The sequence below is a fragment of the Hipposideros armiger genome, unplaced genomic scaffold (genome assembly GCF_001890085.2).
Source record: "Hipposideros armiger isolate ML-2016 unplaced genomic scaffold, ASM189008v1 scaffold_180, whole genome shotgun sequence".
In the NCBI taxonomy this organism is placed as follows: domain Eukaryota; kingdom Metazoa; phylum Chordata; class Mammalia; order Chiroptera; family Hipposideridae; genus Hipposideros; species Hipposideros armiger.
The window spans coordinates 1690494-1761268 of NW_017731530.1; the positions used below are offsets into that span (position 1 = coordinate 1690494).

General features: G+C 40.4%; 1 protein-coding gene and 1 long non-coding RNA gene across 3 annotated transcripts in view; one reads left to right on the top strand and one right to left on the bottom strand.

Annotated features, from left to right (window-relative positions):
- Nucleotides 1-27585: 27585 nt before the first annotated feature.
- TBX18 (T-box transcription factor 18) lies at nt 27586-53928 on the bottom strand. 2 transcript variants are annotated; one of them, XM_019652462.1, is made up of 8 exons: nt 53493-53928; nt 52159-52363; nt 49911-50012; nt 46651-46822; nt 39727-39894; nt 37529-37593; nt 30766-30860; nt 27586-29198 (listed from the first exon to the last, which is right to left on the bottom strand). In XM_019652462.1, exons 1-8 carry the CDS (start codon nt 53788-53790, stop codon nt 28474-28476), a joined length of 1830 nt encoding a protein of 609 aa, XP_019508007.1. In that variant the 5' UTR covers nt 53791-53928; the 3' UTR covers nt 27586-28473. The 2 variants fall into 2 exon arrangements, with proteins under 2 accessions (XP_019508007.1, XP_019508009.1); XM_019652464.1 differs by lacking the exon at nt 27586-29198 and adding an exon at nt 29207-29296.
- Nucleotides 53929-63570: 9642 nt separating this feature from the next.
- The window catches only part of LOC109388075 (uncharacterized), an 11977-nt gene continuing 4772 nt past the window's right edge, over nt 63571-70775 (top strand). Inside the window, exons 1-2 of the long non-coding RNA XR_002125143.1 lie at nt 63571-64493; nt 66187-66357. This is a non-coding gene — a long non-coding RNA (uncharacterized LOC109388075). The remainder of the gene's footprint in view (nt 64494-66186; nt 66358-70775) is intronic.

Sequence of the window (70775 nt, forward strand, 5' to 3'; positions counted from 1 at the left end):
AAAAATGACAGCAACTTGTCTGTTCCCCTTCCCCAATTCCCCAGCACTGTTCCCATCCCCCCAATTCCCCAATAAAAATCTTTAAAAAAAATAAATAACTATGGTGGTCCAAAAAATTTTGAAATCAAAACTGAAGCAATCTTAGGTTGTGTGCTAATGTTAGCAAAGATGACAGGACATTCATATACAAATCAATTTGGGAAGCAGCAGCCAAACATTTTTTGAATTCATTTATTTCCTACTTTGAAAGCCCAGGTTCCATTCTGATGTTATATAGCAGGAAGCAGAGCGATAAGTAGTGAGAAAGATTTGGTGAGATCTAATGGGTATGTCACCTTTCCTAGGGATTCTCAACTGGAGTCAGGTGTAAGGGGCAGGAGATGAGAGGGAGTACCTTCAGATTGATTTGTGGAGTTTGTTTTTTCCATGATATACCTGCTGGACCCAAGAAAATATTACTATAGAACATGTAAGAAAAATGACCAATGGTGTGTGTATCTCCACCTCCACGTTTGAGAATTACCTATGTTTAGAATCTAAGTTATCCTAGGTAATATTTTAAGTACAGTCCATATTTTAAAGACTCAAAGGAAAATTGATATGCAAATGAATACCCCTTTATATGAAGAGACAATGTTCTCAGATATAATAGTATACATGGTATAATGGAAGCTTTTTCCCCTAAGTCTACCAAATAGTCTATAAAACTTGATAGTCATTTTTTTGTGTCTAATGACACCCAAACTTCTTTTATAGAAATCCCATTGGCCAGTGTATATACTTAAGTTAGTGATGCTCTGCTCACCTGGTGCTAATTATGTACCAGGCACTGTTCTAACTGCTTTACATTCATGAGATGATTTAATCTCACAACATCTCTATGAAGTAAGTACTATTATTACCCTTTTTCACATAAAGAAAGTGAGGCTCAGAGGAGTTATGGAACTTGCCCAAGGTCTCAAAGATAGAAAGTATAAGGACCTGGACATACACTTAACAAATTTAGCACAAAGTTCCTTTCATAAGAATATGATACAAAAACCAAGTTATTTTTTTTCTGTATCTATAGAACCAAAAGAACTATCTGAGAATGTCAGATGAAAACGGTAATATTTTAAGTCATTTTAAAGACAGGTAAGGAAGTCAAAGCTCAGGAGAATTTATGTGCTATGGTGGACAGTTTGAGTTTGCCCAGAAGCTGTCTATATGCTAGGCATGTGATTTTCTTGCTAACCTCTTGTTAGCATATTTTATTGTTATCCATAGTCCAAGAGCCATTAACATAATTGCAGATATACATTAGGATTTTTAGAGATGAACCATTCTATTTCCATTCAATTGGATAATAGCTTCCACACACCAGATAAACCTCTGTCCCACAACAGTTTTATGAGGAGGAAGGAGGCAGGGTGGAACTGATTCAGAAAAACTGCACATATTCAAACACTATCAAGATATGACATATATATATATATATATATATATATATATATACATAGCTATAGATATACATATTTAGACATATAGATCATGGTAACTAAATATAATCATTATTATTGCTATTGTTATATGGTCTTGCCCCCTTCTTTCCTCATCCAGTGTAAACATGAAATGCTTGACACACCCATCAGGTTGACTAGAAAGGGAAGAATAGGTTTGATGACACAAAATCATACAATCACCTTCATAAGTGTGGACCTAGTCTATTGAAGAATCAATTTTGGAAGATAATAGTACAAAAATTAACCTAATAGGCAGCAAGTGTAAACAGTGCCTAGTAAACAGCCTGTAATGCTGAATTTCTGTGTCAGTCAAAACTTATAGTCAAGATGAACACGCTATAAAGAAAAATTATTTGTGGATCTCAGCCATGGATGGATCATGAGGGAGGGAGGAAAGGCAAGTACTCTTTAGATGAGACAAAACGTAATGGAAAAGTCTTTCTAACTCAACAATGTTTTGGGAGAGTTGAGCTTAGGAAACAGATTTCTGATGGACTAGCATTTGGGTTAGCCAAACAATCAACAAGAGGTAATCTGGGGAGGCCATTTCGTCCTTCATTCTGCTGGAGGCAAAACCGTGTTGATGTATAAATGTGCCTCCTGGTTTCCAATTGTTGTTCTCACACAGCAATGAGGCGTGAAGCCTGGGAAACCACAGATATTTGGATCTAAGAAAGTATTTTATTTCCCCTCTCCAGAGCTGGATATTGGAAAATACACAAGGGCACTTTATCTTCGTCTTTTGAGTTCGCATAGACCTATAACCCTCTTCTTCTGAGCTTCAAGCTCATTAACTTAATCTGTACATAATTCTATTAGCCAAAATGGCTCTCTGGCACACATATCCCAAGGCCAGAAGAAAGATGGGTGGATTTCTTCCCTCCTCACAGGCCACACACCTTACCTTCTAGTTTTCAGTTGCCAGAAACAGACCATCTTAAAGCAGAGCAGTAAAAATCTCTTTGCCTAGTTATTTAGCCTCCATATGCTTTGTCTGAGGATGTTTCTCACTAAAAAAGAGAAAAATGGACCTCACTTTGCCACACACACACACACACACACACACACACACATTCTTTTTTGCCTGAAATCTCTATATCATCTTAATTCCCTCAGGACTAAGTCAATCCCAATCTCTTCTATCAGGGGGGAATAAAAAGACAGAGCAATGAATTCAGGGCTTTCCAGCATGGTTTTTACTTTCCAGATTCCTTAGTGACCTCCCTCCACAAGTTTTTTCCCAGCTGTACTTGGAAGCTGTAACAGATCCAGAGACCATTTTAGAACCTCATTTGTATTGTCCTGACACTTAAGAATCCAGTTTCTTTTACAGGGATGTCATCGAAGTTGGTGGGCTCAAAACATGACCTACTTTTTAAAACCCATCTGTTAGGAGCCTATAGATTTTCTTGGTTTGTTTGTTTCTGACTGTCCACAGAAAGGGCAAAAGCACTGTTCTCACTTTCCAAGCCCACCCCCCAAATAGCAGTCAACTGAATGCTTAGCAGAAGGAGCTAAATGCCTTCCTAATATGCAGCAGGGCAAAAACAAAACAAAACAAAAGGCAGTGATTTTCCTTAACATGGAGGGAGGGCAGGAAGTAGTATGCTGTTTAGTTTATGCACATTCAGGATATTTCCCTTCAAAAACTTACTCCAGACCAAAGAGCAGTATTAGAAAGTAGACTACAAGATCTACCAGTTAGCTTGCCAAGCTTTCACCACTGTGGGATTATGGTTCCCTCCAACAAGGAGGTTCCTAATATCATGCAGCCAAAAAAGGGGAATTTGGGGATTGCGATGGAAGTTAATGAACACCATAACATAAGCCACTATTGCCCTGGAGAGGAGCTTGTCAAAGTGTGCTCTCCACTGATTTCCCCGAGTTCGATGGCTAAATGTATTCATGCACACACACATTCACACACACATGCACACACACACATGCACACACATGTGCACACGTGCACTCACATGCACACACACACACACACATGCACACATACATGGTGAAACCTCTAAGTTCTCCAAAGTTGATCATCTCTGGATTGGAATAAAACTAGAAATAAGAAGGATAAGCTGAAGGAGGGAGGAAGGTTTGCGGAGAGAAGAGGTGGGAAGAGGGAAAGCAGAAAAGAAAAATGGGACATTCATATATATATATATATATATATATATATATATATATATATATATATATATATATACTGGCTATTCAGCTAACTGTTCATCTCTACCTAAAAGTAAGATTCCTGATTCTATTAACACTCAATTTCACATCAAGTGGACCCCAACCCAGTTTTAGTTACTGATTCAGTAGTTCACTGCAATATGGTTAAGGATCGTATTTTACAGTTTTTGTTTTTTTAATTAAAGCCCGGTTTCTCACCTTCCTGCCTCCACTCTCCAATGATATAGAGAATCTTCCTTCCTTCCAACTGACCCCACAAGTCACTTTATTCCTACCACTCTTGTACTGAAACCTGTCAGTGGCTCTGTCTGGCCCCCTGGAAAATGTCCAGAGTTCATGGTCTGATATACAAGGCCGACTGCAACTGACTCAAATCTTCAATTTTCAACGTGTCTTTACTGTGCCTTGATTTTGATGCTCACAAAATGACTCCACCACCTCTGGGATTATTCTATATTTTAAGTGAGAAGAAGAAGAAAGTGGAATGGGATAAGAAGTAAAGGGTGGTACCTGAACCAGTAAAGCAAAAACTTCTAAAAATCCCTAAAGCACACATCAATTTGTACCTTATTGGCCTGAAGTGTTCACATAGTCACCAAGCTGCAAGGGAATCTGGGAAGTCAAATAATTCCCCAAAGAAAATTGAGGTTCCGATAGTAAGGAAGAAAGAAAAATGGTCATTGGGTAGGCAAGTTACAGTGTTTCCCAATAAGCCCAAAACCAATAGTGCAAACAGCTTACAGTATATGTTTTGATAACAGAAATCAGACAACTATGTCAATGGTGAGGGCTAAGGTCTGCCTTGTAGTTTATGAAGGATTTTATTATAACACGTCAACTCTAGACAGCTGGGGTATAAAATACCCCAAATTATTACATCCAGACATAAATATCTTTTATAATCTTTTTACTCTCCTTTCTGAGTTCTGAGGCCAAATTATGAATTGCTAAGAAACAGAAGGCAATATACCAAATGGGTTAAGTTACCAGAACATTGACAATTCAACTATTCTAATTAAAAGAGACTTAGTTCAGGGATAAAAATGAGTATCAAAATTACCCAGCATTTTAGCAACAGCTTGAGTCCAGTCACATTAAGGGGACTGATACTTTGGTGTTGAGTCAAGCAAAAACAACATAACAGCATCAGTCTAAAGGGACTAAAATAAATCAGTTTCTACAGGAAAATTTGCATTAAACTGGAAAATAAGTGCAAGTATGGTATTTTTACAAAATTATCCACAATCATTTTAGGGTAGGTCAACTGTAAGGGGGAGGATGGGCAGGGGCAATGGTCTTTGTGACACAGCCTGCAGCCTCTAGTGAGTCCCATTCTCTAGGAACTCTCGCAAACAATGCTGAATGGTTGCCAGGAGAAAGAAATGGAGTTTTTTCATAACCACAATGAACTACGTGGAAGTGTTCCTTAAAAGAACTAAGGAGAAGCCTCTCCTGGGCTTGGCACCAGCAGAGAAACTTTCAGTCCTTTTCCACTTTGTCACCAGGACCTACTGATTTGGGCAAGTCTCACTTTTTGGTATTCTTACTTTTAGCTTCTGCACTACCTTCTCTTTAAAATGTAAGCTCCCAGAGATCTGTGAGTTTTTGTTTGTTTGTTTGAACTTTAGCAGGCTTCTAATCCAACACCAAAGATGAGTGTCCCATGCCCAAATGTGAAGAAACCTAGGCACAGTCGGGGGACTCAGCTTTCCAAGCTGCATTTTGCAACTGACTCGCCATGTGGGGTTCAAGCAATTCACCTCTATCCTTCCATTTATCTCTGAAATGGGAATAATAGCAGCCATCTTCACTTCCAGTACTGTTTCCTTTGTCACCATTTATTAAGCATCCACATGCATGACACAAAGTTGTAGCTGGACAGGTTAAGCCAGACAGTAACTGTTCCTGGCTTTAGAGAGTTTTCATGAAGCAAAAGACAGGCAGAATACGGGCACATAAGTACAGGAGAAGAGTGTGCAGGTGTGTGTGTGTGTGTGTGCGCGCGCGTGCGCGCGCGCTGAAGAACAAAAGCTGAAACCATATCCCATTCGCCATATTTCTAACTACATGAGCTTACCTTAATTTTAGGTTATCTTTGACCATTGATAAATGGAAATATATTTGAATTTCACAAACATTGGATTTCACACTACAGCATAACTAGATTCTGCCATCTTTTCTATCTGCACAAAGGGGCATTCACTAGCATGTGCCTAGAGGCATTTGCATAGTGGATATCCCACAGAAGAATGAGGAGAAATCAAGCATCCACAGCACCAATGAGAGTCTCATACGTTGGTGTTAGCTAAATGCATCATACCACTAGATCACTATGCTGTATGGTAGAGGTCAATGTGAGACTGAAGTATGATGGTTTTTCCTGCTAAGAAAATACTTTCTCTGGACAGAAGAGAGCATTTAGAGAACTGGTAACCAAGAGGGCATAGAATGGAAGTTACTATGTTAATGTGTCTCCAGCTATGAAGCTCCAGCCCTTCCCATTAACCTTGTGTTGATCTGTATTATTAAGAGACAGTCAATTATGCGAGATACATGATAAATTTTTTTAAGCAAGTGATAGTTGGAAGGTCTCATCTGGGCCCTAGCTGTGTTTCCCTTGTTTGCTTAATCTAGGTTTTCGGTCTTCCTGAAAGATGAAAGGCTACCATTTTAGCCTCAGTGCCTCATAATATGTGTGTTAAACTCACCACTGCCTCATTATTTATTAATGTCAAGTTATTATACTTCAGCGGAGGATGGGGGCCGAAGCCGCAATGGTGACAGATGTTCCAACAGATCAGCTTATATAATGAGAAGTTGGGCCAAATCTGTCTAAAGGGCTGTTTTTTAAAAAAACACACTGACTTCAAAGAAATGAGTTGTGGCATCTGTAACATCTACGGAGCAGTGCCAGTGGAGGCGAGCAGGTCTGCAGCCGAGCGGCGCAAGTCATGCGATTATTGGAGCTTGCAGCTCATGACTGGAACAACATCTGGGCTGCAGCGAACCGGCCAGGACATTTTAAAAGAGCTCCTGCGGTGCCTCAAACTTTGATTTTACAGAGCTGTGGGGGAAAGAAACAGACTGCATTCAAGAGCTCATGTGTTTTGGCTCACACATTTGGTCCTCGGTCACTGTGGAGGGCCCCACTCAGCTGGGGAATCTCAGGGACACTCTTGGACAGTCATTCTCCATCCACTCTGCTAGCTCAATGGGTTTGTGCTGGGGTGTAGGCAGGTGATCTCTGGAAAGGGTATGAAATAAGAAATACCTCTCACCAATCCATGAAAATTACACTTATTCTTTCTCAGCAAGAAACTCTCAGGGGTTGCATTTGTGTAAGAACTTGACACCTACCAGTTGTTTTTGGATAGTATGTGAGTTGGAAACTAAATAGTGCAGTGTGTGTGTGCGTGTGTGTGCGTGTGTGTGTGTGTGTGTGTGTGTGTGTGTGTGTGTGTGTAGTGAGGGAGTGAGGAGATTGTGTCCTACAAGTGAGAATTAAGAATATCCATTCCCAGTATCAGTGTCCCAGTACCTATTTCCAGTATCACAATGTTCAAACAATCTTTTTCCTTGTCCCCTTCCTAGAATATTCATTCATTCAACAAATACAGAGGGTGCCAAAAAAATGGTTACACATTTTAAGAAAGGAAAAAACTGTATTAAAATTATGCTGATGGTAACCACTTTGAGCACCTCTTGTAATTGCAATAGACAAACGTGACTTGTATTCATCTTTTGTTATTGGTATATATTGAGTATTACACTTTTAATATAGTTGTTTCCTTTTCATAAAATGTGTATGCGCATACATTTTTTTTTGGCACCCTCTGTATTACTGTGAAACTACTGTGTGTGCGCCATAGAGTAGAGTGTCCTGGACAAAAAGAAGACGTGGGACTGGCTTACAGCCTTGCAGCCCACCAGTTCCATGAGCTGCACTTGCTGCTGAGATGCTTCGGAAAGCACTGACAAGGTGCTTTAGAAACCCTGAAGTTCACTAACACAGCGCAGGCAGCAGGACAGCAGGGGTGAGGAAGAGCCTGGTTTCTGGAGCCAGAACCCTTGAGTGCCATTCCTGTGTTTGCCACTTACAGATTGTGTGACCTTGGGCACGTTATTTAATCTCGCTTTGAGACTCAGTGGCCACATCTGTAAGATGGGGATAATACTAACAGTAGTGGTAATAACCTATTCCAGAGCTTTGTTGTTAGGATCAAATGTGTTCCTACATATGGTCCATTCAAAATTTTACTTGGCACATAGAAAACATTCTATAAATATTTGTTCCTTTAAAACACACTACATTCCACCCCCACTCCCCCCGCCCCACACACACACACATAAATGAAAGGAATTATTTCAGAACTGAAGCTGTCTGGTGTGAAAACCAAAATCTCCCTCTCATTTCTGCATCCTTTTCTTTTTAGTCCTCAGTTGGCCAAATTCTGTCCTGCATTTCCTGGTTCCCTTGTTTTTCCAACTTTTTGTATGTATCTTTTAATCAATGTAAGCTTCCTTTCCCAACTTTTCATGCATTTACAAAGTTTTGGAAACTTTCCATTCCCCAAACACAAGCAGGAACAGAACCCAAAGGGCATATGTGCATATAAATTAGAAAAGGGAAAGGAAGCACAGAGCCTGGAGAGAAGCAGTAGGTAGAGGAAGGCGCTGGGGCAAGGAACCTGAGGTTTAAGACTCTCCCTTACCAATGCCTACAAACATTTCACAACCCTTGATAAAGTGGGCTGTGGATGAATCAGACCTGGTACGAGTCTTGGCTTGAGCATCCACTAGCTGTGTGACATTGGTAAATTATTTAATCTTGCTGAGTCTCAGTTTCCTCATCTGTAACATAAAGGTAATACTATTACCTCCCTCTTAGCACAGTTACATAGATTGTATTATATAAAGTAGGTAGCAGGCTTAACAGAGTATCTGAAAAATAGTAACTGCATAATAAAGGGCAGTTGTGATTATTACCGCTCATTGCCCCGTTTCCTAACAGAACCCTCATCCCTGGAGTTCTCGCTCCCTCATACTCCCCAAAGCCCACAGTGGCACAGGTGTGAGAGCCCTTAGGCGACTCACCTCACAAGCTCAGATCAGTGTTAGGGAAGAGTTCTGGGAAAGGAATGGACAGCACCAAGAAGGAAGGGAAAGGGACACCTCCCAGCACTCTGCCTTTCTTCATTTCAAGCCACAGTGCTTAACAGTGCCTGAAAAAGAGGACTCCTCATTGCTTGATGGAAAGGAAGTGGGCTAAGGAGAGACCCCAGGCTGTTTACTCAGAAAAACAGAGACTTACATTACCTATAATAGAATCAACATGAAGACCAAATTTCAAAGGATTTAGGAAAAAAGGATTGTTATCCAAAAGGTCAATGACAACAGTTCTTTGTAACTGAAAAAAAAAAACCAAGCCAGATATGCCAACACAGCAGGAGGAATTAAAGAATAACTTTAATAGGATCATAATCTTCATGAGCTATCACATTTGTTCCAGTTCTAAAAGTGACACTCATCCCAGTATAGCAGTACAGGTTCACATGCTTCAAGAACTTACAGAATTATCCCATAAATGAGTCACTCTGGGAACAGCACATTTTTCTTTTCTTCTTATAAATTCAGTAATAGCAGAAAGAAAGCATGGTCTGTAGAAGCCATAGTGATAATCTTCCTTATCCAACCTATTTTCACTTCAGAAAGAAAGATGGTGTCAGGGCCCAGCAGACTTTTCCTGAAGTTAATGATGGATCAGCTAAACAAACAAGGAGTTCAGCTTCCACTTTGATAGCTCCCTTTCCCCCCTTATCTAATGCCAACTCAACTTTACTTTTTATTGGATTTCCATCCTCTCGACGTTCTTCATAGAGGCTCAGTTCCTGTGAGTGTTACAGCTGATGGCAGCTTAGTACTTTGTACATCACTAATTAGTTCACTGTATCACACAGGCCAGGCACATTTCCATGAAAAGATGCTATCTTGTCCCCCAGCCTAGAAATCTTGGCTTGGTACCCTCTTGGAAAGCCTGGATTATATCTAAAGCCATGTGGCAGAGAGAGACGCCAAAGATGGGCCATCCTGGGAAGACTCAGGCTGGGAACAATACTCTACTGTCCCAGCAATAGGGCACCAGCCACAGGGAACAACTCTGCTGGCCATCCCACAAGTTTCCACATTTGTCTGAGCAATTTCACTTGTTTCCACACCATTTTTCTCACCCTGACCCCTCCACTTCTATTACAGTGACTAATAAACTCCAAATCCAATTTTAACTATATCTTCTTTCCCAAATACACCACAATACATACAACTCTAGTGTGCCAGGTATACCTTATTAGCTTATAAACCAATAAATATTTTCATGGACCATGAAAGAAATTCCTCTTTGGAATGGTAGCCACTAGACACTGGTGGCTACTGAGCCTTTTAAATGTGGCTAATGTAACTATAGAACTAGATTTTTAATTTTACACAATCTTAATTAATTGAAGTTTAAATTTTAAAAGAAGCAATGTAAAATATGTTTTCATTAAGCACAACTTTATTGTTTTGGAAGGGGTACACTGAACATTTGAAAATTTAGCATCCGAACTGAGATGGGCTATTAGTGTAAAATAAACACTGGAGTTCAGAGATTTAGTCCCCCCCAAAACCATAAAATCTCCCACTAATAATTTTTATATTAATTACATGTTGAAATGATAATATTTAGGATATATTGAGTTTAAATAGAATATTTTATTAAAATTAATTTCACCTGTTTCTTTTTTGAATGTGGCCACTAGAAAGTTAAAACTACATATGTGGCTCATTTTATATTTCTATTGGGTAGCAACGCTCTAGCAAGGAATTATAGAGAGGGTAGAAAGAGCAGTTTCTACATAGAAATGGAGGGGGAGAAGGATAGAAGGAGGCAAATTAGAAAATACAAATTTAGTCTGTCTAACTACATGAGAGAAAACAATTTTATCTGAGACTAAGACACTGGCTCATTGTAGGGTTGAGTTTCCATTCCACGGTCCTAATCAAAACTTCGCACTGGCCGCTTCTGGGTGATGACATTGCTCTGTGTGACAGCTGACTACTCCATGCCTGGACACGACACACCCCTCTCCCCTTATCAAAGTGCTTTAAATGGTGTAATAAACACACAGCTTACAGTAATGGCATTAAATGCTCCCCTACATGGTATCTGTGTGGAGCTTAAATTAGATGGAAGGATTACAGGCAAAGTTTGTGTCATAACGATTCTTTAAAGTGAAATGTAGATCAAAGCTCATCACTACCAAATACACGACTTGAGAACAACCTCAAGTGCTGCTATTAATCATGGTTTCTGGGGATTTGATGACACAGATTGAACTGCTGTAAAGAATACTGCTGTGTATCACATTCTTGCAACTGTCATCAATGCTTCTGCCAAGTGTTCTCGGAGCAGGAAGAAAAGCTGTTCAGCTTTTACTGTAGGTGTTTCTCTGACTGTAGTAAAAAATCTGGGCAACAGGTTTTATGTTCGTGACAACCCCTCAAAGGTACCTGCAAATCTGCTTTCTTAGAATGGGAAAAAAGTCTTGGAGAGATTGAGAAGCAAAGTAGAGGTAGAGCATAGGGGGACAAATAAATTAAGATCAGATATCACATTTAATTTCACTTCCATTTAACTTTCAATCAGATATGACTTTCCATAAGTATTCCATAAAATATTTTAAATAATTTATAATATACTGTATTTCAAAGATCTGAGGCTATGTGACTTTTTTGCTACATTTTTAACATCTTCCAAACAGAAATGCGTCTTAGAGTGAATGACATCTTGCAGTCGCTGTAGGCCAGGCAGCCTCTGTGATGAGGTCATTGTTACATGCATGCCGTGTGCCCGTTCAGTCATGCTGGTTCTTTTTAATCACTTCATTCTTTGCACGGTCGGTACAACAGAGGTTGAGTTTAAGAGCAAAATAAGATGTCTTTAGGAAGGTGACATCAGGATACAACACTGAAACAAAAGGCTATTGTGCACGTAAAAAGGCACATAGAAAGGTGGAGCATAAATCTGACATTAGTGAAGTCATCATTGGAGGAATTACATTAAGTCTATCTTTTCTTACAAAGGAACAACGAAGTGCTTTATAGGACCAAACAAGTAAAAGAAGCCGCCTTGTAGATTGTTGGAGACATGTGCAAAAGTTTAGCCTATTGCATGCCAAACAATGCAATGGAAGGCAGAAGAAACTGCTGAGAGGCTGGTGTGATTGATTCATGTGTTATATAAGATTATAGATAAGGGCCTGGTATCAAGTTTAATTAGCATCATGTTTTCCTTAGTAGTTCAAAAAAAACTTCGATTCCAAAAAATTCAATATGTAAGTGAATGTAACAACATAGAGTATTAAAGAGCATGTGCCCTCAGTTTATTTGGGGCCCCAGTGATACACTCCTAAGAGACTTCCTTGTCACTGATAAATAATAAATTGCCCCCTGCTTTCTCTTCTAACATAGGAGATGGTTGGGTAAAATTTATGTACTTCCTTTTTTAAATAATTGTTTTAAAATATGAATCTCTTGGGTTTTTATAGGTGAGCAATGCTGAATTACAGAAGCAATGAAATCTCCTTGTGCTCTGTTGCCTGTAAAAAAAGTAAACTAACCTTTCCTTCTTTCTTACCAATAGAAATGACCATAGAGATTTACTAAATAATGTTGACAGGAGATTGCCAGGAGAATTGAGTGCTTGCTAGTTAGATGACAGATGAGACTCAAACACATACCAATTACATTTGTGTATCAGGCTCATTTCCATATTAGTCTTATATTTTTAATGCCATACTCTGGCAGTGGCACAAGAAATATCCCCAAACCTTTTTTAGTAGAGCAATATCACAGATACACTTAGCTTGAAGAAATGAGGAACTTGAAAAACCAGCGCAACTCATGTTAAACAAGTGTACGTGTTTATGTTTTAAACGTAAAACTTAACATCAAGACCAAGAGTGTTCCCTCCTTCAGTCACATTCCTCCTAGTATATGCGTATGTTCATGAAGAACACTTACACTGTGGTGATTTCATATTTGAGTTATTGCTTGATTAATGTCTGTTTCCTCTGCTAGGTCATACACTCTATGTATGCAGGGCAGTTCTGTGTCTTATTCACAGTATTTCCAATATCTTGAATGATGCCTGATTCATAAATGATGTTCAATAAATATTTGTTAAAGGTTAAAGGAATTAATGGGCAAATTATTATGAAATTTATTTTCTGAAAGCTATGAAGATTATTTTTAGTCTTACTAGAATTAGTACAGTGCTATGAACATACTAGCATTATGCTTTTTACATTTTTTTATTTTGCTAAAATGTATATAACATTTACCAGTTTAACTACTTTAAAGAGTACAGTTTTATGGGATTAAATATATTCACATTGTTGTGCAACTAGCATCACCATCCATCTCCAGAACAATTTCATCTTCCCAAACTGAAACTCTGTTTCCATTAAACACTAACTCCCCATTCCTTCATCCCCCAGCCCCTAGCAACCACCACTCTGTCTCTTTGAATTTGACTACTCTAGGTACCTCAAATAAGTGAAATCATACAAGATTTGTCCTTTTGTATCTGGCTTACTTTACTTAGCACATTTTTTTCAGGGTTCATCCATATTGTATCATGTACCATATTTCATTCCTTTTTAAGGTTGAATAATATTCCATTGTATGTACAGGCCACATTTTCTTTATCTGTTCATTCATAAATGGACATTGGGTTCACTTCCACCTTTTAGCTGTTGTGAAAAATGCTGCTGTGAACATGGGTATACAAATATCTGTTCAAGTCCCTGCTTTCAATTCTTTTGGAAATATATACATATATATATATATATATATATATATATATATATATATATATATATATATATATATGGAATAGCTGGACCACGTGGTAATCTATTTTTAATTTTTTAAGAAACCATCATAGCATTTCCCACAGTGGCTGCACCGTTGCCACCTGCAAACACAAGCGTTCCAATTTTTCCACGTCTTCACCAACATGTGATTTTCTGTTGTTGTTTTTTTTAATGACATCCACCCTAATGAGTGTGAAGTGGCATCTCATTCTGATGTTAATTTGCATTTCCCTACTGACTAGTAATGTTGAGCATCTTTCCACATAGTTACCGGCCATTTGTGTATCTTCTTTGGAGAAATATCTATTCACGACCTTTGCCCGTTTTTTAATTGAGTTGTTTTTTTTATCTGTTGTTGCTGCTGAGGTGTGGGAGTTCTTTATATATTCCGGATATTAATCCTTATCAGATATATGATTTGCAAATATTTTCTCCCATTCTATGTGTTTCCTTTTCATTCTGTTGATAATGTCCTTTGATGCACAGAAGTTTTTAATTTTGATGAAGTCCAATTTATTTTTCCTTTGGTTGCCTAGCATTATGTTACAACAGCAATTATTGTAACAGTAGTTCTGGGATCAGATAGAATTGAGTTCAAATCCTGATTTTGCTCTTGTCCAGTGGGGTGGTCCGGAGTAGGTCAGTCCTTTTGCTTCAATTTGCTTATTTATAAAGTGGTAGTAAATAATATTTGTTTATATTTTAGAAATTAAAACATATAAATGAGCTTTGGGACCACAATTCATGATACGAGAATATTCAACAATGACACCAACAATCATAAGATTTTAATTTCAAGCTGGTAGGATTTTCTTTGAGCCAATACAGTTACAAGATCAGTGAACTTTGGCATGAGGTAAACTTTTCCGTCAAGAAAGAAGTTGATATCATTCTTCTCCTTTTGATCTTCAATATCCTAACATACGTGGTCCCTTTTTTAAGATGCATAGGAAACATAATTCTCTCAAAAGAAGACATGACTATTAGAAATAATTTCCCATGGCATTTTGACATTTTATACACATATTTCCAAGGAGGATCATAGGGAAAGCTGATTGCTTCATTTCTCCCCTTTCTAATGTCTAACAGCAAACTCTGATAAATCAATTAAACAAGGAGACCATTAGACTGATGTGGCTCTAATGCCATAGTGATTTACATAAGCAAACCAAAATCTACGCCTGTAAATGTTTCAAGGTTATGAAATCAAAATGCTAAGGACTACCAATCACAAACAGCCAGCTAGGCTTTAAGCTATTAGCCAATCAACAATTTCCTCACGTGGCTTCTACCTTTTCTTTAAAAAAAATAAAAAAATTTAAAAAAAAACTGTCCCCAATCTCCTGTCCTTAGAGTGCTCTTAACCACTCCAGTTTGGTGCTGCCTGATTAGAATCTTTTTTTGGCACAAATAAACTCTTAAAATACTTAATATACCTCAGTTTACCCTTTAACAACTCTTAATATAAACAAGACTTACCCACCGGTTTTGCCTCAGCTCTGAATCCTTCAGCTACCCATTCATAGTAGGGAGCTATTTACAGGAAACAGGTGGCAAGAAGGGAAGTTGTGTTGAAGGATATGTTTTGGTGATTGGTCCTGCCAACCCATTGCTTTCCCTGATGAGAGCTTTGTGTTTCAGCAAGGAGCGCCTTTTTTCTCCTTTTCTCTTCCCGTCCTCTCCCAGTCAGGATTTTTTCCCCAGTCACTACTATTGCCCCATTGCCCCAATCTCCTTCCTTCAGTGCTGTTGACACCAGTTAAGCATCAGAAGGCTTAGGCTGAGCCCCAGCTTGTCATACGATGGCTGGGTGATGGTGGGCAAGTCCTTAACTTTTGTGAGCTCTGGTTTCCTCATTTATAAAGTGAGAACCAAAGCATCTTGTGGTAAAGACTAAATGAAATAATGTATGTGAATATGTGGTATGTACTGTAAAATGCTGCACAAACTCTAGTTGGTTTTTTTTTATATCTCATAGGAGTAAAATTCTGCATTAATTTTTCCCCATCTTTCCCTGGGAGGAATTGTCTTCTTAATTCATTTAATGGGGATAAGGCAAGAGAAAGGATCACATTCACCAATAAGTGATTACCTAAGCTTCAGTCTAGTTTGACAAGGAAATAGGATAAGGTGACACCAGGCAATCTTTTATCCTGTAGTTCAACAGTGGGTACTGCACAGAGTGACAAGTAGGTTAAAAAGAAAGGAGTCAGTGTGTCAGAGTCACCTCAGCCAGGAAGGTAGCCACTGATACTATAAACAGTCTTCCCTGCTTCAGAATTAATAATTGGTCTTCCCAAAACAAACCTTGTCAAAGGGAATTGCAATGTGTGAACTCCCCAAAAAGAACTCCCTTGGCCTCTGCCCAATAGAAGGGAAATCACCTGAGACCGGGGTCATCACTGGATGATTGTGTGACAAGACCAACTAACTGTGTGGAGGACAAAAGAATTGCATAGGTGTTCAATAAATTTGTACATCACAAGTGAGTTGCTTGGAAGAGTCACATAGCATTAGTCAGTTTTCAGTGACCATAGAGTCACCACCTACTCATAATAACTCTCCAGAAGCATCATTCACACTATGGGGGAACTGCGTATTGAAGAAGCCATTCTCCCCATTACCTGTTATCCATAATTCCCTAAGAACACATACCGCTTTCTGCTTTGTAGAGCTTTCTAAAGCATCACTGTTCAACACGGTAGCATTAGCCACATGTAACTTTTAAATTTAAACTTGAAATAATATTAACTAAAATTAAAAATTCAGTCCCTCAATCACACTAGCCTCATTTGATGTGCTCAACAGCCACAAGTGGCTACTGTGTTAGTGTAGAGAGAATATTTACACTGTTGGAGAAAAATCTATTGGCCTATTGAAGAATTCTGTTCTAGAATACCCATCCCTCACTTTCACCAGCCCTCCCTTGCCTTTATCAAATAGTCTCAATTCAGGGCTTTCCTTGATCCCTTTCCTCGCCCCATATAACTTTAGTCACATCCTCCAGTGTCCCACAGCTCTTGGTGCTACCTCTATTTTAACAACTACTACATTGTGTCATGGCCATGTGTTTGCGCATGTGACCCTCTGATGAGGCTCTGATTGCCCCCAAAAGAAGAATTTTTTCTTGCTCATCACCACATCTCAGCAACATGTGCCATGTGGCAAGTGCTTAACAAAGGCTAAATGCAGGGATGTATGAATGCTTGCATTACATGTAAATAAGCAGACACATGTGTTAGGAGCTTAGGGTGTCATTCACACCCTTTTCCCTGGGGTTCTGACAGATACGTCGCACGTGTGTGCACACACATACATGGAAAACAGGAAAAAAACAAAAAAACAGAAACAAAATACCATTTTATCAACCTGGGCAAATATCTATCACCCTCAAAGCAGAGCTATGGTTAAAAAAAAATACTCTGAACTCTGTGCCTCCTGCTTTATATATGCTCCCTTCCCTCAGTCTATGCCTTTTTCATCACTAACCTCTTAGATGATCTTACCACAAGAATCCAAAGAAAAGCCAAACGAAAGTATTTTCCTGTAGTCCAGAGAAAAAAGGATGAACAGATAGAAAGAAGGAGCATGTGTGCCCCAATATGCAGCACCTCACTAATCTAAGCTGCTCACCCTTAAGATGGCAAGAAATGCTGGGTCAACAGCCATCCTTATGGTTTTTCTCATAGCAAAGAAGGTTTTCTGCAAAGTGTCTTGGGTCGCCACCAAGACAGAAAACGTTTTTTTTCCTAAAAGAACACCCCTAATTCATGGGAGCTAGAGAGATCGCTAGATCCTCTCCTGTAATTATTTTTTATATTACGAAACAAGCACTTTTATAGATAAAATATTAATTGCAATATCAACTCTCTTGCACAGATGTACACCTAATAACCTAGAAGTAACCATGTTAGTAACCTAATATAGCAATCCCGTTAGAGCCATAACTCTCAGGATATATTACAGTATGCCCAATTCCTGTGAAGCCTGGGATTCTCTATCACCATACCTCACTGAAATCAACAAAATATCTGTGGCTAGCTGGATGCCCAAGGATGTAGGCCTCACTTTCCTCCCATTATTTCTAGAGTAAGCTCTAGGGGGTGCCTGCAACAGAAAGAGTCAATTCCTGAAACTATGGCCTGGCCTGCTGAAGCTCCCTAGATTGAATGATCTCTAATTTGCATGTAGTACTTCTTCCGTTAGGAGTACTTCCCCTTTAAATTCACATAACATCCTAACAGCTTTAGAAGATATTCACAATAAAGTACCTACAGTTTGGGGAGAAACATCTTATTTATTTGGGTGTCTATCGCAATCCTCTGTTCATAAGACTCATCTGGAGGGGGGTGGGAGTGGAGAAAGAGAAAGAGAAAGAGAGAGAGAGAGAGAGAGAGAGAGGAGAGAGGTATTTGGGTAAGTCCTTGAAAAACTGAGAATGTAAGTTTGAAGGACATTCAGGGCTGAGGGAAAAACATGGAAGCCTGAAAATGTTTGATGTCGTTGGTTGAGACTGTTGCTGAGTTTGTTGAATATCTTATCTGCAGCTTGTAGATGGGTCAAAGTTGTCACCTCTGAAGGTCATTTGCTTCTCCACACACAACTCTCTTACTTGATCTCTCAGGATTTTCTAGCTGTAATATTTTTATATTTCTGTCTCCCTACCTTCCCAGTATCCTCAATGTAAAACTGATAGACAAAAGACATTTAAACACATACAATTTCTAGCTCCTCTCTTCTCCACCACCAAGGTCATCAAATTCAGAAAAACAAAAATGAGCAGAAGCTACAAGGAACCGCCATGATGTTCATTCGTTCTGAGCCAAGCTTCCCTGAGGCAAGGGACTACTGGAACTTTGTAACATTCCTTGACAGAAGTGCCTCTCTTTATTGTTGCTGAGTGAGAGCTGTTATTTTGTTTGGAAAACATATGGTTCAACTAATTTTCCTTGAAATGCATTTAGGCAAATTAAGAAAAAGAAATCTGCAAATCTCTGCAATCCATTTCACCAAATACCTTAAAGAAAAATGTGCATGAGTTTTCCAAAACCCTAAACAAGCAAGGTTTTCCCTTCCTGCTATTAATAGAGAAATATCTTATTACAGTTCTGTAAACAGAGCCAAATTGAAAAAATTGCATTTAAATGATGTTAAGGTTTCCAAAGAAAACCACAAAACAAACTCAGAGTTAAGGCGATAATGCATCCCTGTTGTACCTTGGCACAGGAGCAAGCATTTTGCAGTGACCATCTGGGATGTGTAACATCGTAATAAGGGCAAGGGCACCAACTCACAGAGAAACCAAGAGCCAACACTTTTTTTCCAGCCAACTGTGATATATTATAGTACGAAGGTTTTTTTTTTCCAGGAAACCAGGATTTCAACTTTTACGAGGCATTCAAAGACACCAAAAGTTTTTTTCACTGCTATACCCCAAATGTCCAAAATAATGCCAAGCAAATAGTAGATGCTCAATAAATATTTACTGATTGAATAAATATTAAACATGCAAACTTTTTCTATGGTAATAAAAATTTCATGATGCTTTGGGATCCTTTTACCTTCCTTTAGACACTGAAAAATGTATAGTTATTTACCCACAAACAATATTTCAGGTGTGTTGGGAGAAAGGGTAATTTATCAAGTACTATTAAACTTATACACCTGAAAATCACTTTTAAAATGCACTTCTGTTACTACTACTTCTACTAAGAATACAAAAAGGTAAATTCAAGAAGTCCATCAAAATGTCTTGGCCCTCACACCAAAAGCACAAGCAATAAAAGAAATAAACAAATTGGATCTCTTCAAAATTATATATATTTGTGATGCAAAAGACATCATCAATAAATTAAAAGACAGCCCAATAAATGGGAGAAGATATTTGCAATTCATCTATCTGATAAGACTTGTATCTAGAATATATAAAGATCTCTTATGCCACAATAATTAAAAGACAACCCACTTAAAAATGGGTGAAGGATCTGAATAGATATTTCTCTAAAGAAGACATACAAATGGCCAAAAAAGCACAGGAAAAGATGCTCTACAGCATCAGGAAAATAATATCATCAGTGAGAAGCAAATCAAAATCACAATGAGATACCACTTCACACCCACGAGGATGGCTATAATCAAAAAGACTGACAATAACAACTGTTAGTAAGGATATGGAGAAATCAGAACCCTCACATGTTGCTGGTATGGATGTAGAATGGTGTAACCACTTTGGAAAATAATCTGGAATTTCAAAAAATCTTTACAACAGGACCCAGAAATTTCATTCCTAGGTATATGTCCAAGAGAAATTAAACATTTGTCCACAGAAAAACTTGTACACCAATGATTTTAGCAGCACTATCCAAAACAGCCAAAAATTGTTAACAACCCAAATGTCCATCAACTGATGAATGAATACATAAAATGTGTTATATACCTACAATGGATTATTCAGCAATAAAAAGAAACTAAATACTGATACATGCTACAATGTAAATGAACCTTAAAAACATTAAACATTATGGGGGAAGATGGTGGATTACTATGCCTGTTGCATCCCAGGATCACACCAAAATTACAAATAAATTGTAGACTAATCAACCTTAGGAATCATCTGAAGACTACCTGAACAGAACCCCTATAACTAAGGATATGAAGATGAGGCCATGTCGAGTGGAGATGCAGGACAGGCTGACCCCAAAGCCACAGATAGTGGTTGAACACTAGGAAGGAGACCTCAATGGCAGAGGTACCCCCAGAGAAGGGAGGGATCCCAGTCCCAGCCCCATGCTGGGCTCCCCAGTCTGGAGTACTGTGCCAGGGAGGGGTGTTCCCACAACATCTAGCAGTGAAAAATCCAAGGACTCTGTCTCCCCATCCCGGTGAGACGGAGGGCAGCTAGAAACCCAGGCGTACTCTTAAGAGAGCCCACAGACTCGCTCACTTGCAAACACTCACCTGGTCTCTAGTGGAGGAGCAGCAACTCGAGAGGCATGAGAGACATAGGGGAAAGACTGAGTTTTGTAGCTTCAGGGCAAAGGCTAGAGGGACAGCCGCCATTATCCCTGTGTGAGCCTGACTCACGTAGCCTACCGGAAGGCGCCATCTTTTCTATCTTGAATTCTCCCCCAAATGGCCAAATCTAAGACTGCATTGGTCAGGTAAAATCTGCGCATGCTTACCACCTTAGTGATGCCCTGGATCCCCGCCCACACAGCTAGTAGTGCATCCCCCAGAACACTTTTGACTACTGAGCACCCGGCCCCGCCCACAAGCTACAGAAGCCCTTTACAGCAGCAGTGGAAAGCCTTAGGCAGTAAAGGTGTTGGCAATGACCCAAAACCTGCATTGCAGTCTCTTCTGAGGGGGTCGGGGGGACTTACGGGTCTGAGGTAAGTGGTGGCTAGCCGCAGTGTTTTCAGGGAGTTTTTGTAAAGTGGTCACAGGCCAGGCATTGGCACAAGATTTGAATCTGCATTAACTGTGTAAAAACCACCACCCATGTCTCATGACTTCCTGGAACCCCACACTGCCCAGCTAGTGCTGCATTGCTGAGGGGACTCTCAACACGGGGTCAACCAGCCAGACCCACACTCTAAAGAGGCTCTTTCAATGGCTGAGCCCCTTACAGGCAGCCAGCAGGTGACAATAGGCCTAGGGGGCCCCTGGGCCTTTTGCTAAGCTGCCTCAGACCTAATACTGGTGGCAGACAGCCTCAATTCACAACGAGGCCACCGCACATGCCTCCAGGTCCAGCAAAGGCAGCAGCCAACCACACGTAGCTTTGTGGCTCCTACCTGCGGGCCAGGCACAAGCCATGCTGAGATTGACTTACACAGTAGGCCCTCCCAAAAGACACTATAAAACAACACACCCAGAGGCCAGCTTCAGACCACACCAGAGCACTATTTGATGAGTCCTACAAGCGGCAAACAAGTGGGTGGTCTCAACAGGCACAAGAGCCCGAGGGGGCAAATCCTACTCTAAGTCGTCAACCCACACACAGCAGCTCATACACTGTGATTGTAGCCGATCCTCACAGTCAGTCAGTCTGGGAGTCAATCCCATCTCTGATGTGCCAAAAGCAATCAAGTCTCAACTACAACAGAAGAACACACACAACACACTCAAGGGACACACCTGGAATACACACACAGGAGATCAGGGAGACTGTGCCATTGGACCATACAGGACACCTACTATATAAGGCCACCAAGCAAAGACTGAAAGACAAAGGAGAACTACCTAATACATAGAAGCAAACACAGAGCAGCAGCCAGAATGAGGAAACAAAAAACATGTCCCAAATAAAAGAACAGGAAAAACCTCCAGAAAAAGAACTAAATAAAATGGAGGCAATCAACCTACCAGAGACAGAATTTGAAACACTGGTTATAAGAATGCTTAAGGAACTTAGTGAGAATTTCAACAAAGAGATAGCAAGCATAAAGGACTTGGACCCCATAAAAAAGAACAAGTCAGAAATAAAGAAGACATAACTGAAATGAAGACTACACTAGAAGGAATGAATAGCAGATTAGACAAAGCAGAGGATCGAATCAGCAATTTAGAAGACAACGTAGCAGAAAGCACCCAACTGGAACAACAACAACAAGAAAAAGATAGTTTAAGGGAGCTGCGGGACAACATCAAGCATAACAACATTTGCCTCATAGGAGTACCAGAAGAAGAAGAGAGGGAGCAAGAGATAGAGAGTCTATCCGAAGAAATAATGCCTGAAAATTTTCCTAGCCTGGAGAAGGAAATAAACATGCAAGCCCAGGAAGTGCAGAGCATTCCAAACAAGATGAACCCAAGCAGGCCCACACCTAGACACATTATACATACAATGGCAAAGGTTAAAGACAAAGAGAGAATCCTAAAAGCAGTAAGAGAAAGACAACTAGTTGCTTACAAGGGAGCTTCCATAAGATTATCAGTGGATTTCTCAACAGAAACTTTGTAGGCCATAATGGAGTGGCAGAAAATATTCAAGAAAATGAAAAAACAAGGGCCTACAACCAAGACTACTCTACCCAGCAAAGCTATCATTTCAAATTGAAGGAGAGATAAAAGAGTTTCCCAGACAAGAAAAAGCTGAAGGAATTCATTACCATGGAGCCAGTATTACAAGAAATGTTAAAACGACTTCAAGCAGAAGAAAGGAGAAAATAAACAAAGATCAAAAATATGAACAAAATGGAAATAACTATGTTCCTGTCAATAATCACTTTAAATGTAAATGGATTAAATGCTACAATCAAAACACATAGGGTTGCTGAATGGATTAAAAGAACAAGACCCATGCCTATGCTGTCTACAAGAGACCACCTTCTTATGCCCCATACAAGAATAAAGTCAAAACGGATTAAAGACTTATATGTAAGATCCAAAAACTACTAGAAGAAAATATAGGAAGTAAACTCTCAGACATTACTCTTAGTATTTTTACTGATTTATCTCCTCAGACAAGGGAATCAAAAGAAAAATAAATAAATGGGACTATATCAAACTAAAAAGTTTTTTCACAGCAAAGGAAATCATCAACAAAGTGAAAAGACAGCCTACTGGAAGGGAGAATATATTTGCCAATGATACATCTGATAAGGGGTTAATATCCAAAATTTATAAAACACGCATACCACTCAACACGCAAAAAACAAACAATTGGATAAAGAAATTCTGTTACATTTATACAATGAAGTATTACTCTGCCATAAAAAAAGAAATCTTACCATTTGCAACAACATGGATGGACCTAGACAAAATTATGCTAAGTGAAATAAGTCAGACTGAGAAAGACAAATACCATATGATCTCACTTATATGTGGAATCTAAAGAACAGAATCTAAACTAACAGCAGAAATAGACTTGGATATGGAGAACAAACTGGTGGTTGCTAGACGGAAGGAGGGGATGGGTGAGAAACGTGAAGGGATTAGGAAGCACAAATTGGTAGCCACAGAGTAGTCACGAGGATGTGAAATACATACATATATATGTATGTGAAATATATATATATATATATATGTGAAATACATATATATATGTGAAATACATATATATGTGATATATATATATATATATATATGGTCATGGGATGTAAAGTACAGCTTAGGGAATATAGTCACTGGTATTGGAATAGCTACATAAGGTGTCAGAGGGGCAGTAGACTTGTTGGAGTTACAAGTTTGTGAGAGGTATAAATGTCTAAACACTGTGTTGTTTTATACACCCGTAACTAATTTAAAAAAACATTATGGGAAGTGAAAGCAACCAGGCACAAAGGACCACATATTATATGATTCCATTTACATGATATATCCAGAGCAGGCAAATCTAGACAGAAAATAGATTAGTGATTGCCTAGGACTTTAGGGTAAGGAGGGGCTGGAGAAAAATGTGGGGTGACTATTAATGGAGTTTTTTGCAGGAGATGAAAATGTTTAAGAATTGATTATGGCAATGGTCGCACAACTCTGAATATACTGAAAACCATTGAATTTTTCACTATAAATAGGCAAATTGTATGGTTTGTTGATTATATCTCAATAAAGCTTAGAAAAATTTCTTTGCCTTATTACGTTATTCTACTGATCTGATTAATAGAATTTATAATACGGACATAGGATGTGTTGATCCAGTTTTGTATAAACTCAATGAATTACACAGTAATTAACTATTTCATATTATTGTTTGAGTCTTACCATGAATAAAACCCTTCAAAATGACAAATTCAAGGGTTTTCTCAATGAGGATTTAAATGTATTTTCAATGGACTTGGAATGATCTCCAGATAATTTACCAGATGCCATGCATATTCCAAAGTAAAATAATTTTCTACCATGCAATTAAGAGCACCATGGGAAGGAAATTTTATTAACATCTTTTTTTTGTCACTATAAAGTAGCAAATTCATTATTAAGCTCAGCTTCGTTTAAATACTAAAGTATGTCCTATATATTATAACTAAGAAAAGCACAGTTCCACTTAAAAGATAAATTCTAAGTAGTCCAATAAATGTAAAATAATACTGGAGGTATTATGTTATTTGTGAAGATAAATTTTTTCCAAAAGATATATATTTTATAAAATTATTTTCCTACTATTAAGCTAAATATTATTTATATACTGTCAGGTGAAATTGAAAGAGAAAGATATAGTAGTAAACATTCTCATCCGAGCCACTCTTTTCACACATTAAAAAAAATAATAAATTTGAGACCTAAAGTGGTTAAGTTTTTGTCCAAAATCATGATTCAGAAATCCAAGTTTGAAACCAAATTCCCTAATTCCCAAGAAAATAATCTCACCGTGCCAAAATTCCAAAAAGAAAATTTATTATTTGAAAATCTAACAGCATGTAGATGGACACTAAGTTTATATGTCTGTTGGATATGTCTATACTTGAATATATATTATTTGTTCATTTTCACCACTGATAACGTTTTAAAGCTTTTATCTCCTAGAAGACTGCAATCACGTTTACTTAACTGTTCACATATTCAACCTCAGTCTCAACTTATCTGAGAACCTCTTATAAAGAATGATCAACAAGATTAAAACATAATGTAGTAATAATTTAATAATTATTTAATTTCCAACGAAAGGCTTAAGAAAACCTCCAGGTAGATGAGTCAATAAATTCCCCCATGAGGAAACCCAGCACTGTACACTTCGAAATAAGGAATTCTTGCAAACCTAATTAGAGAGCATTGGTGTAGCATCTACCAACTCTACCATGACTCCTAAAAAAGCTCATGAAATTATTTCTCATGACTTTATGCCAGGTTTGGTTCAAGTCCTCTTCTTGCACCTTCTTCACCCTCTCCATTCAAATGTTCCCAGAATTGCCCTATTCCAAAAATTACTCTTTTCTCCTAATAAAACCCCAGTCTCCATCTATTTATCTATTTCATACTAAGATGTGAGTTGCTGCAAGGTTTAAATCTGGTGAGTGATATTTGGAGAAGAATTAATTTCAAAAGTAAGGTTTCTTTTGCTCAAAATTTCACTAATTAATGTAAAGAGTATGATCCTTTGCTATATCAGTAACACTGTGCCCCAACCTCCCCTGGGGGCCACCAAAGTCTTCTGACCCCCTACATTCCAGAAATAGGGGTCAGCAACTGGGTGCCCTGGTTGTGAAAAGCTGTTGACCTCTGGGAGGGAGCTTGTATAGAAGCAAGTGTTAATTTTCAAAATGTGACTGGTTGTGATAGCAGCAACCTCATCTCATCGCAATGTCCCTTGGAATGTTTTCTCATCAAGGGGTCTAGAAGTGATCTGTCATCACTGGTGTGGTACAAGCAGCTCATTCTTGTATCCTTGCCCTTCTCCCCTGGACCTGAAACAAAACATACCACTCTGCCCTCCTCTTCTCACAGTTGAATTTTCATGTGTTGAACATTTGTCAGGGCTTCACCTTCAATGACATGGTCAAGGCACCAAGAGATTATATTTAACACATGAAAAATGAATACCAGGCCCATTTCTCCAAGCCTTATAATCAAAAGCTACAAAATTTGTGTTTGGGGTATGCATGTGGGTGCTTACTCTTGGAACATTTATAGACACTTTAAATGATTACCCTCCAAAGTCATAAAAGGGTTTAGTAACACACTTTAATATATAATTTCTTAAGCACTTTTTTAATAAAATACAGATATATAATTATAATTATCAATGAATGTATGTCACTTAATATAATGATAAAAGCCTAGTCTTTGTAGTGACATGGTGATTAATATTTACAGTATAACCTAAAGGAAACAGCATTTGCACAATATTGCTAAATAAAAAAAAGATTAATAAAAATTCTACTCGTATTGTGTTGTCTCAAATCACCAATAGCAAAAAGGAAAATGCTCTCCTTATTAATACATATGGGTATAGATTATTACTTCCATGTTTTCTGAAGATGGAAAACTCTCTTGGTCTCCTTGAATTATACCAAGCACTAAGGCTGGGATGTACTCTGAGGACTTTTCCCAAATCACTGACAAGCTATTAATACCATACACAAATATCTTATATAGGTCTATCTATTGGAAATATTTCATGTCCCTTCATGCTAATCTTACATTTAAAACTCAAAACTAACTTGATGAACTGTTACTGAATGCATGAGGAAACTTACCAATACCTCTAAACGGAATTACATCCTGTGCAAATACTGTTCAAATTAGTAATCCCCGAAATATTTTAACAGCTGTGCTGATTTAAAGTAAAGAAGTAAATCAGGAACTACACCCTTTCTTCACTTAAACTAGGGACGAGTTAAAGCAACTCTGTTTAGCAGTGAAAGGCAATCACACACTGCTTTAGTTTGACAAATACATGAAACTTAATGAGTCAGTAGGCAGACACATTGTTTTAGTTTTTCAGCAGACATATTGGTAACACTCCTCATCATGGATTCTTAGCCTTTCCTAGTCATCTCATAATGTGCTGTCAAGGTTACTTGTTTTGAAATCTTAAAGCATGTATTCATTATTTTAGGGACTTCTAAAAGAAATGAATGCTGTTTTCATTTTTCCAGTTTTGAGGTTAAACATGCTGTTGAGGTTAAAAGTTTTATTGCTCCTTTATCATAATTAGTATCTTCCTCCTTAGTCCTCCAAGACGGCCTGCCTTTATAGTAATGGGCTTTGGCCTTTACACTACCACCCCCAAAAGACAGATTGCTGGAGATAACCCCCTGAAATTCCTTACAGCGTTATTTAACACCATACAGGCCTAGAATCTATCTGTTTTGGGAAAGACTCAGAGGAACAAGGTTAAGTGGGGGGAGAGGTTTCAATTTGTAGGAGTTATGAGACATAAATATCATAAATGCCTTTTTCCTTAATTATAGACCTTGGGTCCAAAATCTCAAAGCAAGATGGAAAAAAATATCCTGAATGAAAAACCACACCATAAAACACCTAAGGGACAGCTGACAATATTATTCTTCTTGATTCAAAAAGATAGACATTTCTCATTGGAATCAAAGAATTTGAGGTGGATTTATTTTCTTTCTGCCATTCCATTCATATCATATATTCCTTCCCTAGTGAAAACTGAAATTTAAAAATGTTTATTGAACATTCTCTAATGGTCTACCTCACAAACTAAATAAAATGAGCAAAGAATCCAAAACACTGGAAATTTATTCTCTGCAGATGAAAAAAGCCTCTTATATGCCCAACAGAAAGTGAAAAAAAAAATCACAAGTCCCTTCTCCACCTTCCATAAAAAGTAATTATTATGGGTTACGGATTGTTACAGAACCAAGGTCATCTAATATCTGTGATAAATAAGAGCAAGCAGGAACACAAAAGCTAATCCTTTATGATTATAAATACCTCACAACTAATAATAAGACTTCAACTGGCTTTTGCCTTTTAGGTTCTCACACTGTGCCCAAGACTAACAGAAATCACAAGACTCTGTGCTGGTTATCAACACTCAAGTATGAAACTGTATAGAGCATTTTTCTGATAAATTATTATAAGTCTTAGTCCGGTTAGTATCATTGCCAAGTTTTAAGTTTGCTGTTTGGTTTTTAAAAGAGTCTGAGAACTTTGGTTAAACATATTACATTTATGGCAATACTCTGTGCAACTGGATGAACTCAGGGAAAAAAAACAAAGGATGTGGTTTTGTAGGCTTCAAAACTCTACATGCTATATACAGTATACATATATACCATAGATAATTACAATCTCACCATGAGAAAGTCAAAAAACTCAGTGAGCTTTCATTTTCTATTATATGTACATTTTACAAGTTACTGAGCGTTTCTTTTCATATTGCTTTCAAAAAAAAAAAAGACGAAGAAAGAAAATACATCAGATCGATTTGAATGTAGTTTAACTTAAAGGCTTCATCAGACCATATGTGCAGACACTTGAGATGATGACAGAGTTAAGCTTCCTAGGGTCCTAGAGTCAAAGAAACTCTGCTGACCCCCACTGCTAAGCAGGTGCACTCCTTCCACAGGGGGCAACATCTGCCGATCGGTCATGGTCCCACTCGGTGAGGACCCCAAGAAACTTCCTTGAGAAGAAACAATTTTCTCAGGACTGGCAGCCAGTTTGGGGGATGTGGAGAAGTTATATCCATACAAGGCACAGGGGCTGTGTAACCTGAACGTGTTGTAGGAACCCTGATGGGTCTGGTTAGCAGCAAAAGCATTGCCGGAGGGTGAAGGCATGATGTACTGGAGCTGGGGGGACATCCCCGAAATCTGCATGGACAGGCTAGTCTGTGGGCAGCTGAAGGTGTCCCCATCAGCGCTGCCCATGGACATGTTCACGGAGGCACTGCTGCTCACGCCCACGTAGGAGGGAGTCCTGGGCGGGGCGAAGGTCTCGCTGGTCTGGCTGGTGAGCCTGTTGTAGGTCTCGGCCAAAGATGTGCTGTACCGGTTGAGGGTGAGGCCGGACCGGGCACAGGCGGAGTAGTCAGCCGGGGCCAGACTACACAGCTGGCTGGTGTTGGGCCCCAGATGAAAGGCAGGAGAGGAGCAAGGGGAGCCAGACAGAAGATGAGGGTGGGTGGCAGGAACGCCATTCCCAGAACCTTGAAGTAAGGTGGAGGAACTTGTATTTCCTACAAAAGAAGACGACATGTAAAGAGCAACGACTCCATGGCCATCATTCCTTTCAATTTTGTAAACAGGAGCTAGACACTGCTTGCTACAAGGGGTGCTACAAGGATGAAAAGGAGATAGTTTCAGTTCTCAAACAGTTATAATTTAATTGAATTCAGATGAAATATTTTAAACACAGATCTTCTCAATGTTTTCAAGGCAAATTATCTCCCCAGGGAATGATGTATTTTTTAATTGCAGAAATATTAGGACACTACCACACAAAATTTTCATATTTTTCTCCCTCAGTTAGCGTTTTCAAAGTGTTCTGACTTACTAGAATATTTTAAATACTGACTTTCCCTGCAACTCTGTAAAATATAAATTTCATCTTACTCTGTATCTTGTTCCAAAAGTATAACCATCACCTCTCTTATACACACCTTTTGCCTTTTCTTTCAGCCGAGTTTGCTCTGGATCAATATATATATTTTTTGCAAGAAAAAAGAAAGAACTCAAAGGCAAGAGCTGAACCGGTCAAAGGCACATCCTGCCTCACACGCGCCTGCAGCTGCCCACTGAAAGCTTGTGTGAATGACTACAATGCAGGGCGTGGCTACTACAATAGGCAATAATCTAGAACTTCAGAAATTTCATTTCCAACCAGAAAACAGGTTGGTGAATCACATGCTACCACAAAAGCAGAGGTCCAACAAACAAACAGTCCTGTGAAACAGAGAGGGTGGTTAACCCTGCGTCCAATCAATAACTGCGATGGTGCCTGACTCCCCTCTCTGGATTTGCTGGCAGATTGATGCTTGCAAACTTGACAGAACTGAGGGGGAGAGAATTCCAAGGGGCTGGACAGGTTGTAAAACCTTCATTGCTCTACAACCGTGTTTTATATAGCTCTCAAAATAATCTAAAAGCCCAATCCAACCAATGATAATTATCTAAAACCCAGCGCGCTAAGTTCTCACTGGGGAGCTGGGCAGGATAGGGGTAAACAGCCTGAGTGCAGGAGTGGGCTGAGAGTCCTACCTACACCAAGCAGAGAGCGAGTGTCATCCCTTCCCATGAAGCTTCCTCTGAGGAAACGCCAGCCCTGGGCTTGGGGGAAATGCGCAGAGGTGGGTAAGCCCAGGGAAGTCTGCCCAAGTGTGCCTGGCCTGCCCATCATAAATCCAACAGGAGAACTCTGACTAAAGGCAATTTTGCCGAAGGAAGAGAAGAAAGAAGCTGGCAAGAAAGGGTGAACTGGAGATGGCACTGGCAAGTTCTCTGAGGCGCCCTTGGCACCAGAGCCCACTAGTCTGCCTCTAATTTTAATAAGAGATTGAAGGGTGAGGTAATGGTCATGAAATACACAAACTGCCTAAAACATCGCAGATTTAACCTAAGGCCACAACAGCCATTTTTCCTAATCCAGCCCCATACCACACAGAAAAGAGATGGATCCTGTAATAGGAGGATGTCGATGATGAGGTTGCAATTGTAGATGTAAATAATGACTTGCGCATTTTTCAGTAACTGAGCTTCCGGGCAGGAACTGGCTGTTTATGTGACCTGGAGACTTATGTGATTTACCTTGCTTGGGAATTCCAGGAATATCTTCAAAGGTGAGAGTCCGTAGTGAAGGTCTCCAGAATGCATATGACTCCACAAGAGCTTCCAAGCCCATTCTAAAACGAAGGATCAGGATGGAGGGGTGGACAAAAGAAGCTTCATTAGGAGCACTGGAGCTTTCCTCAGTAACAAGCAGCTCAGAAAACACTGGCGGTGTTGACAATGCCCCCCCACACTGGCAGAAATGCTTCAGAGATGGGCTACCATTCCATCACCAGGAGCACAAGAGGATGGAAACCAACCAAGAAGTCCTCTTAACATTCTCAGAAAATTAAGCCAAACATGGAAGATAAAAAGCTGTGCCCTCGGGCTAAGAAGCTGAGATAAAGAGCCAGCCGTCTCGGTGATGTGAGTCCAAGGCTCTTCTGTGATCTGGAACCCATCCTCTCTCCTGTTACATTACTTCTCCCTCTGGTGAGGAAGCCTTTGTCACAGAAGCATGCCCGGTAAGGCCACCTCTTTTCTAAGAGGCATTTCTGCCCATCATTCAGTGCCTTGGCAACCAGCTCAGAAGAACACTCATCCAAAGAAAACTGATTTCTCTCTCTTGGGGGCATGATCTCCAGGGTGTCCAAGTGGGCTCCCTCCAGCAAAAGGGGGTCTGAGAGGCAGCACTGGTCTCTCAGTCCAGGGTGCAGGAGGATGGCAGGAACGTGATCTCAAAGGGCGGTAAGCTATATGGAGCTAGCATTAGCATCAAATATTATTTTCAAGTCCCTACATACACTTAATGGGTTGATGGTTAAAGAGACAGGATAAATTGCTTATGGACTATTTACATGATATATCCATATTTTAAAACAAGGTCAACTATTCTAAATACATACATAAATGTATGTCTCTCCTACCAGAAGTGATTCGAAGTCATCCACTCCTTACATCAGATAACTAAGTCCTCTCTGTTCTGGAAATGAGGCCCTTCACTCAACTAGCCCGTTCTCAAGACCTCACCACTCTTCCCGCAACCACTGCAGACCTAAACGTGTTAACCTAAGTAGCACTGCGCTTTTCATGAAACATATAAATTGTTGTAGGAAATGACAGTTTCCTGAGCGTCAAAACAATATTCAGACATCTCTTGAGATTGTCAGGTACCATTTTATTTAATACAGATAATCTGTATTTAATGCAGATATTAAAGATAGGGTCCATTTTCAATAGCTTAGACTCAACGTGCACCCTCCTGTGGATTCCCTGCATCCCTAAATCATGAACGATGAACTAAGACTAAAAGAAACACCCTCCCCTGACTGAGTCACACCACCTACACAACATGCCAAAAGCGCTCACTGTGAGTGGTAAGTGATGTGCGCAGAGAAAACCATCTCACACGACCTGTCGTTCCGTCCTAAGGCTTTACACACTGAATTTCCTTCCTTAGAGCGTTCAGAGTACAGGCTCCATTTTTTGTTGACTTCTGTCATGACTCCATAAGGAGCATGCCCACCCCATCTCGGTGATAAGAAGAGACAACTGTGTGTGGACGATGTGGTGCATGCAAACCATCCTCCTGAGTCCACACATGGACCTGACTCATTTCTGAAGTCATAGGTACAGAGGGGGTGCTTCTCTGGAAGCAATTCCAAGAGTCATCACCAGCCCCACAGGAGCTAGTAGGGAGCTGCCAAAGGGAAGGGCAGGGCACAGAGTGGACCCGCACCTGCCTTACCTGCGCTGCACTGAGAGTGAAGGGCAAAATCTGGCTTCAGATGTAACCAGCGGGCCACAGAGAGAGGACTATTTAGTGGTAAGCAAACTGGATTGAGGATCAGGAGAACTGAATTGTGACTGCAACTCACTAAAATATACTATGTGATGTTTTAACCTCCCAGGACTTCAGTTTCCCACAAAGTGAGGATTAGAATACAAAAGCTCTGAATCCTCTCCTAGTTCTAAAGTTGTTTGCTACAAAGTGATTTTTCCCAAACCAGACATCATATCTGTGGCTGACCACAAGCCAAATCCAAGGTCACGCTACTCAGTAATATTTTATGCACATTTAAGTATTAATTTGTGTGTTGGGAGTGGGAGGGCAGGGTGGGGGGGAGGGGGAGATTGGCAGCCCAGTCAATCCCCAAACCACGTAGCCTGCCGGTTGCATTTAATACTCGACTAATGAATGCTGATTACTCTATATTTAGCTTGTACTAATACTAAATCTGTATGACTTTCTAGAAACAAGCTTTTTTATTTTATTTTTTTTTATTTATTTATTTTTTTAAGATATTTATTGGGGAATTGGGGGAAGGGGAACAGACAAGTTGCTGGCCTTTCGTTCCTCAGTCTAGTTGTGGAGGACGTTGCTTCACTGGCCCAAGTTGACACCGTCACTGCGCTCTTCCCTGGGGGAGGCAGATCAGTCGCCGGCTTCTGGATGGCCGCTCACTGAGGCTGCTGGCTACACACGGTAGCCCATGGCAACCCACTGCCACAGGGGCTGCAGCCTATGCCATTGCCGGCGACTCACAGCAGCCCAGCTCCAGGTTGAACTGTTGTTCAGCATCTTAGCTGTAGAGGGCAGTGTCACTGGCCCTCATATGCAGGATCCGAACCGGGGCCTCTGGCGTCCCAAGCCAGTTCTTAACCATCATGCCACTCGGCCGGCCCCGAAACAAGCTTTTTTAAATGCTAAAGAATGTTAGGACACATTTTAATATAAAACTGCTTCTTTATTACCAAATAGATGAGTTATAATAATCACAGTTTTAAATATTAAAGATACCAAAGTGGTAAAAAGGTGGTCTCAAGTGAAACTTACTAAGACGTAATTAATGAGCAGCCACGGGACTTAAAAACGTATTAACTATAGAGATGAGCATTACTGCAGTACTTGCTTTAGCAGTGTAAACTTTAGTATGCTTCAAATAGAAATCCACAGGCTAAATTCTTGGGGAGGAGTTATTGATCATGCCAAACGGAGAACCCTAAGCTCTAAAGAGATGCTCTGGAGGTGACATATCTACAAGTGATCTGATTTGGAGCTATTGACATTTTTCTTCAGGCTGCTGTTTCACACTGCAAGTTCCAAAAAGGATTTCAGATATTTTGCAGGAAACAGTTATAAAACATTTATTAGCTGAATCTGGACTTTTTTTAAAAAGCCTTCATTTTCTCCAGTAATGGAGACTTTTCCCGTCTAGTTAAAGAAAAGATAAAAGGCACCTCCTGCAGGAGTGTAGCCAAGGCGATAATTTATACAAGATGCCTTTGAACAATTTCCACATTTTATCACCACCCTAATTTATGCTATCAAATGGCCAAGTTTATTTAGTAAAATGGTTATGTTTTTCCTGAAGTATTTAAAGAGAAGAAATTTTTGTACCTTCCTGAGTAAAAAATTTTATAGGGTCAAACCTAAGGCCTAACTGAAGAATGAAACTATTCTCAGCACATAAATTCTCTTTCACGTAGCAAATGTCTTGCAGGAGAGCTTTTAAGGGCTAAAGCTACTGATTTCTATAAAATAGGCTGTAGAGCCATAAATAGCTAGGAAGGGATAATTTTTAATTAAAGCAAATTGTTTTATAAAGTTTAAAAAATCGCAAGTCCATGTTTATTTCTTGTCCTGTTTGATTTGTTTATTTCATGTATGAGGAAAAAATAAAAATAGAATTTGTATTAAAAAGCAGTAACAACACAACTGAACAAGGGGTAGTAAAAAAATATACTGAACTTTTTCTCATGGGCTTTCTTCTCAACTAATATAGAAAAAATATCAGGCCTCCCCCAAGCTCAAAACACCAATGTATTCTCCAAGTCTTACATATAACTTAGGTTCTTTTTTATGGAAAATAATACATAAATTAGAAATCTTTAAAAGCTGACCAAATTCTTTCTTCTCCAGATAAGTGTCTTTTGTTTTTATCAATGGAAAACGCTAAAATCAGATATTTTTAAATAGGAAATATTGATTTACAGATATTTAGCATTCCAAAATGAGCACTGAAAAGCTTACATATGAGAAGCAGAAAAATAATTTTAATAAGAAAAAAAGTGAAACTATTCATTTCACCAACAAGGTATATTTCTAACACGTATAGGCTTAACGTGTTTTTCCTGTACTAAGATATTGTTTACACATTTGAAGCAAAATAAAAACTTTAAGTTTTAGAAAAATTTAAAAAGTGTTAAAACATAATTCATTATTTTCTGTATATCCAACAGACACTAAAAGTTTGAGAGTCTGGAAAGAAATAGTAGTAAAGCACTACAGATGCCATGCCTATATACTCTTGAAATAGCCAAAGGAAAGGACAATATTCATATCAAACCCAACATTTTGATGTCATGATACCAAACAAAAGACTTAGCAGTTTACTTTCACCAGTACCACTGATTTTTTTTTTCACTGGCCAAATTTTAGAAAACCAAATGTGTTTTCGTTATGCTGACCTATCTAAAATGCTTTCTGAAAACTTGTCATATGCGTCTTCCCACCTCACTTCTTTTTGTAGGTTTATTCACTATTATTATTTACCCAAAATATGCCTTTAAAGTATTTTTAAATTTACTGCTTCAAAAATGAACCAAGACGGTACAAGCAGTGTGATTCCTTAGTGTTAACAGCAGTGAGGTTTTCGCTGAGCAATCCTACAGGAGAGCTCGAACATAGATCCTGGCTGTATATTCTCCAAGCCTCAGTGCTGTCCTCCCAAATTTTCAGTGGGTTTTAGTAAATGTACTCTCTGCTAAAAAAAAAAAAAAAAGGAACAAACTATGAAATTAATGCAAAACTCTTAAACAGTTAAATACTAGGGCAGCCGAGTGGTGTGTTGGTTAACAGCTGGCATGGGACGCCAGCTCTGAGCAGCAGGGCCCTGGTTCGGATCCCACATGAGGGCCAGTGACACTGCCCTCTACAGCTAAGATGGTGAACAACAGCTCAATCTGGAGCTGGGCTGCCGTGAGTTGCCGGCGATGGCATAGGCTGCAGCCCCTGCTGCAGTGGGCTGCCAAAAGCTACCGTGTGTGGCCGGCAGCCAGCGTGAGCGTCTGGCAGCCAGTGTGAGCTGCCAAGAGCCACCGTGAGCGGCCATCCAGAGGCCAGTGACTGATCTGCCTTAACCGGGAAGAGCGCAGTGATAATACCAACATGGGCCAGTGAAGCGATGTCCTCCACAACTAGACTGACAAACAAAAGGACAGCAACTTGTCTGTTCCCCTTCCCCCGACCCCCCAGCGCTGTTCCCCTCCCTCAATTCCCCAATAAAATTTAAAAAAAAAATACTACTCTGCTATAACCAAAAACACGAGAAGTTTCCACCAAAGTATTTGTCAAGGTAGAAAAGAAATCCTCCCAAAGGCTCCCTTCAGTCACCTCACCAGGGACCATCTCAGTTACTAAATTATTCAACTTTCAGGAACTCCTCTGAAAAGCAAAGTTAACCAGGAGCTAATGTAACATAACAAAAGCCAAGAAAAGTTTTTCTCCACAATGAAACAGACATCTAAAATGACAGAATAATTTCAATATAGCAGACAACATAGAGTAGGAATACATGCAAATCTTCCTAGAGAGTGAAGCATTTCAGAGGGGAGCCCTGTTATTAGCCCATCTTATAGATCTACCTGCAGACTACTCTCAAAGTATTTTAGTTGCATTTTAGTCTCACATTGCATGGTGTTCAAAGAACGCCATTGCATAGGAAGGTGAAATCAAGTCTCTGCAAGCACTTGAGTGTATTCGGAGAAAAGTTCTCTGCCTACACCTACCTTGCCCAATTAATCAACAGAAAGAACTAAAAATCTGTACTACTACTTGATTGTTTTCTTTCTATAATTTTAAATGAAATTGTCCCTAAAATAAGATAATTAGGGGTTTTGACTTCATGTTGACACAGCCTATCAATACCAAGTTTTCAAGGAGTATTAAAATAATTTCTGGAGTGAATAAAAACAGTTTTCAAATATTTCTTTTTAAAAATAAAATGCTTTTAAAAACATTTAAGTCAAAGCCTTACCCTGAAAAGGCATCTGGAGAACGTTAGTCTGTTATTACTCTCTGCTACTATCAACAGTTATTTTAGAAAATCTTGCACCAAACTATATTGGAATAGAATCATATCAATAAATTCAAAAACACTTGGCACACAGTCCAGGGTGATCTGCTTTTTGATAAAAGTAATAGAGTAGAATTCATTATTGTAGCTCTCCCACTTAGTACAAACACCATAAAACACGACACACAGAAAAAATAAACAAGTGTGTGGCTGTCAGCAGAGCCAAGACAAATCTGGAAACTAAAGAACATCAGCTCTCTTGGCAATGGGGAGTAGTTTCATATTCTCGTTGGAAATCTGAGGGAACTAGAGACCCTGTCATATTCCGAAGATAGAATCAGTAGATGGTTGGACATCTCTAAGCAAATTCTAAACCAAGAGCAGATGCAAAGAGAATACTGACTTGGGATACTGAAGCCCCCGGGCCTGTAAGAGCAGGCTTCCTCAAGGCTCCTTCAGGGGCAGCATGCACTGTACACCCTGAGAACTTCCATTTCACCCCAGCATTACACATCAAAGTTCATCTTAAGAATGCACAGGTTACAACACTACATCTAAAAATATGTTACAGTCAAGGCTCAACAGTATTAACAAATTTAAATCCTCATCAACAATGATTTCAAAACCATGTCAGTAAATTTAACTGTTTACTTTGTAATGGAAAATTCACAATAAAAAAATCAAATGTGTTTATCACAGCCAGAATGTTCTTCACTAGGACTTACCTGTTACGCCCAGAGTCTCGGAAGCCTTTGGCAAACGGATTCCTATCTATCTTCAGGCGAGTAATCTGTGGAGTAGGAAAAAAAAAAAATCACATCACATTTTACTATAAATGCCAAGTAAGGTTATTAAAAACAGAAATGATGGAAGAACTACAACTAATTCCAAAATTAAGTGTCAAAGGGTTCTACTGTGTTCCTCTCTCGTTTCCAGATAATTTATTATCTTAGCAGCAAAGCTAGAAGAAAATTTCAAATATCATCTAGGCATTCATATGCTATGAAAAAGACATTCCTCCACCCCTACTTAAACTCAGTAAATAAAGTTTGTTTTGCTTTTAATATCCCTAGAGGAGATTCTGAATAGTCTGTTGATAACTTGCTCTTTGTTTGACAATATCTCTGAACTAAAGTTCTTCCCTTTAACTCTGTGACATGGTTTAATACTGCTTCTCTTGTAATAGTGGTGATGGGAAACAGCTAATATCCAACCTCTATTTAACAGTCATTTATATCCTTGAATGTTGTTAAGCTCTTATATATCCTTCTCTTCTTCAGAATTAGGTAACATACATTCCTTTAACTTTTCTGCCTCTGCATTTTTATTTATCTCTCCTTGAACCATCTTTATGGCTCTCATCCAGGAGTTTTACTTTCTTCTTTTATCTGTAGAGTCCTGCCCTCACCAGAGCACTACAATAATGTCTAACCAGAGGTAACAACTACTCGAAAGTTCTAATGGGATTAAATCTTATACATGTAGTAGAAATAAATGATGTTTTAGTTTTAACTACAGTTCTAATTTCTTGACTCATAACTAGCTTTTTGCCCACTAAGACCCCAAGATTTGGGGGAAATATTTTTATAAATGGTTTAGTCATCGCCATTAAAAACAATTGTTTTAGTTACATCATCTTGAAATTAACACTAACAAACAATATCCCATCTATTTCTCACCAGATCTTTTAATTTTTGTATGAGAGAGGGAGAGAGAGAGCGAGGGAGAGAGAGAGAGGGGGAGAGAGGGAGAGGGAGGAAAATGATGAATTGGGTTTGTTTAAAAGGTACTAAATGACTTCTCTTTTCTCCTCATGCATTATATTTTTCCTAAAAAATATATGTTTTTTTTTTCTGCACCCAACATATTTTAAGAACATCTTCCTAATTACAGCCAGTCCTTCTAAAGATTAATTTCCTGTTGCTTCTTAAACGCCTGTACAAAAGCGTGACAATGTGAGTGTGACAGGACAAGACAGCTTCAGCTGTGGGCCCAGCGTTTCCACACAGAGCGGGGTGAATGAGCCTGTCCACCCTGAGGGAGCACATGGGAAGGGACCCACATCTCCGAAGAAGCTTGAAAACAACAGAAACCACAACTGAGAGATTATAAAGCCTTACAATTTTAACTGAGATGTATATAAATTTAAAGATAAGTGGAGACCTAAAATAATTCTGCTGACCACCGAACTTTTTTTAAAAATGTACCACCAACCACACCAGCCTCAACTACATCCCTATTTCTTATGAAAACTAGCCAGATTTGAATGGATTAAATAATTGCCTAAATTCAATTCTCCACCTTCTTGACACAACCTTAAAGAAATATATATGCTTACCTACACGGAAAAGAAATAGTTCACTTATCAAATTATTTCTAATTTTATGAAAGGATTACTCCACAACTGCTGATCTCTCAGACTATAAGCATATGCATTACCCTCTATGACAATTAAAGCATCTCTTGATACAAACAGCCCTTATTGTATATATCCCCAAATGACTATAAAGGATAAATGCTTCTGAACTATTTCTCATAATACATGGACTGTAGTTTTAAAATAAAGTGAGCTACCAAAGCCCATACTCTCTGATACAACTCACTTTTCATATTCTACGTGTATATTTCCTAGGCAATACACATGCTTTCTAATTCTAATTATGACATCATGATTCAGTATCTCAAAATAGAAAGTAAACCTACACTGCCAGTCATAAGACACATTCTTGTCTAAAGAAATCCTCACTAGAGTAGCCTTACTTGGGGAATCATGGATAAAGAATTGTTATTACAATACATATACCTTGGACATCATACATGGCAAATGCATTATGACAATTCATAATGTTTAGATACAGTGAAAAGGATAGCTTACTAGTTACATCTGAAAAGTCTAGAAAGATACCAGTTCCGAGAAGAATACCTGCTGGTTCTGATAGGCGGTGACAGTCGTGAAGACAGTTTCTGGAAAAGAGAATGCCTTCACTCCCTCCCCAGATGGCACAGGCTTGATGGGAGAAAGATCATCTCCACAATCTTTTCGGATGACATGAACGCGCGGTTGGTATTTGTGCATAGAATGAAGAATGATCTATGTCAAGGAAAGAAAAGTGAAACTTATGAGGAACGTCTGCCCAATCTCAACACCATGACTAAATATTTAATATGTAAAATGAATCCCAGCTGAAAATGAAAAATTCAGTTTAATAAAGTGTATCAAAATTGGAGAGAGAAGGCTAGGAAATTACTTGTAAGATGCACATAAAAATACAAGAAGAAAAAGAAACTCATTATTTTGGTGGAACACTGTGTACAACCATGTGAACTTAACATCAAATTTTCTATATCTGAAAATACAAAAATAAATTCATAACCATTTTATTTATAATGACCCGAATGGAATACAGAGTCTAAACCAATAAAACTAAAAGTGAGATTGAAATGATTATTTAAATTCCACTACACCCATCCCCTAAAAAGTAAGTACTTGCACACCAAGGTTTTCTTCAGAGAACATTCTTCCTCTGTTAATAACTGCAACAGGTCTATTCAAGGTCAAAGGGAATTTTAAGGATACCCCAGGATCCGCCTCACGAAGTCTCTGATTTGCCTGGAGACTGTAGTGTCCATGCCTCCATCTCAACATGCCTTCCAAAACGCAGATGCCTGGGATGGAAAAGCTGGCATGCTCAGGCTTTGCGAGGGGAAATCTGATAATATGGTTAAACTATCTTCTACCCAATGATTGCACTTCTGATAATTTATTCTAAGGAATATTCCAAATCCAGAAAAGTATTTCATGTACAAAGATGTGCAGCATACCATTCCTAACTGGAAAAACTATAAACCACTTACATGAGTAGACTAGTTAGGTAAATGAAAGTCTACACAATAGGATACAATAGGATAAAGTATTATTCATCCATTACTAATACTGTTTAGAACATTTTTAACTACGTGATGGAATGCTTTTTAAATCTTGCATGATAAAACAGGATCAAAGTTGTTTGTAAACTTACCACAACTACATAAAAATAGTAAAAAGGGCCCATACAAAGATATGAACAGTGATCATCTCTGGATGACGGAATTGTTGGTGAACTTTTTCTTCCTCTTTATGCTTTATACTTTCAAGGTTGAGGAGCCAGGGTAAAGAAACAACCTCTGCCAATGGGATTTTCTATTTGCTGCTAGTAGTGTGTATTCAAGTATTCATTAGTGAGCTTAGTTAACAAGCCTCAATCTTTCCTGAGCTATACGATTTGAATTCAGGCTTTGAAGTGTTAGCAGTTTGGAGGGAAAATGCTTAAATAAAAGTCTTGGAAAAAAACAGTGGTTGATGTGCCTCATGTTATTCAGGATGCAGGCAGTTTAATAAGCCATACTCACAATCTTTGGTCAGCCCAAACACAAACAGCCCTCTATCTGTAGAGTGTATTGCTGCCACAAGTGAATGTCTTTACCCTCTGGTAATAATCAGCACAGTGGCTAGTTTTGTTTTGTTTTGTATTTTTACCCTAAAATTTCCTTTCTATCAGTAGAGAAAATGCCTGGATAGCAGATCTAGTGATGGTGCCCACCAGACATGCTTGAGAGGGAGGCGGCATAAGTATGAGGCGAGGAGAACAGGGGTCAATAGCCCTCATCACCTGGGGACACACACACAAAACTGCAACCTCTGAAAAAGTCTCTTTCCAGGACTGAAAAAGGACAGAATTTCAGTAACCCATGAGTGGTTCACAAAACCAATTTAAAGGGTTGCTACCAGAAATTTTTTAAATAAGTAAAATTATAAAATAAAGTACAAAATAGTGTGCTGCTTGTAGTAAGGATAAGTATTATCCTACAAAACATTGTTTTGTCTGTGTGTGCACATGTGCACCAGGTTATAATGTAAAATATGTCTGGTTGTGAGAGTCAGGTAAAACATGTGAAAAACACAGAAGCAAGATATAATTCTAAGGAGTCCAATGATCAGCAAATTCCAGAACAGTAAGAAAAACTGGAGAAAACTACTTCACGTTAAACAAACAGCAAGTGCATAGCTAATTTCAGAAGACTAGAATGAACTGACTTGAAACGAAGGAAACAAAAACTGATTTGGGTTTCTGTTTACTAGTCAGTGAAAAGGAGTTTCTTTTGTGCTCTCAAGTAGATTTCTCCATACAGCTATGCACATTTTAATTTTATTTATTTGTTTATATCCTTACCGCATTTCCAGAATGATGTAAGGTGAAGTGTATTGGGGTAGAGTACAGAAATCGCTGATGTATACCGATGTTTGCACATTAAAAGACAACTGCCAGTAGTAATCTGAAGATTATTCAAGTAAAATAATATTTCAGTATCATCTACAGGAATTTTGTATATTCCTGGAAATTGTTAGGGAATGCTAAACAAGCCTTCTTTATAACATAGCATAATTTCCTTTTTAATGAACTATCAAACTTGTAATGACAAGTGATCAATAATATTTTAATTAATAGAACAAACTGAACAAGGAGAACCACTGGCCTTATGAACAAGAAGACCATATGATAGTGCCCATCACTGAAACTCAACTAATCCTATGATGTGCATATTTCATGCTCTCTATTCTGTTTAAATGGGAGGATTTTTTTCTTTTTGCCATTACCTAGTAGCACAGATGTTGCATGGGCCTATGTCCATAAATAAAGAGCATAGGTTTGCAGGTTAATACACCTGTTTTTTTTTTTGAGACACTAGGTTTGAGTCAAAAGAAGCATATAACTTACTTCCGATCTGATGAGCCTAAAAATGACTGAAATTTGACAGACATACCAGCTGTGCCCTATAAAACAACTCAATAGGAAAACACTACCTGCTGATTCTGGAAATTTTCTAGATGACCTACATGGCAAAGGACCAAGGAGGAGCAGAGCATAAAAAATTGGCTCCCCGCATTTTCATTGATACCAAGTACCAAGTACTGACACACACGGGAGGGATCAAGGCAGTCACAGCAGGTCCCAAGCTCTACAGCAAGGCAGCCTTGGTTTTGTTACAGGCGTGATGCTGTATATGAAGCACTCCTTACAAATACGTACTTTCAAGTTCATTAGCTCATTTGATTCACTCAAGGTTCTCTGGTTCCAATATAACCTAAGAGAAAGTCAAGCCTCAGAGAGCCAAAGGGACTTGCCCATGAACATGAATGTGCTGAACCTCTAAGCTGTTGTAAATTCTTTCCATCAGGGAGGTCTTGGCAATCTCCCATTGTAGTATCTTGCTTCCCCACCAGGTTCTCCAGCAGAAATGAGAAGGTGAGGACAAAGTTAGAGCTAGGGTGCCTCCATCTTCATGAATCCTCAGCAGGTGGGAAAGCAGACCCTTTCACAGGTCCCCTGGCTGTGGCTGCCTGGCCATGTTTCCTTCCAAAGCAACCCAGCACCGTGGGTATGAGTCCTGCTGAGGTTTGAGGAGCACCTGTTAAATGTCTTCTAATTCTTCAGGGACATGCTCATCTAAATGTTTCCCTCCAGAGAGCAAATTCCAGGTGAACAGGGAAACATGCATGTGATACAAAGGAAATAACCCCATAAGCATGCTAACCAGCTGCACATGGGCAGCCCAAGGACCAGTCCTGGTCTGTATAGAATCCAACATAGAGATGGTTAAGGATGGCTAAGGAGCAAGTAGGGATGGATTATAAAGTCTTCACAACATTCAGATTGGCTGTGGAGTGGTGGGACATTTCCACTCTATGGTCTTACCAATATTCCTCTCTAAACAATCCTTGGTATTTGGAAAGATGAAAAGTCACTTTGGGGTAACCACAGTGACACATAATCTCATATCTCATGCAGCTCAGTCACAACCCTGTGAGAATCTGATCCCTGCGATCACTCTGTGTTTAATAAAAGTCCCAGGTCTACATGGAGTTCTCAAGTCACTATATTGAATACGTACTTGTACATCTTTATCAAAGTAAAACTGGGAACTGAGAGGACACAAAAAGTAAGAAAGCAATTTAGAATGCAAGTTAGAAAAGTACTTCTCATGAGTCTACAACTTGATTAATTGAAGCTTAGCATCGCTTCCTTTACAACTGAGGGGTGGGGGGAGGGCTCAACATAAAAGGGCAAAGAAGTGAGTCGCTGTGAGGTCTCTGGTGAGCAATGAGACAACTGAATTAGAAAGTCCCACCATAAGCATTACCATAAAGGTCTTCCTAGGCCCTGAATCACATCAACAACAGAATAATAAAGATTCCTAGTCTCTAATCTAACCTCATTTGGAGTCATCAAACTAAGTAAATGAAGACAACAGACACTTGCTTCATGAAGCCTTCCCAGTCTTTCCTGGAAGGAATGATGTGGCATCCGTACTTCTCCGAGCTGACAGCGTGACCATCTGCGTGCATGTCTTCTCTCTCCCTCTAGGCTAGAAGATCACCGCAGGCAAAGACTGTGGCTTTTTATCTTTTACTACATTTTACAAATATGTTTGTAAAAATATGTTTTTTAAATAAATAAGAGAATTTTTCCTCCTACATTCTCCTCTAGTATCAACTGATCTAGATACATTTGCAAAAGCAATTTCCTTGCTTCCAAAATGTACAGATACATATCCTTCTCTCCCTGTTCCCTATACACATTAAGTACCTCCCTTTATTAAAGTATTACATCCTGCCACAACCTTAAAATAAATATTTCACTAGTAGATGACACACTTCTCTGGATTTTGCCTGTTTTCTGGCATGGTTTTTGTTCTTTCTAATAGTGAAATATAATAGTTATTTAGTTATAAACACCTGAATTTCAATTTGTATTTTATTCTTTTGTGTTTTAAATAACTGCTGTGTGATAATTAATTTTATGTTTCACCTTAGCTAGGCCGTAGTACCTATATATTTGATCAAACACCAGTCTGGATGTTGCTGTGAAGATATTTTTTTAGATAAAATTAACATTTAAATCAATAGACTTTGAGAAAAGCAGATTACCCTCCATAATGTGGGTAGGTCTTATCCAATGAGCTGAAAGGCTTCAGAAAAAATGACTAGGTCCGCGAGGAAGAGGAAATTCTGCCTCCAGACTGCCTTCAGACTTGAGCTACAACATCAACTCTTTCCTGAATTTCCCGCCTGCCAACCTTCCCTGCAGATTTCATACCTACCAGCCCCCCAATTGCATGAGCTAATTCCTCTTTCTATCGCTCTCTATCTCTCTCAATCTACGTGCGCGCGCGCGCGCGTACACACACACACACACACACACACACACGCACATCCTATTGATTCTGTTTCTCTAGAGAATACTGTTTTAAATAAAGTCTGGTGAAATCACAAAGTTAAAATCATGAGTGGATACATGACTAGATCTATACCTAGTATTATAGATGTTAGATAAATATAAATCCAGTAATTTTATCTGAAAAAAATGAGAATTTTAAAATGACTATATTAAATTATTAAAAAGAAGTTTTTACCTCATATATGACAGTATATCGGTTTTAGACCCAATTATCTCTTTAAAAGGTATATTCTCAAACTGTAGAACTCAGAAGAGTATATTTAAGCTTTTTAAAACAAGTAATACTTGATGCCATTTATTTTTAAGTTTTCTATTCTAAAAAAATAAAAGATCCCTCCTCAATAGACATGTTGGCAATATTTCACAGTCAGCTCCCTCAATGAGACAGAAGTAACTAGTGTTCTTTCATTGAAGTCAAATGAAAAATAATTGGAACAACTTGACTGTGTAAATAAAGAATAAAAAGAAGAGAAATGAAGTCAAGCACGAAAATATAGGGTATGAAGTTGGATTCAGAAATGAAATCTACTAAGCTACCTTTCTGATTCTGTTTTAAATTATAAAAGGCAACAAATAAACAAAAGCACTGGCAAAGTGAGATAAATGTGTCTTAAAATCTAGATGCTGCTTTTCTACCACAAGGAAATTTGTACTTGAATGTTTTCATTAAGGTCAATTGCTTAAGTTATTGTCTAGCAACTTGCAAATCATATCCTGTCATCACAGTATTACCAGTTTATGACACTTTGCATTTTGTTTTAAAAGTTCTACTTATAAATATGCTATTTTTCTGCCACCCCTTTGAGAAATGAACTAGTTGGCATTCATTTTATGTATGATGTAACTAGTCAAAAGGCATTTTAATCCTGCATCAATCAAAACTCTCAAGTAACAGAAACCTAATAGAAATGCTAGCTTTGAATGAAAATCATCATGTATCCAGAGTTACTTATTCATAATGTAGAAATATTGCCTAGGAACAATAATACTGTATAAAAATTAATAAGGTGTTAAAAATGACTATATTATCTGAATGGCTGACTTTGACTTACGTATCATGTTTCAGCAGTTTTAAGACTAAAATTAGTTATTATTGTAACCTATTTTGACATATTAGATGTCATTACAAAACAATTGGGAGATTGCAATTGGAATATTATTGAGAAACAATGAGCCTCAGCTGGAAAAAGAGCTGGATGCAGGCAGGAAACAGTAAGTCATTATTCCAGTTAACCCAACTCCCAAGTATGTACTCATATTCAAAGTATAATAATTAGCACCTCATGGAATTTCAAACAAAATTTTTGGCTAAAACGTCTGCCTGGGGTTCTTTCATTCCAATATAAATGCAGTATCTAGTTTTAATCTATCTATTAAATACTTCATAGGATACTCCAGCCACAGGCATAGTCTGATGCAAGTATCACCTTGATTTGACACAGCTTATGCACATGCTGATCAACCAGGACAGAAATATACGATCTTAGACAAATTCATTTCCTTCTGTCTGGCACAATACAGATATGGGTGCGCCATCCAATGGTGGCGAATTAGGAAGACCATCTACTCACATGGCCTTGGTCATCCAGTTCATTGTTGGTGAGCTTTAACTTGTCAAAGCTGATCACTTGTCTCATCCAAGTCTCCCCAGAGGCAGGCGAGTCTGGATGAATGTACACCCGGGGTGGCACAGGGGAGTCAGCATTTCCTGCCACCATCCATTTAGAGCTGTGGTAAACATACCTGAAAGGCAAGACAAGGCTCAGTACCTGGACTACTGCTTTTTTGTAATTTCCAACTCAGTAGAATCAGACAAAATGTGCACTTCTTTTTTAAGTCTAAAATACAACGATTTGCTCCTTTCATCCAATGCATATAAAACAAGATTTCAATGACTTTTTCTTGGCTCTCTGAGGCACTGGTGACCTACTGACCGCTCAGAGTAAGTGGTGTGTTAAGGTTTTAGTGAAAATACACATGCTATTGCCACCACAAATGCAAGTACCCTAATTCTTATGACTCACACTTATTCACGTTACACATTCTGTCTGTATTCTGATAGTTTCCATTTTTCATCTGGATAGTCAATGGACATGAAGAAACTATTAAATGGTCAAGCTCATCTTTAAGTAAATCTCAAAAATACTTGAGAGTCATATCTTAAAGTGCCCCATTTCCTTTAACACTTCCTATTTTAGGCTTATGTATAGTCTGATGGGATAAATAGGAGAAAGGCAAGGGGAAATTGCCAGAAGTTTCAGTAACTTTTATTTTCATAGGAAAAATGTTCTATCTATTATCATTTTGAGCTATTTTTTCTAATTCTATTACACTATAAATTAAGGATAAAGTATCCAGTTTAATTTTAAAAGTTTGTGTAATCATAAAATGTAGGCTTTTATCTCCTATATTTATCTTTCTTGACCGTTGTAAAAAAATTCTGTAAATAGTTTTTAAATGCCACTAATTAAAATATACATCAAACTTTAAAAATTATGGCATATCTAATTAATATTACTCTTCTAATTAAGAGACAAAACTTTCCGTTTATATATGTCAAATATGTTGACTCTATAAGAATAATACATTTATATAACAGTTTCAAGTAATAAAATCATACATTCAGATTTTTATTTTAGTGTTACTTTAAAATACACCAATTCAAAAACTAGAAACTAGTATATCAATGACTGACTTAGAAAAGAGTAGAAAATGAAATTACTGTATATAGTTAGGTGTTTTTCTTACATTTGTGTTTTAAAATATGGCATACAATTTAAAGGAACAACTTACAAATAGTCTCAGAGAATTCTACCTGTATAGTATGCAAATTTCTTTTTAAAATAGCATGAAACATTTTCATAACATCTCTGGTGAGACCTTAGTTTCAAATATGGTCACATACATCACTGTATTTGAGCTTAATATGCCTTCTATTCTTTAATTCCTTTCATTGGGAAAAATACATAATCACAAAATTAAGAATAACTTTTAAAAACTTCCCTTAATTGGTATAGAGCAATTTCAATAAATAAGTTCCTAAGTTCATAGGCTTTTGTGAGTATTAATTTTACATTTTAATAAATCACAACCATTTTAACTTGACCAAATACCACTCTTTGATAACAGACATTAAGCCAAAATATTTTTTTGTACTACCGCTGAAAAAGTTGCAAAATCAAGTATAAATCTTAGAAATGCAAGAAAAGAAAACTGCACTGTGGCTACAGTATTATTACCAAAATAAACAGAGTAATAAGCTCTATCATAACCTTGGAAAAGTGTGCATATTGAATAATTCAAAAATGTACACCCACTAACAGAGTAAATGCTATATATTACATATTCTTTGCGAAACATTCTAAATACAAATGCTAAAAGCCAATGTCTTGGGAAGCAATATAAGTGATAGCAAACTTGTGTTTTACAATTTGATCATTTAAATCTGTCATCTTAATATTAATACTTGAAATTGTTTTTGCTTTATGTGAAAGTAATAAGAATCAGTTAAGCAAAACAAATCATCCAAAATATATGGAAGAGATTTGGAGAAAGAAATAGGAGACAAACTTAGAAGATAAAGGAATAATTTCTAAGTTCATTAAGAATTACGTTATAGTCCTCAGTCCAAAATCCACATTAGAATATGGATTTTAAACCCATCATATTTAAAGAATAAACTTCAATGTCTTCTAGCTTCTGTCATGTAGTAGATAATTTTAGCAAAACTCCCTAATGAGTTATTGAATTAAAATAAGTAATACAACTTATACACAAAACACACGTAATAAAACTGTCCTTTTTATTACCCATTTTTTAGTGTTCCATATGTGCCTGTACTAATTAAATCTGTATACTTTGACACCATAAACTTGTTTCCAAAACCAACTCCCTAAATTTTAAAAAGTGATAAAAATCAAATCTGATTTCATTTAAAAACGTACTAAATGCTCTAGGAGTTTATAAAAACAAAAAAACAGAAACAAAGATGACCAAAATTTAGAGCAGCATTTTCTCGTCTTCCACTCAAAAATCTGCTTTTTTAAATGTTAGCATTTTTAACTCCTCAGGAAAATGAAAAGCGTCATCTTTAAAAATTGTTATTTGCTTACTTGCATAAGGAAAATAGCAAAGAAAGGCTGGTTTGGTACTAAAGAATGTAACTGAAGAATGTATATCTTTTCCAACTTTTCTTGATGTCTACATAAATTGTTCTCTTTCAAAATCCAAATATCACAGGTTGTTTTTTTAAAAATAAATTACTGTGTTAACTACCAAAAAACAATAAGGTAACAAATTCATTACCACTTTAAAGATGTCTAAATATCATAATGAATTATGAGATTTTGTTTTTCTAAATTGTAAAAATCCGTCAATAATTTTCTCAAGGTAAAGGGGGAAACCCTGCAAACGATTACAATTTTGGATGTAACCAGATAAAGGGAATTTATTTAAAGATAAAACAATCACAAAGAATATAAAACATTTCATTAAATATTATGTATATGTACAAGCTTTACTTAACATTCCTCTCAAGAATCTAATTGAAATGTGAATCAATATAAAAGACACATTTAGTTTAGGAAAACTAAACTATTAAAAGTTCTCTGTACTTAAAGACAGTTCTGTATCTATTAAAAGAAAAACAAAAATTAAGTTTCCACATTTACTGGAAGAGAAGGCATCCTCTGGGCTATTAGATCTGATGGGTGCTGGATTATGGATCTGGGAATTCTACAGGCTTTTAGAAACAAACATCATAGTCATCACAGATAAAAACAGTAAAATCCTAGTGTTTTCTTATCCTCCTGTACCCATCTGATCACTGTACCTGTATCTTTTGTTGTCCACTGGCACAATATCCATGGCAATGTAATATTGCTGGTGAGGATCTAATCCTGAGATCTTCACTCTCATTGCTGGAAACATGCGCCTATGTATAAAGGGAGGGCAGGAAAGAGGGTTTGGGTTTTGTTTTCGTTTGTGATTTACATACGGGAGAATGAATACGCAAAAAAACCTCTGGAATCTGTATTTTTCACACGGACAAATTTACAGCATTCACTTTGGTAATTTAATTCAAAGAATCAGAGCACAGGACATATCAAAACTGAGGCTGTTAAATGTAATTTGTTGTACCTTGTATTTGCGTCCTGTGTTTACTGAAATGTCAGTATAGCTAAGAGCGTAAGAATTTTGCACACTGAAGGAGTAAAGACACTTAAGAATTTTTTAAACAAAAATCAATAAGCATATTCACTTTAATAATACAAATAATTAAAAAGTCCCAAATAGTAGAAATAGAAAATTTGAATTTCTAAAAGTGATAAAATATATTATAATGTGAAATTTTAAAAGGGTTATAAAAAACCACAAGGAGCCAATGTGCCATGCTATAACCAAACAATATGTTCTTTATTGAGACAGGACTTCCTGTCTGCAGTATGGTAAAGGTGAAGTGCAAAAGTTGCTCTAAATTTGAAAGGTATAGTAAAACTTCTTTATTGAAAGCAGAAACTAAACACAATGTATATTTACCAAATCATTCCTTCCCCCACTATAACCTGAAAAATACTTTCTTATTTAACCACACTTACTCAAAACACTGCTAATTAAGACAAATGAAAATGTGAATTTCTCTTGACTCCCAACAGATGCATATCAAAGGAGATGTTAAACTAAATGCAACTATCTTTTTAAAAGGGCACATAGCAAGGAATACAACAGCAAATTATTGTATATAAACAAACAAATAGAACAGTTCTTTCTCTTTTTTAAAAAACTTCCATCTAATGATTTATGTCTAGGACCCTTCCAGTTAATCTGATTTTTGCTAATTTAACCTTATAACACGAATTTTAGTACTGTTATTTACCAATTTTTTTCTATAACAATAATGCCATTAAAGACCATTTGTACAAAAAACGTCCATTATTCCTAACTAGGCATGAGAACAGTTTAATACGCTGGCTGTTTTAGTGTTATTTCAGTGCACCTGTAAGATAAAGAGTAAAGGTCTTTAACTACATCCTTTATAAGACAACTGTTGCTTTGTGTTGTTGAAGACTGAATTTGGATCATTAATAATAGCTCTGTGAAAATGCAGAAGGCAGCATATGGATTCAATAAAATATGTTTTTGTAATTTCTAATAAGTTTGGATACTTTTATGCTATCCAGGTTTTTGCCATGTGTACTCCCTGAAAGAGTTGTGTGTGCTTTTCAAGTTCCTTTTAAGGAAGATATCATTCATAGATTTCACTGCACTAAATGAACTGAAAACTTTAAAATGCAAATATTTCTGTGCCTTCCTCAAATTAATATGATCTGGCCAAAAAAAAACGTTTATTTTACTAACTGATGGATGTGCAAATTTTACACTTTCAAAAAACGGTTATAACTTCTTACAAAATTTTTTAGTATTCTTCAGCAAATTTGGATTTCACGTAGGAAAATAACGTTAGCTGTGGATCTACAAACAGAATGGTTTTTAAAAATCAGGGTAACCTCTTTTGCAGGGATTAAGCATGTACTACCGAGAAGTCCAATAATTTTTCATCTTAGTCTAATATCAAAATAGCACAACACATCACGTTTTCACATTGCAAGGATAACTTTTGATAAAGAACCAATCTAGGTATTTCGAATATGAAAAAGCAAATCATAAATAGTTTGCTAAAGAGTGAACTGCGTTTTTAAATGGGAGTGGATTTGTTCCATAATACCAGAAACAATAACTAGGGCCTAAATAAATGCCAGGACAGACGTAAATATGACCACGAATCTGCAAGTACCCTGCACGCGGAGTATCAATCGCAATGGCTACCTCCTTGGCTGCGACAGTGATTTTTCTTCCGCCCATCCTACAAGAGAGCGGCGGGGCTTGTGCCCCTCACTGATTGCACTGCGGGGTAGGAAGCGAAGCCACTTTCAAAAGTGACCCATTACCCAGGGCCTTGAGCTGTCTGTGTGAAAATGCTAACCAGAGACCCCACCGCGCTACAGGCCCTTCTGCCCAACCCATGCAAGGGGTACGGTGAGGCCAGGGCTGGGGGCCATTCGTGCCAGTTCGCCCTTTACCTGCCCGCCTTGGTGATGATCATCTCTGTGCCGATCTCGTGAAAGCGCTTCCAGAGCTCAGCTCCCTGTAGATCCACCCGCGGGGCCTGCGGCGAGGGCAGCGGGGTCCCGGGCCTGGCCAGGGCGGGCGCTGGGGAACCCTTCGGGGAGCCTCCCGGAGACGCCAGTGGGGAAGCGCCCTGCAGAAAGCCGTCTTCACAGCCGCCTGGGCAGCAAAGGGTAGAGAAGGGTAATGGGTGAGGGTTCAAGAGGGGAATCTTGATGGGGAGATGGACCCGAGGAGGGTGGATGGGGAAGAGGAAAGGACCAGGAGAAAAGGGGAAGCTTTCCTGCCAACGGGTCCTACTAACAAACAGGTCTAGGGTTAGACACCCGCACTGCCCGTCTAAGGGACGCTCAACCCTCAGGTCCGAAGACCTAGAGAGGCGTGCGGGCCGTGTCCACCCCGTACTCCCCGCTTTCGCCGGGTCAAGGCCCCAAAATACGTTTCGCGGAGCCGCTCAGGTCCCGGATGTGTGCCCCAGGGCAGACCCCGACACACCCCGCGCCCCCGGAGAGCACAGCAGAAGTGCCTAGTGCCCGGCCCCTGGTCCCAGGCACCAGGGCCTCCCTTCGCAATAGGCGACCGAAGCGCCTGACTTTGGGCTGGGCCGGAGGCACCCTCCAGAAAGGTTTCAGACTCCGCTCCCGCGAAACTCCCCGGCCGCCCTTAGCCAAGCAGCGAAGGGCAGAGAAAAGCGCGAAAAGCAAGCACACGGTCGCTGTCCGTCTTAGCAGCGGGAATCAATATGGGAACGAAAGGGAACGGTTCAGCTACCCCTCGGGAAACCACGTTTGCAAATACGCCGCCCTCTTCCTGGTTTGCCCAAATGGTTTAGGGCATTCGTTCCGGTTGGGGCGGGGGCGGGTTGTGCCGTCGCTCCCTCCACCTCCACGCTTTTAAAAGCTAGGAAAGAAAAAAAGAGCACCCAAAAAGGCTGGACCCCCAAGGGAGGCAGATGCGGAAAGCACAGCTCTGCACGGCCGCACGAAGCAAACGGCAGCGGCTGAGAGCGCGGATCGCCGACTGGGCGGCGGCAGCCTGAAATGCGAGGCTGGAAGCTGCGTTTTAACTGTCTGGAGGGTGACACGAGTTGCGCGGCGAGAGCAACCAGGGCAGCGGCGAGCTTTGCGCCCTGACACCCACGGCCAATGCGCTAGCGGTTGAGTTGCCTCGGGCGCGTCGCGCACGGCGACAACTCGTGGAAGTTCAGGTTCCCCCACGGCCGTGCTGGCTGGCAGGACCTGGGAGGGGACGCGCCGCAAAGAAGTTGGGCGGCAAGGGGCCGACTCACCCGCAGCTCCGCGGGAGCCGCAGCTCAGCTCCAGATCTGCACAGCCCCGGGCGGGCCCGGATGCCGCCCCAGCCGGCGGCGGGAGCGCAGCGCCTTCGTCTCCCTCAGGGGAGCCCTTTTCGCCGCCGCGGCTGCAGCCTCCGTCATCTACAGCCCCGGCCGCCTCTTCGGCGTCCAGCTTCCGCCGCTTCTTCTGAAGCTGTTGCTGCTTTTCGGCGCCGATCAGCGCCTCCACGGAGAAGGCGTGCGCCTTAAGGCTTAGCATGCTGCACGGCGAGCCCCTCCGCTTCTCGGCCATCCCCGCCGCCCGGCGCCCGCCCGCCCCTCGCTCATATACACTCACGCGGCACACGCGCACACTCGCTCTCCTTCCTCCACCAAAATTTGAACGACTCTTGGGGCTTCCCGCAGGCCGAGATCTGCCCCCTTCCTCGCCGCGGGCAAAAACAAATTTGGCGTTTCCTCTTTCTCGCTTGTGTTAGGATCCGAGGAACCAGCGACGCGCCCGCCAAGTTTCCTTTCCTCGGTCTCTCCCGCGCTCTCTCACTGATGCACTCCTTCGCTCCCACCCCTTCCACCTCTTCCTGCTGTTCCAAGATCTGCCTCGACTGATGCGCCAGAAAGGACTAACATGGGTAAAAAACACTCTGCGGACACAAATTAGGGATTGTAATTGAAATTTGTTGCCTTGATCTGTCAGCACTTCCAGTCAGGAGAGCGGTGGGAAGAACTTGCTCATTAGTGTCAATAAAGCGGCGGGGGTGGAGTCCGTGTCCCCGTCAATCACTAAGAAGGCTGGCCAATCAGGAGGCGCCGACTCCGTGCAGCCCGCGCCCACTTCCTTACAAGGTCGCAAAAAACCTAGAGTGAAAAGCGCCGCCGTCTGGCTTGGACGTGCCAACCCTAGCAGCAGAACCGCGTCAGTCTTGCTTCCAGCAGTCCAGCCCAGCCCATCTCCAGCTTTCCTCATCAGAAACTGGAACCGCTGAGGCTTCTGACTTTAAACCGAGATGATCACCAAGTTAGAATATTAAGAATCTTAAAAACCTTTAACTCCCGTCCCACTCCCTATCATTTAATATTGCTACAACTCAGAACATTTTGAGTGGGAGAATTCACATCCACCGGGCCTATCTTTTCTCATTCAAATATTCCTGCGCTCACTCTGTGCCAGGCATGACAATAGGCTTGCTTATTTGTTTGTTTATATTTTACTTGGTGGATTTTTCTTGGGAAGGGAATGAGAATTCAAGATATACTTAAATCCTTTGTATTTAGGAGAACAAAATAAGCTCAGTCCCTCATATGAACTATTGTAGTTAGTAAAAGTATGCCCTTTCTTGGCGCTTCCCTTTTCTTTAGAAGCATTAAGTTAATTCAAAACGTAGGTCGTGGGACTTTAATTCTGTATGTCTGTAATAATAAGGACTTAATTTTAAAACCCCTAAAGACTTCGCAAAGTGAAATAAGTTTTAAGATGCAATAAAATTTCCCATTTCTGGGTTTTGAAAGATCTGTAATTTAACCTAACTTCATATTTGTCCTGCTCTGGACAGTTTGTAACATCTTTTTTTTTCCCCCTCGGGCTTTTAAAGGGCCAACTTGTTTTTTTTAAACAATTTTTTTTAAAGAACAACGATTTTTTAAACAAATAATGCTGAACGTATATACAGTTTGTAATTTCAACTCGCCTTTTTGTCAGGATTAACAAAAAACGAGTTTGGTGTAAATAGAGCAAATCTCTTGTGGAGTAAAACTCATGATGCACATTACTCTTAAATCTCTGGTATAAAATAGACGACGAATTATTTTTCTTCTCCCTCGCTCAATTCAACCTCCACAACTGTTGGCTGCCCTATTATCTCTAACCTCTCTCTAAGCTTTCAGTAGAGCGATTCAGGGAGTAGCTTCGCCACTGCTAACATTTTACCAAAGCTCCGGGTTCCTCCAAGGCAACCTTAAGTGTGGGAACCTGAGCCGGCAGTGCCCAGAGCCATCACGCGCTCGCCGCCGGGTGGGGTCCGACAGCCTCAGGGTCAAAAACAACTCCGTAACAGCCTTGCAGAAGAGGCCCTTTTAAAAGCTTGAGAAACGGATTCAACAGGGAGGAGTTGTTTTGCATTTGTTTAACAAAAAAATAAAAAGGCTTTGCAAACTTTCTGGAGCTGTTGGTACACCGCAGGCCTCCTAGCTCCGTGGCGCCCGAGGCCAGTAGTATAGCCTAAAAAGTAAGCGCAAACTGGATTTCTGAAGCCGAAGCCTAGCCGAGGGCGGGCGCGGGCCTAAGAGAGCGAAAAGGACTGGAGGGCTAGGATGGGGCGGGCGGGGGACCGGCGCAGATGTTGCAGGAGAATGCGACCGGAGCGCTGCGAGGCTAGGGCGTCTGAAGTCCACATCAGCAGCCTCCGTGGACGCAGGGCCCCGCTCTAGGTCCAGGCTCTCGGTGATCCGAAGCCGGAGCCACCTATGGCTCCTCCAAGCCGACCTTGAGGCCTCGGAAACTTGGAGGCACTGAGGCCCAGGGATTGAGTCGCCGGGGTCCTCAGGCCTACTCGGGACCCTGCGGCAGAGGAAGGAGGAGCGGCTTGTCCGCTGCAGCCCGAGTCCGCCAGGGACTAACGCGGTTTCCAGAAGCGAAGCCTGCCTTGTGGACGGGTTCTTGTCCATTTGTACTCCCTGCTGCTCAACTGATTTAGAATGGACTACTGGAGCCTGCAGGACGCTCTCAGGATCACACAGCCCCAAAGCCTCCTTTATGCCTCCACCACTTCTTTACCCGGGGCAGCAAGGGGCGCAGACCCGGAAACGCGCGGACGCCCGAGGACTTGCGTCCATATAGACTACAAGCTGGAAAATCGGGCTTCACAGACACGATGTCAGATAGAACGTGTCCCTTAGAAATAATCCGGGTGTACAGTGGGCGCTGAGGGGCGGCACGAAGGCGCTGTTCCCCTCAGTCAAGGTCCAGGCTGGACTTTGGGAACCAGAGCGATGGAATTGAACCGCTGCTCGCCGCCTCAGGCTGGCGTTGAATTGGGCTCAGGCTCCGGGACCAGCGGGACCAGCTGCCCTCGACCCCGCGAAGAAGCGGGTCACAGACCTCACCGCACCCCGACCGTCGCTACTGAAAAGGGGGGAGCCGAACCTCTCCCGAGCGCGGGAGGGAAGAAAGGCCAGAGTTGGCAGGCAGGTGGAGTCTCTGCCTTTGGAGAGGTGGCAAACAAGTTTTCTCAAAAACGTGGCACGTGCGTGCAGGGGCTGAGCCAGGGTCTTGCACTTTGGCAGTCAAGAGAGCAAAGCAAGCAGGACAGGGCGCGAATTGGCAGGAGAAAAGCTCGGAGCGCGCGCGCGTGCACGTGTCTGTATGTACATGTGTATGTGTGGATGCGCGTGTGTGCACCTGCGCGCATGTAAACGTGGGTGGGGGTGTTGTACTGGACAGCGTGTGCTTCCGGTCACTTGAGAGAAAAGGTCTTTTCCCAGTATGAGCTACGTTAAAGAAACGATTAAAACGGAATTATTAAACTGTCAGGCCTCTGGCAAGACTAGCCGAGCTCCATTTCAAATAAAAGTCGCTCAGGGAAGAACATTATCAGAGTGGGTTTGTCTCAGGGACGGGGGTTGGGGGTGAAGGCTGAAGAGCCTTGCGTGTCCTGGTCTGGGAGAATGGTACTGAATGGAATTCGTGTCCAGCCAGATAGCAAATCTAACTGGGGCAGAGTGGGAGGGGGGCGAGTTTTTAAAAAGCATATCCGGTTCCTCTTATTTTTCTTGGTGCAGTTTTAAATTGGACAGTTTTGAAAGATTCTTTTATAAAGTGCATTCTCTGTCAGCTCCCGCTGTGCTTTCTAGCCTACAGACTATTTACACTGTATACATACATACGTTTAGAGGGAACTTGCTATTCCATCTTACTTGACATAAGCTATTTGTATTTTATTTAGAAGCAATTGTTTATTTCTAAATTTAAACATCATATGCGTCAGGATTTTATTCTCTAGAGAGACTTTTTGTCTTTTATATTTGACAATCTCTGTAAGAGTGTCTAGCCCTTACGTTTGATTTCACAGACTGAGGACCTGACACAAGGAGGTAAGCCCTAGCATAGGGGAGTCTCTCTGTTCTTGGCCCATGAACTCGAGGCACATCGGGTTATCACAGAATTCCCACACAGGCATGATCGGGGACTTCCTTCTCACGCATAAAAAAGACGTTTATTATTAGCTTAATAATTAGCCCGGTGAGAAATACAGAAATAGAAGGGAGAGTAGGGGTGAGCAAGGACCCAATCCAAGCACTAAGAGGGGTACTTACTTATTTGGCAGTGTTACTTTGCAATTTAATCTGGGAAAGAGCCTATCCTAATTCGGGTCAGTGGACTTCCGAAGCCGCCCTGAGTCACAGGGCACCCGCCGGCTGGTGCTCCTTCTCTCCCCACTTCTGCTACCCTTTCTCACTCTCTTTCTTGCACATAACCCTTCTCGCTTCTCCCTCTGATCTGGGTTAATAAAAATAATATAACCTGTATAAATTTACAAAGGCTATGGGAGTAAATAGGGAGGCCAAGGGATGGACGGCTGCGCTTTCGCGGGCCTCCTCCCTGCCAGATTTCAGGCTGCAGCTGCAAACACAGGCCCGTGGAGAAAGCTATCCAGAATCTCAGTTCCTCTCTGCTCACTTTTGCTGCGGATTTGCACGCACAGAGAGCACCTCCCCAACGTGCTGGCGACTGTTTACTCTCCTTCTCTTCGAACGCCCAGTCTCTTCCTGATTCCTATCAGCAGCGACCAAGTCCTGCTACAAAAGAACTCTCGCGGCCCACGGTTGAGCCCTTCACGGTTCCCAAGAGCCCCAACTCAGTTCCGGTCTGGAAAGATTCTCTAATAGTGTTGGTTTTTCAATTAATGTTCATTTCTTACTGGGGCTTAGGGAAGGTGCGAGGTTTGGGGAGAGCCAAAGGAGAGTGTACTCTAAGGGTAAGCTTCCCTTCGTATCTCTTTTCCTCCCACCTTCCAAGTTCTCCAGGTTGGGGAAGAGAAAGGAAGGGAGAAAAGGGATCTTTGATCTAGTGGAGCAGCAGTGAAGTAAAGAACCAGGGATGTTTCCAGAAGAAAACTCACTCAGCTGAGCGAATGAGCTTCCCCACTCGTCCAATTTCCAGCAGTATTTGCTCTGCCTCCAGACAATACTACCATTATTTTTCACCCTGTGCGTGAAAACCCACCGCCTTCACTTTCTCATTCATTGACCCATACTCCTCCCACACCCCTACAGTTAGGAGTTAATAACCAAAATGTCCAAGGAGGCAACACTTGTCTCAATCACTAATACCTGACCCAACTATAAGATGTCTTAAAGGACATAATGAAATTAACACCAGATGTAAAAGAATACCCAAAGATGAGTAGGTGGACATTGCTGATAATAATATTGCAACAGGTAGATTTGAACATAACTCAAACTGAGACAATGAATCGGGAAATTAAATAATATTCTCCAAACAGTTAATGAGCATTTTAAAAGTTTATGCTACATAATATGATGTTTAAAATATGCAGCTTCATATTCTTTGAATTAAATATTTAATGCCATTTTCCCCTATAAACAAATGTTATCTTGAGTCTGCAGGTTTAATGAAATGAATTGAAAATAGAACTAAGTGCCCTATTTAGACTCCGTTTAAGAATCACTAGGTATGGTGTTTAGGTTTTTATAAAAATCATTACACCCTCTAATTGGCTGTAAATTGGGACTTGTTCTCGTATTTCACATCTGTAGATACCAACAGTTCTTAAACAGTGGAAATTCTGTGCACATTTATATAATCTGCTGAAAGTATAAACAATGAAGAATGTGGCTGGAATTTATTCATATTTTTGTACTGACAGATGAGGCATTTCAGTTTCAACTGAATGAAAGGACTTTTAACAGATTAATTTAAAGCTAGCACTGGAACTGCACAAAAAGAAGTGAGCTATTGAAAAATAGTATTAGCATTGGGAATGAACTCTGAATTTAAACGTGGGCAAAAAAAGTTGACAACAAACTATGACTTTTCTATATGACATTTGGTTTTGTTTTGTTTTCACTTTTGTGAAAACTCTCCCATCCTTTAAGAAGTGTATCATAAACAATTAAGATACTAGATTAAAAAATGGAAGAGCTTGGGGGTTTCCCTCCTTTTCTAGATAAAAATATAAACTTTGTCTCAAATAATAATCTTACTGTAATATACTTCCAACCTGTATTTTCAGGAAGAATCAAACAAGAATCTTTGAACAAAAGACTAAAGAACAGTAATGAGGAACTCTACCAGAACATTTAGACATTTTGCTTGTAAAGAATTCTTAGCATATACAAACTGTATTTCTGAATTACTGCATTTCCAAATTCAGTCTCATGAAGAAAGGGGGAGGGAAAAAAGTTATCTCAATCTATGCATAATTGGTGATGTAAATTTAGAATAACTAGCATTTCTAGAAAGACTTGTGCTTTTTTAATGTTAACCTTTAGTCTTTGGTGCAGGTTCCTTCTCAAATTACATAAAATGTACTTTAAGAAGCACTCACTACCTGCTACAGATGTCCAAGAAAAACTGAATTATGGAAGTCGGAAACATATGGCAGTTGCCTATTGCACAAGGAAGGTACATATGAAAGTTATAAATTTCTTTAAGTCAGCATTGTAAACGCATTTTATAGGGTTCACAGTATGTATTACAACTGTAGGTTTAATTTTTGAAATATACATTTTTTAGGAGATATTTGTGGTTTGGGATTCTAAGAGAAAGAGCTCATCCTTATGTGTTAGAAATAAAGACAAATACAACAGCAAATAAAAATAAATATGTGGAGAGGCAAATATTTCTTTTAATTTCCCAGCTGGTTGCACTGAAAAGGACATCAGACCATCTATTGGCAAAAGATTACTCACAACACAGGAGTTGCCCGTCAGCAGAGAGTGCTGCATTTATTGAGTTTCTGCTCTGAAGAAGTAGAGAGATGTCAACCTGAGCAAAGCCAGTTAGGGGCTGATATAAAAACCACCACACTAAGAATTGGACCACAAATGTCAAAACCTCACCAATTCAATTTACTCGAGAAAAATTTCACACTACTTTCTGATCTTTTTCCCATTAAAATATTAGATTTAATTTTATTTCATTTAACGTCCTTGAAACCACATGCTTTGATTGCAATCGTAATTTAATATTATATATTGAGTATTATCAATGGATACTAAGTACTATCAAATACCAGGGTATCTTCCCTTAAAACCTTCAAAGTTATTTAGAAATAATCCCTCCAATTCTCTACCTGAAGCCCCCTGTGGTATCTTTAAATTTAATTTTAATTTGTGGACTTTAAGAGTCACAGCTGTCTTGTTCCAGTTTATTTGGAGAAATGTTAGAAGCAAGTTATGTGAATGGTCTTGGTCAAAAAGGAGTTTAAGCAAATATATAATCGTTTAAATACCCTAAGCGTGGGGCAGGTGCCTACAGGTAAGGTCGCTGTGGGTTCACGTCAAGAAAACCATCCTCAGGTTTCCATTATGGAAACTTGAGAGGCTGATCTCAGCTTTGTTGTGCTAGAATAAAATTTACTTGGCGGGGGGGAGGGGTAGTAATGCAAAATAATAGCAGACGCGCTCTTCCCAAGCAGACGTTTTATTTGGTTGTTTTGAGTTCCACTTTGTGATCAATTGGTGAGTGGTCACCAGTATGGATTTTCTCTTCTCCAGTTTCTGCCTTAGTAGTCCTGGCCAAGCTTTTGACCACTGGGTCTATGTGGGGCTGTAAGAACTTGAGCTTTCATTATTGGGGGCTTCCAGATAGGTGGTGGAGAGGAATCCCTGAGGCAAGAAAAGACTACTAGATTCTTTTCTATTTATTCACAAAAATTTGTGAACAAGGAAAAGTGCCAGGGAAATTTCCAATTTCCTTCTTTTCTATGTTTTATGTCGTTTGCGGATCTCCCACCCCCACCTGCCCATACCGTTCTGCGCCCCCCCTTCGCCCCCGTTAACATTTATAATTAGAGCTTTTCAAGGGGTACCTCCAAAATTGCATTTATTATTCATTATTATTTAATAACAAAAAGAGCAATAACAGTAAAAATAAATAAATAAATCTGTCCAGTTTCCAGGGGCACCCTAGAATCCTTGGGGTGGATCCGGCTGGTAAGACATTCAGGAATTCTCGTTCTCGATGTGGTTCCAGGACTAAAATTAAAATTCAGTTTGGATTTCTGTAGATCGTTTTGCTTTGGTCAATATCTTCGTTTTCTTTCATTTTGTTTCTGTTCCCTTCTGGGTTTTGTGCCTTTTCTTTTTTTCATTGCCGAAGACAATCTGATTTACAGTTTGACTGAGAGTTGCATTTCTGTTTAGAAGGTGAAACGTCCAAGTCAGTTAGCCAAATTATTCCCCGACGGCTTCAATATTGCGCCAGAATCCCAGAGTCAGTTATTTTTACGTCTGACTGTATTTCAAATGTGCAGGGTGATAAATAAAACCCGCCTCAAGCTGCAAACTATCTTAGTGTGATGAGGAACAATTGACAAAAATTAACCTAGCCAAAGCGCTGGGGTTTTCGCGAGCGGCTGGAGCATAAATCAGGGTTGCGGCGGCTTCGGGAAGCAGTGCGCTTGGAGCCCGGCGGCCACGGCAGTGGCGACTTGCAGCAGCAGCTGGGCTCGCCTGGCCCGAGTGAGTGGGGCTCGGTCGTGAAGATCCGAGCAGAGATCCGACTAGGTCCCGGGTTCAGAGTCATCCAAGGAAGGGTCATGTAGGGGGAGAAAGACATGGCTATGCCTAAGCGACCCCCTAATTCATCATCGATAATTATCCTGTGGGGTGTGCAACTGAAATCAAAGAGAACTAAAGAAGCAAACTTGGAGTGGAGGGTGTTGAGCAAGGAGTAACAACCCCCGATTCTCTCTGGATACCAGAAGTTTCTCAAATTGCTCAAGTCACTTGAAAGGGAGATTCGTCTCAGCCATTAACAATTAAACCGTTTTTACGGGAAATCTAGGAAGGCGCCCTGGGAAGCTCTGAGGCGGCGCTGTTGCTGCTTGGAGTTGGAGCCTGCCTGCGTCTTCACTTCCTAGTGCACACGCCCCAAATCGGAACCCGACTCCTGCCGAGCCCGCATTCCCTTTCCCAGGAGCGACTGTCTTGTGTGGCGTCCGCGGGATGTAAGGGTCAGGCAGGGCGGAGGAGGGGCGTCTCAACCGGTCGCCGGCGGCCTTTGCCACTTGGTAAAATGACGAAATCAAAGAACCCGCGCCGCAGGCGGCAGCGGCGGTGGCGCGCGACAACCGGCGATCGGACTCGCGCTCAGCTGCCACCGGGAATAGGGGCCGCGGAGTCGCGGGTTCTTGTTGATAAGTGCAAAGAACGGCCCTCTCGGTGCTAAGTGCACAGTAAGTGCGAAGAATAAATACATCACCTCCTGCGGCGTCTGTCTTGAAAAGCCCTCTCAGCCCCCTACGGTTCAGGGCTCGCAGAGAGTTATTGATTAGTGTGGGCGCCCGCGCCGCGCCTGCGGCTCCCCTCAGCCGCAGAGAAGGTCGCGCAGCCCAGCCACCCAGCGCCACTGGCACCATAGGGTGCTGGCTCCTGGGAGGAGAACTAATAATAAGAATCATCAAAACCCTCAGAAACATCTCAGACCGGTAAGACCGCAACCGCTGAGCAAACGGTGTCCGAGGCCTCGCCCCACCCGGCCGTGACAGCCCTGGGGGCGACCATGACCTCAGACACAGCGTGCGCGACGTGTGTGCAAGTGTGCGTGCGCGCGCGTGCGTGCGTGTGAGTGAGTGTGTGCGCGCGCGCGTAGTTGTGTGGATGCGCCTCAGGCTGTCAATCTCAGTTACCGCCTGAGAGCCGGGAGGGAATGGAATGAGAGAGAGAAGGCTATTATTGTCTTCTGTATATTTGAATTAAGAATTTCTTTTTAAAATAGGTTAAAGAGCAAAGTGAGTGAAAACCTAAGGCCCCAGGCGGGGAGCTCCAGTTCCCGGGGAAAGGGGGACGCGGGCCCCGCTTTTCTGCTAGCGGCCCCGGGGAGTTGGGCGTCCGCGGCTGAGGTCCCGCGGTCGTGTCCCAGGAGCCTGGGCTTCTGTGGCTCCGCGGCTCCGCGGCGCACGCCCCCTGTAGCGCGGGCTCCGCGGTCCCGGGCCCTCGCTGACCTCCGCAGCCGCGACGTCCACCGTTTCCTCCTGCGAGCGCGTAAACCCAAATCGACCCGGGCCTGCGTCCTGGCCCGCGACCCACGCGGCTCTAGAGGATTCAGGGGCGGGGGGAGGCGGACGGAGCTCGCTCACGACACGATTCCGCACGGATTGGTTTCGTGACCCTGACCACTCCCGGCCTTAACCTCCTCAGCATTACACTGGGGATAATAACCCTTGCCGGGCTCGCCCGCTGGGTTGTAGTGGCACCATATATTCCAGTGGGGGAAGGAGAGGGGTTGGCAGAGACTGGGGTGGAAGCTGGGGGTAATTCAGGCCTCGGTGAAGGGTGCTCGTGGACGCGTAGGATCCGCGGAGCACGCCATGCTTCGGATAGGTGGGAACCACGAGGCTCCGGGTGGGCACACGTGACGTCTTTGGGGCTTGTCGGCGGTACTGCCCTCGTTGGGCCTGGGGCGGAGCAGCCTCGCGGGGTACCTCCCGCAGGCTCGGGTCCGGCCCGCGCTCTGTACTCGGCTCGGCGCCTACCCCTCCACTTCGCCTAAGGCAGCAACTTTGGGAGACTGCAGAATCTCGGGCCCGAGCAGGAGCTAAGCGCCCACGGAACCCAGGCTGAAACGGAAGCCCCTCTAGGTTGTCCAGATATGCGGACGCGATGGAGGTAACTCTGGGTCGCCCCCAGAGGTAACCCCCAGAGGAGTCTTCAGAGATAGTCTCTAAAGGAAGAAGTCTTCCAACGCTTTATAAAACTATAAAACCATCTGGAAAAGGAAGCATCCACATGGATGGAGACAATTGAAAATAAAAGGTAATTAAAAGGAGAAACCTGAAAGGAATAGTGATATGCGTTTTCTTTGCACTCGAGTGCAGGTTAACCCCAGAGTTTTAATATAAACCAACTCTCAAAACGAAAAAGACTTAAGTTTCCACAAGCCTTGGGCTACTTTGAGGATATTGTCCAGTCAAGTTCCCATGACTCGTTAAGATTATCATCGCTGCAGATTTAGGTGAGGAATGAACTTCACCCGTTTTGCTCCAACTAAAGTCTCAGGACACATTACCTAATAACTTTCTTGACTCCTCATTAGTGAGGTTGTTTGTTTTTTGTTTTTTCGTTGTTGTTTAGAAAGGCACATTTCACAAATTTATAAGTAGGATAACTGTTTCAGTCTGCTCCCATCTTGAATCAGAGTAAACCAAAAAATGAATACAAAATAACCTGTATATGGGGTAGTGATCTAAGATGGTTATGGGCTCTCAGTTGCATAGCTATTTCTAAGAAGACTTTATTTTAAAAAATGAAAAACATTTTGGGGCAGTTACATTTACATTAGTACATGTTGTGGAAATAAGCTTGCAGTTAGAGAAAAATTATTAGAAACAGCTGTGATGTTAATATTTCAAAACCCAAAGTATTCAGTATGCTCAGTATCTACTTTTCATCATAATTTTTTCTTGTGCATCCACATAATGCACTACTCCCTGTGTGTAATACAAGACACTCGTTTAATAAAGCAAATGATTGTCTGTGTCAGGGAGATTTGGTCCTCTTTCCCTCTCCCAGTCCATGTGCAGCAGATCAAAGACCTGAATTACCTCTGTCTTTCCAAAGACAGCCAGATGGTGTCTTGATTTTTCTTTAGATTTTTTAGCAATAGAATTCAAAGGGCTAAAAAAATCTGTGTGATGCTACAGATGAAAGCTCTACTTAGGTAAGTTATTTTAAAATTAATATCATGCATACCTTATTCTAAAGTTTTCAGGAGTCTCATGAGAATACATATAAGAAATAAATATGAAAATGGTGAATTAAAGATTAGAATGAGGTAAAAAAGAAATCACAATTCACGGTCAAGATGGGCAGAAAAAAAGAACTCTGATATGCATGTAGAGTACTAGATAGTTGTTAAAGAAGAACTTTAAATTTGTCTCTGAGCTTCCTAGCAGCAAGAGTAAAAAGCGAAACGTGATCCTCATCAAGCACAAGGAAAAATCATATCAGTTCCTTATAGTAAGCAATACATTCCCTAAAGTGATGATGATGATGATGATGATGATGATGATGATGATGATATTAGCAATAGCAGAAATGGTATGTTTTACATGCTGTTCTATTTGGGAGACCAACTGCCCGGTTCCCCACCAAACCCCAATACACTCAAATATTCTTCTTGGGATATTTTTACTTTGTTACAGTTAGGCTAAAGCTGCTTCTCTCACAGAGGCAATTTGGTGTCTGGAAAGAACTTGGGAATCAGAGAAACCTGAATTCATTGCTGGCTTCTGCACTTAGGGTTATGCTGTAACTCTTGGCAAGGCACTTAATCTCTCTCTCTGAGACCCAGTTTTCCTTATAAAATGGAGACAATCTATCCCATAGGCTTATAGAGAGGATATTCCAAAGCCTGACACTAGGAAACTTTTCCTAAATGTTAGACTATTGCTGTTTTTATTGTTTTTAACATAACAGAAACGTTCGTTTTCTTTCTTCTTTCCCACAGCTACACAGCATTTAAGGGCACTTGTACTTTTGGGCCTCAGAGCAAATGAAAATGCGGAAGTATGGACTTGAAGACCTGCCAGTACAGTTATATGAGCAAGTTCTCTGAGCTCACTTACCCTTCCTACTTGCCTGAAGTGGGTTAAATTTCTGGACACAGAAGAGGATGTTGGTAAGATGGGCTTTGCTGAGACAGTGGGTCAGTGCCTGAGACCGCAGGTCTACAGGTGGTTTCTGCACAGCAGTTCCACCCCTAGTCACCAGGGAGGGTGGCAGCTGTCTGGATCACCTTGGTATTGAAATGAGTCAAGGCGTGAATGAGTCCCAAGAGGAGATGTGTGTGTGTATCTGAGTATTATTTTGGAAGGGGTCAGGAGCATTACGGTTTTGCAAGTCACTACAAACTTGCTCATAAGTATTGAAGATTTGGGGCAGAAGCTAAGTACAAGGTGACACTTCCCTCGCCCTGCCTCTTATTGTGTAGAGTTTTTAAACTGAGTACTTGCTAAGGACCCAGCAGTGGTTCTTGGTTTTATAGAGACAAATGGTCTATCTTGTCTCCACCACCTAAGACTATCTAGGCAGTTGGCCTCCTAGGAGTCTTCTCTTTAGTCCCTCTTCCTTCTTCCCTCTTTCACCTGCTCAGTTCCCACTAAACTCTCACCCCTCTTTTCCTGCTCAATCTTGTGGGTTGATAATGGATTAAATATCAATCTAGTGTATCTATGTTTCTATATTATATTCCCCAAGGTTAGTTGTATCTTAGAAAAGCATGGAGATGCATGTTTGAGCTGTTCTACTAGAGTGTAAGCTTCCCAAGTCATAAGCTTCATGGCGTTTATATCTTGATTGATAGAATTTAGACTAGCAGATAATTTGTTTCGGTTTGAGGCAGTCCCATGATGAAGATGCCAAGAAGCAGCATGACATAGCAGTGTGGGCAAAGACTTGGAGTCGGAAGACAGGGCACAAGGCTTTGTTGGCTCTGTCGCTGGCTCCATGGTTTTGTGTAATCACCTAACATCATTAGCTTCTACTCAGTTGTGCCATGCAGCACCAACATTTTGTGATCTTATCCTAAATCCACTTTCCAGTTGAGAGTAATTGCATCCTTTTCCAAATTAGCCCTCATAGCATTTTATTTCTTCTTTTTTAGGCATGTAACACATCCTACCTTACATTCGTTACTACTGGAAATTATTTCTTCTCTATTAGATTACAAGCCTCATGAGTGCAGGAATAGTGTTTATGCCAGTGTTACCAAAAGACCTAGCCTAGGGTTTTGCACCATTGTACTAAATAAATATGTTTAAGTGAGTAAAATCTGACCCTTTATCCATGTATCTATTAATTTGGTGTAAAAAGAGGGCAGGCTAACACTCTGCAGTTGTGTGGCAGAAGCCGCTAATCTTTTGGGGGACGGGTGCACATCGGCCTCCTTCTCTGTTAAGTCCTGCTGTCTTGTCTTCATGCCAGCCAGGACACACACAGTCATGCTTGTGCTTGTTGTTTGTGGGGTACAGGCCAGAAGAAATATCCAACTCCTTTCCTAACTTAGCAATGTAAAGAATACAGCAGAAGGGAATCAGGCTTTATGACAGCTTGTTGTGGTGGAATTTTCCCCACCTAATGAGGGTAGAGTGGGTATTGAGCAGTGTGGTGTATAGCCAGCAATGGGGTCTCCCTGATCCTGGGCATAGAGTTCAAAGAGGCCTGCTAATTCCTGTGGCATGTTTTCTTGGATATGTTTGCAAACTCTCTGAAGCTCTCCGAGGAAAAGGGAGGTGGAAAGAAGGAATGAGAAGACAGCTATACTCTGTTAAAGTGTATGCATCTGAATTCCTCTCTGGGCTTTAATGGATTTCAGAATAAGGCTGCAGGCAGAACCAGTAGGCTGTTTTCTAGAACAGTTCTGGTGGGAGAAGAATATAGTAAATTCTCGCAAAAAGGCATTTCCTTGCTTCATTTACCAGTTGGGTCATTGGGCTGCAGCCCTGCCCCTCCTTCAGCCCTTTATGCTCACCTTAAACTGGAGCTCCTCCAAGCAGGCCTTTATACTATGGCCCACCCAGAACCTCAGCCCGGACCAGCTGGAATAACATTCCTGCACTTCTTCCCTGGAAGACTAGAGCTTCTGCAGCTATTGCTGGCTGCCACCAAATTACTTGACTTGCCTGTTGCCTTGGTTACTGATACTATCTCCATGGGCACTTTAACTTCCCATTGCTGGGCCTGCATACATGCTTGGGTCTTGCATGTTGGAGGCCCTGCTTTCAAGTTCGCTGTGGAAAGGGAAGAAAGAATGTATGGGAAGAGCACACTGGTTCTTAATTACCTCAGCCTGGATGTGATACTTGTGATTTCTGTTCACATTCTATTCACCAGAAATCAACCCAAAAGCCCCACCTACCTGCAGAGGAATCTGGAAAATGTAGTATTATTTTTTTCCCTAGGAAAATAGAAATAAAACAATTTGATGATAACCTAGCTTTTCCTTTGTCACAAGTTTTGAAAGAAAACTCTCATTTCTCTACAAGGGAACGTCCAAAGCTAGCATGCCCCAGGCTCAGGGGAAAGAGAAAATAGAACCCATTATTTAATCAGGGATAAAAACGAAGATGAATGCTATAGGCTGATACTTGGTTTTTGCTCTTATGGTGCTAGGTCAAGGACAAAGTTTTCTTTGAGGTCATGGAGAATTACATTCCATGGAATTGAAACAAGGTGTCTGGAGGAGATGAGGAAGTGAAGAGCCAAAGGATATCCACTTATTGTGGAAACAGCCATACCAGTGTTAAAAATCCCCAAATTCATCTATTACAGATTTTCATAGTGTTTTTATTACCAGAGTCATTTCCAGTGACTTGAAACTTGGGAAGCTTTAGCCAACAAGCTATAGTGATATTCCAAAATCCAGGAATTAATCATGTCATTTCTGGCCTTTTACTTTTAGTCTTAATACATGCTATCAGCACTCTCCCTTCCTTCTCCATCTTTGTTAATACTTTATTTGTATCATTAATGATTTAACAGATGTCAAACTTTGCAATGGGTTTGACAGAGGCTGATATTGCTTGAACATCTTTGCCCAGGTCTGGTACGTTTATGAGGGGATAACAGACCACTGATGTCATTTTCATGTGCTTTGATGGAAGTTTTAGTGTCCCAACTCCCCTGTGGAAGGAGTTTTACACTTCTAAAGTGGTTGCAGCCTTCTTATTAAGTTCCTTCCCCAAAACCCTCTTGCATTTTACCTTCTCACTGAACAGTAAATTGTAATACCATTTAGGATAGTTGTTTCAACACCAATACACTCAAATTTTCCAGATGAGAAGTACAGTTAAGAGAAGAAAGCTCAAAATCTTAAGTTTCTAGGAGAGATGATGGACATTGCTCATGGATCTGTATTTCTAGTCTTCAAAGAGACTAGAAAAACCTTGTGTTGTCTGTTCTTAGAACAGTTTCATTTATCGTTCAAAATAGCCTGACATATTATTCTCATTCCTGAACTTGTATGTGAGTAGGTCTTAGAAGTCCTGCCAGAATCTTAGAAACTGCATGATTGGTTAATGTTCACTGGCCATATTCAAAGCACCCAAGGAAGGCTCTGGCCAGAGAGGAACTAAATGGGGATCCACTGAGTGCCAGGAGACATATGTTGTGAACTATACTGATCATGGAGAAGACTTGGCCTTCATTTACAATAGTTTATAGCTGAACAAAGTGTGAGAAAAATCCAAAATAAATTAACTGTATTAATAGGGCAGGGAAAGCATGGTCAGAGGCAAACCAATGATAATATCTAAAGGAAACTTGGGTAAAAATATTTGTCCAATCGTCTTTTAGGCAGAAATATAAAAAAACAAACATCCAAGCAGGAGTCGGGGACAAGTGAAGGAGTCAGAGCTGCGAGTTTGTTTCTGGTATACTTACTGTCTTTGTGACTTTGGACGATGTTCTTTAACTTTTATGAGCCTCCAATTCCTCAACTGAAAAACAGAGTAATGTGGACCCTGACAAATACACTAATTTAGTATGTGGATCAGATGAGACAGTATATTTGCAAGTGCTTTAAAATGGGCAAGTGCTACATGAGGTAAAGGCAAAGAGAGGCCTTAATTTGCATCCCCTCCTCTCTACTCTCCGCTTTTATCTGTCTCCCACCCAGGCATCTACACACACACTGCTATAATTTTTCACTGCAGGACAAGGAAAGAATCCAACAGAAAACACTTTTGGGTGGAGATGGTGTAGAGGTGATTGCTTTTTGTATGCAGCTTGACACCATAAGTATATGTTAAAATGGTAATTTTGGGGGCATCCCAGTCGGGACCCCCTCTCATTTTGAGAGCTGTAACTTTCTGCTCTAATAAAACTATCCTCTGGGACCGGCGGAGTGGCGCGATGGTTAAGAACTGGCTTGGGACGCCAGAGGGCCCCGGTTCGGATCCCACATATGAGGCCAGTGACACTGCCCTCTATAGCTAAGATGATGAACAACAACTCGACCTGGAGCTGGGCTGCCGTGAGTCGCCGGCGACGGCGTAGGCTGCAGCCCCTGTGGCAGTGGGTTGCCATGGGCTACAGTAT

What these genes read in the sequence shown, in the direction of transcription:
- TBX18 (XM_019652462.1), bottom strand. Translation starts at nt 53,790, where the DNA reads ATGGCCGAGAAGCGGAGGGGCTCGCCGTGCAGCATGCTAAGCCTTAAG. An exon ending in ATCATCACCAAGGCGGGCAG is followed by an intron (nt 50,013 to 52,158) that starts GTAAAGGGCGAA and finishes CTTTATACATAG; the next exon opens with GCGCATGTTTCCAGCAATGA. An exon ending in GTGGACAACAAAAGATACAG is followed by an intron (nt 46,823 to 49,910) that starts GTACAGTGATCA and finishes CTTGCCTTTCAG; the next exon opens with GTATGTTTACCACAGCTCTA.